Source organism: Cupressus sempervirens, chromosome 2 (assembly GCF_028749045.1).
Source record: "Cupressus sempervirens isolate cs-2001-9-10 chromosome 2, ASM2874904v1, whole genome shotgun sequence".
NCBI lineage: Eukaryota > Viridiplantae > Streptophyta > Pinopsida > Cupressales > Cupressaceae > Cupressus > Cupressus sempervirens.
Window position 1 is genome coordinate 371,654,411 of NC_143119.1, and position 70,133 is coordinate 371,724,543.

At 36.1% G+C, this 70,133-nt stretch overlaps 1 protein-coding gene across 2 annotated transcripts; it reads right to left on the reverse strand.

The window, feature by feature from the left end:
* Positions 1-17,142: 17,142 nt before the first annotated feature.
* On the reverse strand, positions 17,143-56,054 carry LOC149572687 (NagB/RpiA/CoA transferase-like superfamily protein). Of its 2 annotated transcripts, none has more exons than XM_089813769.1 (7): positions 54,993-56,054; positions 54,032-54,148; positions 43,617-43,984; positions 42,625-43,369; positions 42,222-42,318; positions 42,056-42,110; positions 17,143-17,632 (listed from the first exon to the last, which is right to left on the reverse strand). In XM_089813769.1, the coding sequence occupies exons 1-7, from the start codon at positions 55,555-55,557 to the stop codon at positions 17,570-17,572; spliced, it is 2,010 nt and encodes a 669-aa protein (XP_089669895.1). In that variant the 5' UTR covers positions 55,558-56,054; the 3' UTR covers positions 17,143-17,569. The 2 variants fall into 2 exon arrangements, with proteins under 2 accessions (XP_089669895.1, XP_089669896.1); XM_089813770.1 differs by having other exon boundaries at positions 54,032-54,142; positions 54,993-55,966.
* Positions 56,055-70,133: the final 14,079 nt, after the last annotated feature.

The window sequence follows — 70,133 nt, forward strand, 5'->3', positions numbered from 1 at the left end:
TGAGTCAAAGCTAGCTGCTGCTGGTGCTGCTACCAATTCTGGGTTTGCTGCCAACCCTGCTGAGGTTGTTGCCAACCCTGCTGAGGTTGGTGCCAACCTTGGTTAGGCTGCTGCCATCCTTAATTGGTCTGCAGCCAACCTTGGTTAGGCTGTTGCCACCCTTTTTAAGGTTGTTTCCAACCTTGGTAAGGTTGCTTCCAATAATTATAATTACCATGTTGTTGTTTCCATTGACTATTACCACCGTAATTATGGAGTGGGTCTTGAGGAATACCTGATCTTGGAGCCCACGGCCTTTGTTGAGCAACATAGAGGACTTCCCCGTCTTCATCAATTGCCTTAAACTCAGTAGGCACATGTTGTGATTCCAAGCTAGTGATAGGCTTACATCGGCAGTTGCATTTCTTTTCTCTGCAATGGGGGCAATATTCTGCCAACATACTATCGGCATCCTCCTTTTTCCTTCTTGCTTGCGTGGTATCCAATTGTGTAGCAACATCATTAATGATGTCTTGCTTGAAATCCAACAAGAGGTTTGACAGCTCTATCTTAGATACTCCCACCCCAGGAGTGTTTTTGAGTAAGTCCCTTAAAACTCGTCTTTTTTTTGTTGTTGCTCTGGAATAGTTCAAACAAATATTCCTGATTTCAGCCCACGTCTTCTATGTAATATCACCTCTAGCCACTAATTCTAAGGCTTCCATACTCCTATCATGTACTCCTTTCAGAAAGAGATGCTTTTGAGATTCCTCGTTTAGCTGATGTTGTGTGTTGCATTGTAGGTTAAACATGAATCGGGCAACATAGTCCTCCAAATTCTCATCCTCCTTTTGTGACATTTTAAAAATGTCATCTCCTTTCAAATCATGGCCTCTACAATATTCCTTATATTTATTAAGGAACAAGTTACTCATAGTTGGCCAATCTGTCATAGCATTGGCACCTAGACTCATGAAACATCGCAAAGCGGCTTCTTTGAGGGTTGATGGAAACAATTTCAGCTTATGGGCATTAGTTGTGTAGTCATAACTTCGACAAAGGATGTCGAACTCAAAGAGAAAAGTTTTTGGATCTTCAGTAATAAGGCCATAGAATTTAGGCAGGGTAGCTGAGGGTATATTTTTCAGATTTTGATTACCCTGTTGAGGAGGAATTGGAAAGGGAAAGGTAGGTGAGTTGCTACCGTTTGTAGATGTCCTAGTGGTGGCTGATAAATAACTAGAGCTAATGGATTATCTTGATATTCTAGCTCAGCAAAAAGATTATTTAAATGGAAGGATTCTTCAGATGTGGTTGGTGATTGTACTTGTTTCGGTACTTCTACAAATACATTCTCAAACAGTTCTTCTTCTATTTTTTCTCTCTCTTCTCTTTCTTCAGGGTCAGGATAAAAAGGATCTTCCTGATTGAAGTTGGGAAGAAATCTTCCAAGGTGATCTCTTCTTCTATGCATGCAAGAATGCTAAAAATGAAACTAAATGACTCAATAGTGAATACTAGACCGACACCATCCCCAGCAACGGCGCCAAAAATATGTCTAATCAATATAACACCTTTTTAGTTACAGGATTGGACATCCCTTACTACTAAAGTACTATGTTGATTTTCATTAAATGTCAATCCGGGAGCGTGAACTTGAGATGATGTCTGCAAAGTATATGCTCTAGTTTTCACTAAAAATGATTACTACCTTGAATGCAATAACCATTAAGGAAATCTAGTTTATCCAAAGGAAAGACAACTATCAAATACTTGGAAGGAAATTCTAATTATTTAGCCATACATCTATGCACCTACTACTACAGGAATAGTGACTAGTTCTATTTCCAGTGGCTACAGGAACAGCAATTCTATTTTAACTAAGAAAATTGATTCTAACTCCTACTTACTAAAGTAAACTCCACCTTTCGCGTGGGCCCCCACAGAAGAATGAAGGAAAGATAAGCTTAGATAAAAGTGTAGAAACTCAATGAAGGCATGTATTCATCAAATATGTAGTATTACAATAACTTAGGAAAAACAATAAGATGTCTATCAACTATGTCTGTCTATTTACTACCTAACCTCATAGATACAGATGAGGTCTTATTTAAAAGGAAGGAAGAACAACAAACTCCTAAAACTACGACTTTCTCATGAAGGAAAGTCAATTACAACTTTAAAACTGCAAACATGCAATTGGAAAGACATTAATTCTCCCTTAAATTCTCCACAAATATAGAGATCATAGCAAATGCTAGATCTACTAGTTTTTCTTATTTCAAACAGCTTCCAAGAATCTAGGTATCGTGCATTGCATGTTCAACTAATTACTTTGATGCTTACTTCCTTGCTCGGCCGCTTTATCAGGTCCCGCTTTGTTTTTCATTAAGAAAAGTCCCTTCTGACTTTGTTACCAAGTCTTCTAGCTACAACAGTGTCATAATGCTCTCTTTAATAGCATCAATGCCTTACCGCTATTCCTTTGCAGTTTGTTTAACTCCTGCTTAGCTTGTATCCCTGCGATCAATGTTTAACACACACAAGACTTCCCACAAACATTTATTTTCATTTATTAGTTTATAAAGAAAAGGCATTTAATTATTCAACTAACAGCTTTTGCAATCTCTTCTACTGTAGGAAGATCTACCCATACCAAACATTCATGAAGAAAGATTTTTACCACAAAATTATCCCTTTTTAGATATAATTCTGATTGTCATTTTTATGCCCTATGTCCATACTTTATACATCAAAAGTTCAAAACCATTTATACTAAAAGATGATAAAGTTGAGTATGTTATAGACAAATGTTCACAAAAAGGCCTAATAAGACTTCTATTTCTTCATGTCATCACCAAGTGGATAGCACCTAATTGTTCTCCTGATCTAAGCCCTCTCACCAATTATAAGTCCCGGTGGGCCTTTCTTAGGAGGGTAGTGCATTTTTTTTTAATCGACTTGACTTGATTGAGTAACTAAGCGGTTTGTTAGTCAAAGTGAACTCCTATTATCAGTGTAGAGAAAATCAGCATGGGTGGTCCGATAAACACGTGTGTGTTGAGGTGTCACCCATCAACTATCTTGGTGATTGGAGGCCAGATAGGGAGCCAATTAAACTTGCAAGCCAACAAAGACCTTGAAGCTAGGCACTCCACCTTCACAGCCCCATAATTTCCTTGGGGCCGGCCTTTGTTGGTGATACTGTGGGAACGGGAGAGGGGACCCACCGCAAGTTAGCAATTAGGAACCACGGCAACTTTGGGATCGGAGGATAAGTGTGGAACTGGTTACTGTCAGATATTTCTGCGCCATTCATGACAAGGGAATGCCAGGAGAGGTGAACCACTCACTGGAGATCTGTCATTTATAATTTCAATTGCAACTGCTCAATGAATAGGCCCAGCTATTCTCCACCTATTCCCCTTCACCATGAAGGTTACGAGGAATAGGCATGATCTAGGACATGGGGAAGTAATGCACTCCATGGAGACATTACCCTTCTAGAACGAGTATCTCGCCAACGTGATTTCAGGATCAAAAAGAGGAGGATACTAGTTTACCACCACCAAGAGAAGTGGACATTGATGCTTGCCAGTTTGGACAAATTTCCTTAATTAGCAATGTAATTCAGTTTCTCATGAATTCAAGTCCATTCGCTGGAACTAGATTATTGGGTGGTAGAAATTTCTACTCTATAATAGTGTGGGGCACTTAGCAATGGAGGCATCTTATTCAGATTGATGAGATCCATCCTTTCAACGACCAATCAGCCATTCCTTGTTTGAGTTCCCACTTCCACACCTTATAGCCAATCCAACCCCCCTTTCAAAATTCTATACCCATCCCCCAATGGTAGGGATAGAACTAAACTAAACTAAAGGGCCTTTATTCTTGAGAAATCATATCATAACTTACTTTGTTTTCGATATGAATATCCCATGCATTGCATTATTAAACCAAGTGTGTCCAATCCAATATTCCAATGGTGGGTCCACCATAATCCCGATGGTGTGCCTGCCTGTCGTTGGTTATAGGTGGGGATTGGTTGGACCTTGGCGATATTCCCCATCCCACTGCTCATCACTTGTCCACTGGCATGAATCCACTTTTAACTAGTCAATGCAGGGCAGATAATTAGATGTTAGTAGAACAGGGTAATGGAGAGGACAAATCCTCCCCATTACCTTATATAAAAAATGTGCAACTTCCCCACACCCCCAGCAGTTTGTTGTATGTCCACCTATTGCCTTATCCCTGAGTATAGGTGTCGGTACCCCCTGGCCCTAGAATGGCCTAAATATAGCACTTTACCAGCGCTTTTAGGGCTTCTCAATATGCTATCTTTAGGCCAATTTCCTATATCGATTATAGCCATGCCTACTAGCACTACCTATAACCACTACAGGATTACCTAAAGCCATGGATCCCATCAACCATATACCAACTATAGGTCTGAGTATAGCAGGAATTGCTCCACCGAAAACTGATATCTGAATGGAGAGACTGGCATAGAACTATCCCTAGACCAAGCTACGCCAGCCATCACCAGGAGTCGCATTCTCTCTATGCTTATTGCAACTAATCACATAGGATTCAAACCTGAACCAGGTAAACTAACCACCTAGGTGACCAGCTAAGAGCCTGTTTCTTTTTATTTCTTTTTGTATTTTTTTCTTTTTTTAATTGACAAAAGTCAATATAAAAAATTCTTCTTCTATTCTTATTTCTAATAATCTATTTATTAATAATTAGGCAAAGGAGGTAATGAGAAGTGGGTAGATTTATGGTCTTTTTAGTGGTTTACCTTGTCATCAGAAAAAAATTCCCTTAGATGAGTAATGAATTGAATTTCAGGTTCGGATGGGTTGAATTAGAATATAACAAGGGCTAATGTTTTAGCCAGGTCAGATAGGAAAATTTTCCCTTAGATGAGTAATGAATTGAACTTTAGGTTGGGATAGGTTGAATTAGAATATAACGAGGGCTAATGTTTTAGCCATGTCAGATAGAAAAATGTTCCCTTAGGTGAGTGATGAATTGAATTTCAGGTTGGGATGGGTTGAATTGAATATAAGGAAGGCTAATGTTTTAGCCTTCCTTCCTTTAGGTCCAGATCAAGTATATTTCTATAAAATAAAAATAAAAAAAATGTAAATCGAACAATATTTATTCATATTAATAATGACCTGGAGATCATTGAAATATAACATTTCCTCTCTAATAAAGGATATTAATAACTTAATAAGAATAGAGGTAGAATTATACTATCTTCGTAAGGACTATAAACTACCCCAATTAAAGTTATATCAAGATGATATAAGGTACCAAAATAACTCATTTAAATTCAAACCACTAAGCCTTGTTATACAAAAGCTAATAACAAACATTCTTTACTTACAGCTATTAAGGAATCAATTAGAGGAATTGGATTCTACAATGATGGATAATTTTATTTATAAGGAAGAAGAAGAAGAATAATTTGAGAGAAAAGAAAATGTTACCATTTTTAATAATGTTTATCGATTTTGTTTTTTTCTTTTCAATAGAAGTTGGTTGGGTTACAATATCTTAAAAACATAATTTTCTATGCAACTAGAGTAACATATATAACTATAGTTTAATTCTACTTATTGAACTATAATAAAGGTGGATATAGGCATTTGTATTTTATTTGTAAATGATAGCAAAGGAGAAATATTTATGTATGAAGTTCAATGTCTAGATTTTGTACTTATAGAGAAAAGTGTTAATCTATTTGAGAAAAATCAATATATTTTAAATGTCGATTTGGGATCAAATAAAACAAAGATCAAAAATTGGATTGAATTTTTCTTCAATGTTAAAGTAATAGGAGTCAATAGTTATCGACCTTTGCAAAAGAAAGAAAAAAGAGGAAATAGAAAACAAATAATGAAACATAGAATGCATTATAAATGTATTATTATTACACTAAAACCAAGTGATTCTATTCCACTTTTTCCTTCAAAATGAAACTTATTGGAATTGTCAAACATGAACACCCATTCGTATAGGACTTTGATTCTAGGCACACGTGATAAATCTCTATCAAATTTTGATGAAAAAGTCCAATCTCATCCACAAAAGAAATTGACTTATGGCCGACATCCTTGTGGGAAAGGTCGTAATAACAATGGAATTATTACCATACGTCATAGAGGAGGAGGTCACAAGCGTCTGTATCATCAAATTGATTTTCAACGGAGTGAAAAAAACATACTGGGAAAAATTGTAACAATAGAGAGTAACCCTAATAGAAGTGCATATATCTGTCTTGTGCACTATAGAAATGGTAAAATGAAATATTTTTTCCATCCGAAAGGGATTATGATTGGAGATACTATTATTTCTGATGCAAGAGCCCCCATATCAATGGGAAATGCCCTACCTTTGAGTGTGGTTTGAATTATTAATTGTACGTAATTGGAAATAACCGATTGGGTTTATAGCAAAACCTTAAAATCTATCACTAATCCAACTAAAATACTTTTATGGGATCAATCCCAAAGGGAAACTGAGGATAAAGAACAGTGGGGATTAATACAAGAAATTTCAAAAAATACATATGAAAAAATAGCAACATCTCTAACAAATATTCTATTGACTAAATAAATTATAGAAACTAAAAAATAATATTTAAAGAAAAAAACTAAACTAATATATAAAATAAATTAAAATAATTTAAAAACTAAAATCTAAATCAATTTTAAAAATTAAAAGTTAAATAAATAGAGATCACAACATGGGAGATCACAAATTATATAAATAGAGATCGCAACATTTGAGATCACAAGTAATTATTTTTTGAATAAATAGGTAAAGAAAAATAATAGTTAAAACTGATAACAAATGAATATACAAATATGAAATATAGTATATAATAATGGCTCTTGGGCATTTTTCTTGTGTCTCGAGCTAGGGCACCTATGTCCTAGCTCTGTCTAGTTCTTCTTGGCGCTGCGACGGTGGAAATCGATGGTTGTAGGGTTGTTGTTTGGGGGGGCTCTTCCTTCTAGGGTGTGGACTGGGCAATGCTTCCGGAGGAGGAGATTTGTGTCGCGCATGGATACCAATTTGTGCATACCTATTTCTACGTTTTGCATGGGAAGTGGCTATTGTTGATGGTGTTTTTGCTAGCCCGCAGCCTTGGTCTGCTCTTTGTTGTGGAGGTAGGGGGGATCGAAGGTGTTGGTTTGAAGTTGAGAAGGACTGGATTAAGAGTGGGAGGAGGTCTCCCTTTCCCATTCTTTGTTTCTTGCAAATGGTTGATGCTAAGGGTGAGGCAACAAGGAGGAGCCTTAGCTTGAATTTCTAGGTAGCATTAGCCCCTAAGTTTTTGAATCAAGGGATGAAGGCATTTGACAACAATATTTTTGCTTCAAACTCTGAGACTGTTGATTTGGGGTTATCGAATGGCTTCAAGGTTTCGAAGACCAATGGATGTCTCGAGAGGTGCAAGGAGAGGCCAAAACTGGTTATTCTGGTTGAGATGATTGCGGATGATGTTGAATATTATTTGCACCATTCCTTATATTGTAGGTTTTTGGGGATGAGGGTTTCCTCACAATTTTTGGAAGTTTGGGCTTGAAGGACTTGGGAGCCGGAGGGGGAAATGGAGATTATGTTGCTGGCAAATAGTTATTTCATGGTTACTTTTAACTGCATTGCGGATCGCAATCGAGTGTTTGAGGGAGGTCCTTATTTCCACAATAAGGTTGGGTTGTTTATCAAGCCACGGCATGCTGGCTTCAACCCCGCAGAGGAGCTACCAAATTGAGTCCCAGTGTGGGTTCATTTATCGAGGTTCCTGATGGAATGTTGTCTAGAGGATGTGTTGCATCTTTTGGCCTCAAAGCTTGGAAATCTAGTAGGGACTTCATCATAGACCTTGGGTAAAAAGGTAATGACTTTTGCACGCATTTGTGTTGAAATTGATTTAAGTAGACCTTTACTAGATGCAATAGAGATGTGTGCAGGTTCTTACTCTTGGGTGCAATAGTTGGACTATGAAACTCTTCCTTTTCGTTGTCATCTTTGTCGAGAATATGATCATTTGCAGCGAAGATGCCCAAGGAACAAGCCTCGAGAATCCCAGTCGTCAGAACCTGTGAGCAATCCTCCTGAGACAGATAAAGGGAAAAGCATTTCTCCTGATGAGGTAGGTGCTTCTGACGACTTTCTTCAGGTCAGGGCTCGAAATCAGAATAGGGGTCAAAAAAGGCCTTTCAAAGAAAGGCAGAATGATACCTTTACTAGATTTGAAGTTTTGGATGAGCTCAGTCAATAGGAGGTGAACCCGGGTTTGATCAACTTGGATCATGGGCTTGTAGGCTTAGCTCAAGAGGATCCTGTTATTGATTCTACTATGGATCCACTAGGGGATGAGTGTCAGCAATTGGATGCAGATCAGCAAAGGGAGACTCTTGTGGTGCAGGAACCCTTGGCTATTGTTGCAACAACAGGTGTGGATTCTTTGTCTATTGGGTAGCACATTGGTTCAAGCTCGGCAGCGAAGGTTAAGCCTCCTTCCAAAGTGGGCATTCTACAAAAAGATATCAAGAAGGGTGGGGCAGAAAAATTTGTTAAACCTAGCCGAAAAAAGGATGTGGAAAAGATTAAATTAGCTGGTGAAAATTTGGTGGATTCGAGGGCAGTTAAGCCTCTCGATTCTATTTTCATGCCCCTTGAAATGATTGTTCTATCATGGAATGTGTGGGGCTTGAACAATAGCCCTAGACAAAAAGTGGTTCATGAGTTAGTTAGAAGGCAAGGTCTAGATGTTGTCTTTCCGCAAGAAACTAAGTTATCTGTTGAGAGTATCCAAGGTCTGATGCCTAGGTTGTGGAGAAGTAGGGAGTGCCAATGCATTGGGGCTCATGGTGCTTTCGAGGGTTTGGCTTGTTTATGGAATCCTTGAAAAATCTAGCCTCTTTGGTGGATTTCCTCTAAATCCTCTATGTCTATGATTGCTACTTGCCTAGAGATAGGGGACGTCATATTATTTTCCAATATTTATGCTCCTACTGATTTCCAAGGTAAACAAGCTTTGTGGTCCCACATCAGGTTGATTTGTAGCATGTTGCCTCTTCATCCTTGGATCTTGGCTAGAGATTTCAATGCTATTTGTGAGTTGGCTGAGAAGTGGGGTGGTACTGGAAGATTGGAGCCTTCTGCACTACTACTTCGAGACAATATCAATACTTTGAATCTTGTGGATATTAAACTAGCAATGGTCAATTCACCTGGAACAATCATCAGAGTGGAGAGTTTTGTATTGCAGAAAGGTTGGATCAGTTTCTGGTTTCCTATTATTGGATTGGAGGGATGTGGTCATCTTCCTCTAAGATTTTGGAGTGGAGAGGATCAGACCATCGGCCTATTAAACTTTCTACAAAGTCAACTCGGGTGCTTCAAAAGCCTTCTTTTAGGTTCCAACTTATGTGGCTTCGGGACTCATCCTTGAATGATTTGGTCTCTGATTGGTAGAAGAAAGGTAGACCAACCTATGGCACCTCAATGTATATCTTTGCTAAACTTCTTCAATATGTTAAATTTGAGCTCAAACGATGGAATCGTTTGCACTATGTGAATGTCTTCCATGAAAAGGCAGGGGCCCAAGCTGATCTGGATGATATCACAAGAAGGATAAGGGAGGAAGGGGTTACAGATGATTTGCTTCAGGACGAGGCTCGGGCTATGAAATTGCTAGAAGAATAGGAATTGCGAGAGGAAATGTATTGGAAACAAAAGGTGCGAATTGAGTGACTTCAGGAAGGGGACAAAAATATTGCTTTTTTCTTCAACACTATGAAAGCTAGGAGACATGGTAACTTTATCTCTAAGTTGGTGAATGATAGGGAAAAGCATCTTTCTTCCTTTCCAAAAATGTTCATGGAGGTAGTGTAGTACTTTGAATCTCTCTTTAGAGAGGACTTGCAAGGGGGGTCTCCTGAGGAAGCCCAAGTTCTTTCATGTATCTTCTCTCTTGTGATTGAAGTTATGAATCGGCAGCTCATGAGGGATATCTCGCTTGAGGAGCTTGAAGGGGTTGTTTTTAATATGAAGAAAGGGAAGGCACTAGGTCCAAACGGTTTCCCAATTGGGTTTTTTCAAAATTTCTAGGATATCATCAAATTTGATCTCCTGGTTGTGGTTCATAAGTCTCAACATAATAAGCAGATGTTAAGGGCTTTAAATGCTACTTTTTTTTGCTCTTATCCCCAAGAATGAGGGGGCTGATAGGTTGAGCCAATTTCAGCCCATCTCTTTATGCAATGTTATCTACAAAAATATTTCTAAACATATTGCAGACAAGTTGAAGAAGGGTTTTGTTGATTTGATCTCCGAGGAACAAAGTGGTTTTGTAGTTGGTAGGCAAATTCTGGATGGGATTGTTATTGCAACTGAGGTCATTCATTCTATGGCCAGATCAAATGAGAAGGCGATGTTTATCAAACTGGACATGGGTGAGGCTTATGACAGAGTTAGGTGGCCCTTCTTGCGGTAGGTTCTTAGTGCTTTTGGCTTTGCGGAGGATTGGATTCAATGGGTTTGGAGTTGTGTTACTTCAGTTTCTTTCTCGGTGCTTATTAATGGGAGTCATTCAGAGCTTTTTGAGGCTTCAAGGGGGCTTCGTCAAGAAGACCCTCTCTCCCCTAATTTGTTTATTCTTTTGGTTGAACACTTGGGGAGATGGATTAAACGAAATGTGGAGTCTGGTTTTATTCAAGGCTAGAGGTGGCATGGAGCCTTACCCCCACAAACTCACTTGCAATTTGTAGATGATACTGCTTTGATGGGGATGGCTACAATGAGGGAGGCATCTAATCTTCGAAGAGTCTTAGATGTGTACCTGGTTGCTTCAAGACAGCAAATTAATGAGGAAAAATCTTCCATCTACTTCTTCAATACTTCGGACCCTATTCAGCATAGGATTGCTCACACTTTGAGATTTCAGATTGGGAATCTTCCATTGAAGTATCTTGGCATTCCCATCTCGGTGAGTAGGCTTTCCAGGGAGTCTTGGCAGATTATTTTGGACAAGTTTGGGGTGAAAGTTAATCACTGGTCTCATTGTTGGTTATCCTTTGTTCGTCATGTCCAATTGATTAAGTCAATTGTGTAGGCTTTGCCCATTTATAGATGCATGCTCCAGGTTGCTCCTATAGGCTTTCTTAAGGATCTAGATTATGTGGTGTGCCAATTTATATGTGTCGGCTGCTTGGAGACCTCCAAATGGAGTTTGGTTAGATGGGAAGTGGTGTGCAGTTTGAAACAATATGGGGGACTAGGCTTGAGGCAGTCAAATTTGACTAGGGAAGCGTTGGCTGCTAAACTTTATTGGTAGTGGTGTAATGAGCAGGATAAGAGTTGGGTGATGATTCTTTCTTAGTAGTATCTCCCGAGGATCCCTCATCTTGATATTTCCAGGTATCCACTTGGGGGGAAGGGATCTGTGATTTGGGATACTCCAAAGAAAGGGGCTAAGCTTATTAATGATGGACTATTTTGGATTTGCAAGAGAGGGGCGGAGGCTCAATTTTGGTCGGATTCTTGGGATGGATATCCCCCAATCACTTCTCAGTTTCCTAACCTGGTGATTCTTTGTCAACATTTTTTGGAGACTGGTTGGTCATGGGTGAGTGACTTTAAGTCTTTTTTCCCTTGCGATTAGATGGAATTAGCTAAGTGGAAGTCCCCAGATGAATGGTCAGTTGCTGATTTACAGGAGGAATGTGTTGTGCTGCAAAATATCCTCTCCAATAGAAGATGTTGTTCTCTCCGAGAGGATGATGTGCTTGCCTGGTCTCCCAATCCTAAGGGGACCTATACAATAGCCTCTAGGTACAACAAGTTGATGTCTCATAAGATGGTTCTGCCTAAAAAGTTGTGGTGGAAGACGATCTAGAACAAGTTATCTTGGCCAAAAATGTAACTGTTTTATTTGGATGTTGGCTTGGAATAAATGTTTGACTTGGGAAAATATTCGGAAGAGAGGATTCCACGGCCCTTCTATTTGTGTTGTGTGTGGGGCTAATGAGGAGGATTCTACCCCTTTGTTCTTTCGTTGCTCTTTCGCCCTACAGCTCTGGCGTTTTTGGTGGGGTGTTTGGACAACTCCTTGTGTCCATGCTTCCTTCTTGATCGAGTTTTGGCAAGGGATGGGTCAGCCCCCTTCTATGGCTCCCTTTCTACAGGAGTGGTGGTTTGTGGGGCCTATCTTCTTATTGTGGCAAATTTGGTTGGAGCGCAATCGAAGGATTTTCCCTGGAGAATAGAGACTAATGCAACAAATTTGGCAGAGGTTATTGGGCATGGTTCAAGAGATAGTGGAGGCTAAGTGTGAAGTGGAATTACCTCTAGGGAAACGAGATACTGAGTTGGTGGAGAGATTGGGGAGTTTGGGGTCTTCTTTGGCCTTATTCAGGGCTAAGAGATGACAACATGAGAAGCAAAAAATTGACAAGGTTGGAAAATGGCAGCTTCCCCCCTATGGGGTCTTGAAGATCAATACTAATGGATCTTCCAGGGGCAATCTGGGCCCGACTGGTATCGGCGAGATTGGTAGAGATTCTTTAGGCTCAATGATTTTTATATTTTCAATCTATGATGGGATTCAGACCATTAACCTGGTGAAAGGGTTGGCTACTCTTGTCGCTCTTGAGAAAGCTCATGCTTTAGGGTGGAGAAGAATAGTTTGTGAATCTTATTCCCAGGTGTTGATCAAGCTGCTTATTGAACAGAAAGTGGCGGATGTTAATTGGCAGCTAGCTAGGATTGTGCAACAAAATTTTGCAAATTAGTTCTTTGATGGAAATAGTGACTTCTGCCCATATTCCAAGGGAGTGGAATAAGGCAACTGATTGTTTGGCGCAATGGGCTTTCGAGCATGTTGAGGGATGGAGAATTGAGGATTGGGAGTTGGCTCCTCAAGAGCTTCGTTCTGACTTAAGGAGCATTCTTGATGAGGACAGGATTGAGAATGATGACAGATGATGGTGTTGGTTGTTTTATCTCTATTTGGGGCTAGGCTTTTGTTTCTCCTTAGAACCTTAGGTCCTTGATCTCTTTGTATTAGTGCTCTCTGATCTTTAATAAAGTTTTTACCCCTTTATTTTCAAAAAAGTGATAATAAATAATAAATATCAAAACAAATATTTAAAATTGGAGTGAAATAAAAACTAGTCGGTAAATAATTAACGGGAAGGATTTACAATTTTCCAATCAAATTAACAACTTTTTTGTCAAAAATTTAATTCCCAAGAACAAAATTCTCAAAAATAGCCTATCGACTAAAAAATAATTTAAAATAATTTAAAAACCAAAATCTAAATCAATTTTAGAAATCAAAAATTAAATAAATAAAAATCACAACATGATTAATGTCGAGATTACAAATAATTATTTTTTAAATAAATAAAAAAGAAAAAGAATAGTTAAAAGTGAAGATTTAAAATATAATCTTATGTGAACAAATTAGATTATTAATAATCTTTAATTTAAATAACATAATGTTTACTAAATGATTTTAAATAGATTAATAAATATTATTTATTTAAATTCAATTTATCAAACATGAAAAAGATAATCATTTAAAAAACCCCACTAAAAAATATAAAAGAAAAAATTAAACTAATATATAAAATAAATTAAACCAATTTTAAAAACTAAAATCAAAAGTTAAATAAATAAAAATCGCAACATGAAATCGCAAGTAATCATTTTTTTTAATAAATAGAAAAGGAAAAATAATAGTTAAAAATAAAGATAACAATTAATAAATATCAAATCAAGAGTTAAAAGTGAAGTGAGATAAAAACTTGCCAGTAGATAATTAACAGAAATGATTTGCAATTTTCTGGCCAAAATAACAACTTTTTTGACCAACTTTCATCTAAAATTCAATTTCCGGAACCTATGGACTACGGACTAGAAGAAGCAGTTGTCTTAAATTGCAAACTTGAGAACAGGGTTTAATCGCACTATCGAGGGTATGATCAAGTCATAGTTGACATGCGATCTTGCGTGATACTTTTTGCATGGTCGGGACTCGGGAGTCTTTCACATGGTGGTAAGTTAAATAAGAAGCATGTGAGGGCTTAGGTGAATGTTACTCATTTTCATGTTAGGTCACATGCTCACATTTGTTTTTCATGACACGTGTCTTAAGGTTGCGAAATTGCAAGGTGTTCAATTTTCGCATGATCGTGAGTTAAAAAGTAAAGCAACATTAAGACTTGTGAAGTTGCGAACAAACAAGAAATCTTTCTCGCAAGGTTGCAAAGTTTGAAGGTTAGTAACTAAAGTTGATGTGGTTGGTTAAGCGCATGTTCGCAAGGATGCTGAAGAATAGTCTGCGATGCCACATATTCATCCTAAATAGATGGTAGCAAAGGTCCTTGGGAGTTGGTTATCACAATCTTCATTTACAATCGACCAAATAAAGAGGCACAACCGCTCTATACTTCAATCTGAGGTGGAGATAGGTGAGATATAAGGAGAGGATCAGGTTTTGACCCAAAGACTAAGACCTTAGCAATCTGGTCCTTAGCTACTGCAACCCCAAAGCCTCAAATGATGGATGTGCAAGACATAACAGACAACAGCCAATTGATGTGGAGGTTTCAAGATACCAGTAACACAGAGATTGTTGACTTGTTACATCATGTGTCACACATGAACATTGCCACGGAAGAGGAGATGGAAAAGAAGCTTGTTGAAGTTTACCAGAGTTTTGTCAGGATATCTAAGGAATACGAGGGTCAATTGAAGACCAACTATCAGTTGGAGGAGATTATTGTACAATTGAAAGAGAGGAGCCAGCAAAGAAGAATGAGAGCTCCAATTCCACAGAGATTGCAATGCAAACAGAAGGGGATTATGCCCTCACTCCTGGTGAGGGTGTGGGTGTGGGTGTGAGGCCTAATAGGATAAATGAAAGTGAGCAAAAGTTGCAACAGAGTGAAATAGAGAAGAAAGGTGTTGAGAACGCCATATTACTCAAGATTATGCAACGCGAGATTGACACGGGATTGATGTTTTAAGAGAGAAGTTATCAGATATTTGTGGGGCTCATGTGGCATTGCAGGTTGCAGAAAAGGATTATCAGGATGCGATCACATTTTAAAATCATTTGTACACGCTGTGATCAGGTCAGAGCTTATTCTATGAAAGATTAAGAATTGCAAGGTTATACAAGCCAAAATTACCAGATAAAATTACTAACACCAAAAAGATGTTGAAGACCACTAATAATTTGATTGAATTTTTCAGAGGAAGTTATAGTTGATCAAGAGTAAGTTGCAAGTTTTTGTGAGCAGTTCTAACCCATTAATTCACAGTACTTTTTTATACAGAGGGAGTGTTGAGGGAATGGCAAGAGTGGTCAGATCAATTTGACCAAATTTTGAGCAGTGAAAAGGTGAGGGAATGCATTGAAGGAAATATTGACATGGGAGGCTTTAACCGCATTATTGATGGATTGTACAAGGCTGAAGTGGATACTGTAAAATATATTTCAAATATTAAGGCTATTACAGATGCAAAGTGAATGACTAGACTAAGTGAATTGGAGGCTGTTAAATTTTGCGTTTGGCCCACAAACATGGAGTTGCAACTGAGGGATTTGATCTGTTATCAGAGACAGATGACAAGATGAGGTGGACCTGAAGATAGACAATTGGTTAGATTTGATGGAGTAGATAGAGGAAGAGAAATTACCATTCACGGAGTTTCTTGACTTCGCATGTACTTGTTGTGGAGACATCTGCATAACAACTTTGAAGCCACAACTGAAGAAGAGGTTGACAGCTGACTGTCCAAAACGGTGTGTCCATGTGTCTAAATTTTGTTAAGCATTTTTGTTTGTACCCTTAAGTGATTCATGGCTTTGTTGCAATCCAATTTCTATAAAGGATTTCCAAGATCACTTGAGGAAGCGTTGCGAAAATTTTGTAAAACAATAATAGTGTACTTTGTTCTCGGTCAATAGAATACAAGTTTTAATTTAGAGTTATGATAAATTTTGCACAAATACAATACAAAGAATGCTTTAGAGTTTAATTTGTTGGAGTAATCTTTCAAGTCAATTTCAATTTATTGGAACCCAGGAAGGGCAATTTAATGAAAGCATTTATTTTTTGATCCCTCCTATGAACTATTTCAGTTGTGAATTTGTGAATTGCAATTTTTTATTTTATTCACTGCATACTTTCATATGCATATGTTTTATTCATAGCGTTAATATATGGATTAACTAAAAAGGCCAAAATTTTAATTTCAAATGATTGTGATTGTAAGGCATTTGCAAATTAGGTCAGTGATAATCTCGGTATTGTTCAAAAATTGAATCTATAGGTCATAGAAGATAAACTCAATGGATTTTAAGGCACTAGTCATTTCAGTAGTAAATGATGCAATATTTTGTCATTTCCAGCATTTCTTTATAAATCAAATCAAATGTCAAAGTTCAATTTCTTAAATAAATTACTGTAATTTATTACATCTCAAGTTCTATTCAAATGTTTTGAAGAGATAATTAGCCAATGTTGATCAATATTGAATGTTGAACTTTGAGATGATATATTATTTTTTTTGGATTCATTGTGATTGATTTGGTAAAAATATGTTTAGGTGAATCCAGGTCTACCAGCCTTGGTCTTGGAGAGTCAAAAGTGTATGGGGATTTCTTAATTCCGGTTAGTTGGTCCAGTCTTCAGTTGACAGTTGGCATCTCTTTGTTTAGAGTTTCCGAAGTGTAAGTAGTTTTGTAAGGCATAAAACCCTCATGTGGAGCCAACAGGGCAACCGATAGAGGATCGCATCATCCAAATGGGAAGACGATGGATTCGAGTACTAGCTGATCTATAAAAAATTTAGTATCGACCTCACAAACTAAAAGCCCCAAGCACCAATTGAAGCTCAAGGAACCATTTGAAGGTAATGAACCACGACGATTTGATTGCAGTAAATGGCATAAATAATGTTTTGAACAAAATAAAGTTACAAAGATAATCCCCATAACAGTATAAAGTTTTAAACATAAACTTCATATACTGTGATATATTTCTACAAGACTATACATAAGACATTGTCCACCTTTGAAAATTTAAATGGCGTCCAAATACAGAGAGAAGCACAGAATTGTCAAAAAAGGAACAATTATTGCTTTGCATTATGGTATTTAAGGGAATCCCTTTTCAAAGTGAACTTTACAAACAACATCAAGATTACTTACTATTTAAAGGCATGTCCGCCTGGAATGCAATTTATGCAAAAAGTGGCCTCTAAAAAATCAAATAAAAAATGAAAATAGATCACTAAATGAAATGCAAGAACCCGGCAGCCAGCTGGCTCCTTAGGGCGTGGTAAACTCATCAATATTGCGTTCCTTAATGAATCAAGTACATATAACTACCCAACCTGGACATTTTCTGAATCTCTCTAAAATTATATTCACGATAATTGTTTTAAAAAAGAGCCACCAACCAACATTGTACCCTTTGGGATGCACCGGCATATTCAAAGTAGCAGGAAGAATTATGGAAGACGGTATACAAAATTTCCTAAATTATATTAACAAGTATTCCCTTCGATACTCTCTCACAATGACAGGCACACTAGTTGGAGGTACCTGCAAAACACAGATAACAGTTCAAAAAAATTTGCAAACCCCTTTTGATATTATCTCTTTTCCGTATCATTTGTCTCCTTTTAAAAATAAAGTGCAAATTTAAATGAAGACATTAAATGGAAGACTGTGACTGGTGTTAGTTATCAAAAAATTAAAACGACAGATAAAAATCTTGCATGTAAAATGTTAAAAGGAATTATGTAACTATTACATTTACTGAGATTGAATACTGTAATTTGCAGAAAGGAACTTGAATGGGGAAAGAAGAAAATGAAATTAAATATTGCTGCTGACCAACAAAATGTAGACATTTTTTTACAAACGGTTTCTGTGCCTTCCATCAAATTGCAACATGTGTGTATTCTACTCATCAACTTTTGGGAAAATAAGGCTGAGAAAAGGTAATGAAAGGGAAATACAACCACTGTAGATGTCAATAGTTTCATCCTTATTGCATTCAAAAACTAGGTATATGCTGGGCACATCACGTGTACAGGACACTGTAAATATTACTTTTACTACATCTTGAGTTTACCCAAAGGGTGTGCTCAGCCATCCCTGGGAATACCCACAGGTAACCCATGGAGTTTTTAAAAGTCATTCATTCCAAACCTGTTGGAATTCTGAAACAATCTGCTTTCCAAATAATGGCCGCTCAATCACAACTTCAGGAATGGCAATTCATTATCAAACCAGATGATCTATGTTTCAAAATTGCAGCAGGAACCTATTGATAATTTGATACAGATGCCACAGGAATAAAAGGATACAGCGATACCTGAGTCCAGGGTTGGCTGAGGTTTTGGGGAGATAAAAGAGATAGAGCATTGCAACTAGTTTTTTTCTTTTTCTTTTTTTAAAGAAATCTTATATAGATAAAGCTTGACATTTTTTATACTCACAGTTTCTAGAGTTTGCAGTATTGCAGTTCAAGCTATTTTGGCTAATAAAGAGGAATCCTAAACTTTTTTAAAACAAGAGCTCTTTGCCAGCTGGAGTCCCTGCCTTTTGGGGTCATAGTAGGGGTTGTAGCTGTATGTGTTAAAAAAGGAGATCTTGCAATACATATTTCCGATATTTGTATTTAAAACATGCTTCACAAAATAGAGAGTCAGGAACAGAATAAGAGTTGAAAACAAACAAAATAAGAGTTGAAAATGAGGGAGCATGAACTCAAACACTAATACTTAATATGAAATCTATCATATTCTTAAGATTAATTGATTTATATATTTTAAATTTTAAGTTCATTTGTATTTATTAAAAATTATAGTTTATGTTTAGTTTGTAGTTTTAAATATTTTATGACTAATAAAATATCTCATTTATTAATAATTTATACATAAATTCATAGAAACAAACTAATTGTAAGAATAATATTTAATATAGTTGATATGATTGAAATTGAATTTGTTTGTATAAAAAGGATATTGGAATTCTTGTATATTTGAATATAAATATATTTTAAGTATCTAGTTGATAGATTAAATTACAATATAAAATTCTACTTATTTATCAAATTAAATATTTCCAAATTGATCTTATGCCTACATATGTTTATCCAATCTGTGTTTGATCAAATGACCAAAGTTTACCCAACTTTAGCAATCTATCTATATGCTTGATTGTGCTAATATGATTTTCAATTAATACATTAAATGCATTAATTAAATGTTATTTATATATTTAATAAGTATATTATACATGTCTTGTGTATTAAAATAAAATAATATTTATTTTATTTAATAAATACAATTTTAATAAAAGATTTAGAATACTATTTTTTAAACATAGAATTTTATAATATTATATTACACTTATATATGATATTAATTTATATTATAGAACATTATAGATATATTTTTCTACTAATTACAAGAATTTGATTAATAAATATATAATATTTTAAGTCTTCATATCTAATTTTATAATTTAATTTTATATTAAATAAACTTTTAATATTATTATTCTATACTTCCTACACATATATTTATAGTTTCTTCTAATTTCATATTTTTAAATTCTTTATATATATATATATATATAAAACATGTATCTTAGTATAATAATTATTTAATACAATTTAAAGTAGACGTTTATTTTCTAAATTCTTTGATAATTATTAATATCAAAATTTAGTGTCAACGGTGTTAATATTTTTCAGAACTTCTAAATTTTGAAATTTTTATTGCATTATTGTATCATTATATTTATTATAGCCGATACAAATCACCCAGCAAGCAATCACAAAAACTAGTTTTTTATTTACATTAGAATTAGTGAATACAATATCTCCATTTTTCTACATTCAAAAAATAGTTTTCTTGCTTAAACTATACGTAATTGACAAGCCCAGGCAAGCTATTAGTAAACATCATCAACGTAAGAAATTACCAATAATTTAATATTTATTTCGGTCCACCTGTGAGTCTCATTAAAGAATCCTAGGGCATACGTCAGACACAATGTGTATCAAGTTTGAAAAAGAGATCTCTTGAAAAAGAAATACAAATAGTTTTTTTTTTTTTCCGTTGGGCTCCACCAGGGAGATCGGATTAAACTATTGCTCCCATGACACGTGTTGGATTTGCGAGTGTAAAACAGAAAAGCAGTCCTTTTTTACCTGCATTAAGAAGCAATCGCAAGAGTCCTCTGCCAATCTTTTCTCAGGCCATCACAAAACGGACATGAAATCCTCATAATGTGAAGAGTACCATGCGTTTGCAGGGGCATTGGTGGGGAGTCTGTCAATGTATGAGGATGAGATGACATGGCTCTGTTTTGACCAGGTGACATGGCTCTTCCTAGGTGTCTGCCATGGTGGAGAGATTGGACGGTGAATGGGGATGGGAGGCAGCTGGGGCGATCAGAGCTGTGGGATAAGGAGGAGGATGTCAGCTCTAGGCTTGTTTGGAGTTCACCTTCGAGAATTTTTTTCATACCCTCAAGAAAACAAAGCTAGTTCTTTTTGGTTCTATAATTTACTTTGCTGCAAATTTAGAGGCCAATTCATTCGACTTCACACATTTGTGTACGTTTTCGTAATCTGCGCAAGTGTTTGGATCGGAACAGCCTTATACGGTGGGAAAGGTTCAGCAGAGCTCCGTTTTCAGGTTGAAATTCGACACAGATAGTTTTTCCTGGTTATTGTTGGATTTCAGTTCAATTTCCTACATTTATGCTTCTGATTTGCCCAAGGCGGACTTGTCTGGGAGAATAAATTTGTTCAGGACTTTTTTAGTTGAAGGTAGGCAGGAAATGCTTGCATTTCAGCAGGTGTTTGAGTTTTAATCACAGTTTTTCCCGGCGGGAGGTTCGAAGGTGTATTAATGACCGAGAACATTAAATGTTTTTGGAATTTTCGCTTGATTTGAGCCCGTCGCTGAGGAATCCAAGAGTTTGAGAAATTTACGACATTTTCGGAAGTGGATTCGGTACAGGTCTTGAACGGCCTGAGGATTCTTGAGGACTGTCGGACAGGAAAACTGAAACAATCGTACACACCCTAAAGTAAAGATAAAAGACTTCAATAAGTTAATGGTCCATGACTGGAAAGGAGATGATTTCAGTTAAAGAAACACGTATTAGAATAGGGGACCTACACGTGTTTGCCTTTTTGGATGGTGAAGATTTGATGAGACAACTGGCAATACATTCCTTGCATTCCTTACATACTATTGTTAAGTGCAATTAATGTTGTCTATTCAAAGAGATATATTTCTGAATTTTTGAAGTGGGAAAATAACATAAAACTCCAGGAAAATTCTAATGGACCAATTGAAAAAAAACATAAACTAACATAAATTAATTTAAAAATAGAAATCTTGTCAAACTTTAGAACATGAATATTTTTAGAGTTGCATAAATTAAATAAGGGGGTCTAGTGAAAACATTAGTACCCTGGGGGGTCTAGTGAAAACATTAGTACCCTGCCTATATATAGGCAGGGACTAAAAATCTTTGTTGGATTACTTTACAGTTTATATTGTGGATCTTTATTTTATTACCATTTATATATTAATATAGTGTGTTTATTATACATATAGGTATGCATATGCATGTATATATATTAGTTTTTTTGTTTATTATGTGTTTATGTGATAGATCGATAATACTAGATATATATTACCTATGGCCAGGCAAGTCCATGGCTGCTTGTAATTATGATCCTTTATTTGTTTGCACAGCAGTAAGGTAAATGATGCCTAATATATGGAATCCTGGCTAGTGTCCATTTCACAGAAAATGGATTGCACAGTGGATTGTGTGGCTGGCCACTGCAATTTTCTGTATGGCTGGGAGTGTAGTTAGCTTGTTTCAAGCTTTCAAGTCCTCGCTGTGAAGAGGGTGTGACCTTAGTTGCCGATTCGTGAAACGCATCCAATTCGGGCACATGAATCAGATCCATGGATTCGGGATTTTCTTTTTTCCCAATTATGATTCATGGAGGATTCGTGGGTGTGTGTGTGTGTATTAAAAAACTTCAATCTAGCAACTGTCAGAGAACAAATGAACTTGCATCATGAATAAATGAGGCGTTTTTAGGGTTTGAAGCCAATAAAAAACATTAAATTTTAACTTGAGCCCACCATTTTATATTTTTGTGCCTTGTTGCCACAGATCCACACTGGATCCTCAGGCTGTGGCTTGGATCATTGAGGATCCGGGCAGGACCTTGATTCTGCCTGTGAATCCGTCAAGATCCGTGGGAGCCTTGTTGCCGCGGATCCACGCTGCATCCTTGGGCTGTGGCTTGGATCCTTGAGGATCTGAGCAGGATCCTTGATTCTGCCTGTCAATCCGTCAGTATCTGCATCAGGCAGTGGGTACTGACGGATCCACAGGCAGAATCAAGGATCCTGCTCAGATCCAAGCCTGAATCTGGCAACTAAGGGTATGACCGGCCATTAGTGAAACGGATTTTCCACTGCCCCAATTCATTTTTCTGAAAGCAGCAAAAACAATTATGTGTAAGGTTGGTATCGAGGACAATGATATGCTTCACTCCAAAGCAACTATTTTGGCAAACTTAAAGGTTCAAAATTCAGGGTCAAGGTTCAAAATTTGGAGAGATAGTTTACGATTTCTACTTCACTCAGTGGAAAATGATCTAGAAAACCCAGTTCCACGTATGCAGCACATGAAACTGCCCCAAGGGTGTGCCAGAGGGTCAAGCATCTGATGTCTCCAAATATGTGGGCAACCAGATGGATTTTCATCTGATGATCGAGAACCTTGTCATATCCAACAATAAAAAAATTACTGGACATTGTCGAGTGTCATCTGACTCACATGCTCCCTTGACTAAAGAATGGAAATTTGGTTCTCTCTCCCTTTGAGAGGCAAAAGGGATTAAAGGTGTTTCGATGGAAGGCTTTAAGAAACAGCAACGGTGCCCATGAAGGTTACGTGTAATGTCCCCTTTTTCTAGCCATTTACATCTGGACATTGTCACATCGTCATCCGACTCACATGCTTCCTTGACTGAAGAATGGAAATTTGGTTCTCTCTCTCTCTCTCTCTCTCTCTCTGAAAGGCAAAAGGGATTAAAGGTATTTTGATGGAGGGCTTTAAGAAACTTATTCATGCCCATAAAGGTTAAGTGTAATGTCCCCTTTTCTAGCCATACACATCTGACATGTCGTTAGCCTTTTCCATCATGGTCTTGTGGGCTAACTAGGTCTTTGCCAGGAATAAGTTTGAGTTTAAAACATGCTTCTTCACTTTCAGGCCAATTGGAGCCGAGATAGCAAGGGGTCCTGATTCTTACTATTTATAGTAATTTAGTTGGGGTCCGCATTTCCAGGTTCATACATGGCTTTCTGAGCTCGGCAGATATTTATTTTAATGTCTGACGATTAACTTGTTTTGATAAAATGACTTTAAAATTAAAAAGGCGAATTAATAAATCACTTTAGCTTGTAAAGTTAAATTACTCTTTCAAGTGGGAAAAGACAATTAAAAAGGGAAAAGAGAATTAAAATGAGACGAGAGAGAAATTTAGGAAGCTTCAGCCTCTATTCAGGATCCGAGGACACAAACCCTCAAGTTCTTCTTGGGTGGATTGGATGTAGCCCTGATTCATCAACTGTGGTGAATTCGCTACAGATTTCACAGTTGCATTTCAGGTTCATTTCTGGTTATCCAATCCGACTGTTATCACTGTTTTTACGATTGGATTGTTATTGTATTGTCAAATATTATAATGCAATAATATTTTGAGTAATCTCTATGGACATTTACTAGTTAATATTGCTGGTCTTCATTGCATAATTCATCTGTTTATTCTGAAAATTATTGTGATAAAAATTGCAGAGAATATCCGATTGGGATATTACAGTGGTATTAAAGCTAAAATCCTGCCATCCTGTAGAGTTATATAAGACAAAATTACAGAGTTTTTAATCAGAATAGTATTGGCTGAAAAGATTGCACTCAGAATATTGGACAAATTAATAAGCAGAGAAAAAGAAAAGGGCTCTTGGTATTGAAACAGGATACTATAATTTGAAAGTTTCTTGTTGGGCTTTGTACTTCTGCAAGAACATGTTGATTAGGCGTTTGAAACGGGCTTAGCACATATCCTAAGTAATATAAAGCTTTATTTGCTGTTAAAAGCAATTGTGGGCCTTGGACATTTTTAATTGGCAGATGTATGGAATAAAAATTTGTGCAAAATATTTGACAAATATTCCATATCGTTTGAGTTGAGTATTTTTACGGTGGTGCAAATAATGGGTCAAAAATTGAATATGATTATTGTGTGAAGTTAGCAGGACCCAGTCTTTACTTGAGCACCTTCCTTAAGAATTGAAGAACAGGAACATTTAAGTTTGTATTTTATATTATGCGAGCATGACAGGCAGCGGAAGATTAAAGTCTTAGGAAAGAAATTTGTGAGTTCCATGCATTCTTATTGGTCAATGTTGAAAGAGTGAAGGAATTGAATAGTTTCCGAACAAGTATTTGAGCCACAAAATTTAGCTAGCACTAAAGATTTCTCTCATATTGCTATGCACATTAAATGAATTCTTCTCAATTCTTGACAGATCTGGTGTCATTTTGCAGCTGCATAGTGTTACAAAGCAAAGGATTATGGTGCCAATCAAAGTAAGGCTTGGGTATTAATTCAATCGAGCAGAACATTCTTGCCACTGAGAACCGTTCAATTCTGGAAAGTGATTTGTGGAAGGAGTGTTCGAATGATATTGTTGCCAAAATTTGAGTGATATTGTTGCCAATAATAATTTAACCAGTTTTATAGACTGAAGATTTTCCCTTCTTTTAATGCCAAAATAATTGAGGAGCGAGACTAGTTATTTTTAATGAATGTCGAGAAAGTGATAACAGATGCATATCTTAAAGAAAAGAAACCATTGAATGCAGAAACATACCTGACACCAATACAAAATGAGCTTGTAAAGGAGGGACACTGTCAGAGGTATTGACAGGAATCCTAATTATTGAACGAAAAGCTGTTAGGGTCTCTGTTATGTTGGGCAGTATTGAATCATGCCGACATGTGTCCATTTGAGTTAAACAAGAGGAAATGACATTAGTGTTGTGCACTTGTTACATTGTGTGCATTGGTGGTGACAGTTAGATGCCAGACATTATGTCTACAACTAAACAACTGTCTTACTGAAATTTCTGGGAGTTAGAAATGGATCTGCAAAACTTCTGGCACCTATTGTTGATGGGGCAGTTTAGTAATTAGAGACAAAATTGCCATCGATTAGTCTGGGTGGCCTAAGGTTGGTCATAGCTGTTCCGACTAAACAGCTGAACAGAGTTAAACCCCAATTTTAGAAAAGCAGGGGAATGTAATTTACTAGCAGAGAACAATATTATCTGATAGACCTTCTTTGAGAAGTAGTTGTTTTCAGTAACAAGAAAAATTTGCTGCCACAAATTTGGAGTGTGTCCAGAGAAAATAGAATATAGGTGTAGCTCATAACTCCATCCATCTGAGCTATATTCCTGAGACAAGCTTCACACCCTAATATTACAGGTGTGTTGAGTAGTAACAAGTGAACATACAGGGTTGGACTTTGGGAATCTATTCATTTCTCTTGATTTGGTGAAAGAAATTATGATTGGATACAAGATACTGTAGACTTAAGATTGGTTTTCCTTGTAACCATGTACATTTGTTGTTTCTTGGCAGTGAAATAATCTGGAAGTTAAAGCTGTTCTGAAGAAAGTTCAAATTGGAACCGTTCAGCATGAGCGTACAAACTGTTGACTAAATACCATCCCTGTTGCATTATCATGTTCTATTACATTGTTGGTTGCTTCAGTAAATATACATATTTATTGAAACAACACACATCTCCCATAAGTCATTGAACAAATAAGACACTGCACTATGGCAAACAAATGAAAATGCTGTAGACCTTGACAAGCAAATTGTCAGTAGTAAGAGGGCAATAAACAGTGAGAATTCGGGGCATAATCACTTCGTGGAATAGTTTTAACAGTGATTGCCTGTTTAAATTGTTTAAATCCGCTGTAATAAATTAAACAGTCCTTCCTGCTATGTAATTTAATCTGACTGTCATGTAGAAAAGATTTGGAAGTCGTATTGAATATCACTCAGTATTCAGTTTGGCAAAAATTGGTAAACAGTATTTCAAGATAGCAAACAAACATGTTCAAGGAGTTACCAAAATTTATTGCCAAGGACAAGGAACAAGTTCTTGAAGAAAAACTTTTCAATATAGAAAAGAAACTTGCATGTTTGCCTCAATCAGAGTATGAATTACTATGCAATTTGTCAGAAATAGAGAATTGTTTGTCCACGACAGGACAATTGGGTTCTAAAAGTAAGCAAGTGAACATCCTTCTTGCTGTGATTCCTTTGGTTAGACCAGTTTTGCTGAGACATCCTGATAGAGAGGTGAGACTCATAGTTAGTGTATTGTTCATGTTATGAGAATAACAGTGCCACATGATCCATACAAGGGGGAAGTGATGAAAAAGGTATTCCAATCGACTACAGAAAGTTTTCAAGGATTGAATAATATCCATAATCCAGCATTTGGCAAAATAGCCCAAATTTTAGAATCAGTTGCAAGACTTAGAGTTGGTGTGATTCTGTTAGATCTTGGTTGTGAAGACATAATTTTTGAGATGTTCCATCAGTCTTTGATTGCCCATTAAGAAGGATCACAAGCAAAATGTTCCAACTTTTATGCAGTCCATTTTGTCTTCGATCATTGAAGAGGGTAATGTTGGTTTGCAAAATCTCCTATCTATCATATTGGCTGATTTAAAACAAATACATGTCACTTTTTTTAATGCTTGTAATTTGGTTAACAATATCATTAAACAATGTGAGCAGAAATTGAAATCATTCTTAGTATGGGGCAAGATTGTAGAAGGAAGGAATATTTGTCTCAGCCTATAAAGGGTCATGAGAAGGAAGACAAAATTCAATAAATTGGGGAGCTTAGTAGGACAAAGCTGATGATATTCTTAGGGACACAAGGCTGAAAAAAACAACCATGAAACAGCTATCTGAAAGCTCAAAGGAGTCTCCATGCATTATGACATTGTGTACGCTGATTGATGAAACATCCTTTGAATCAGCTATCTGTGTAGCAGCAACGGAGAGTAGGCATGTGGATATTTGTTCTTATGGTGATAGTACTTTCAGCCAGTATAATGTTGATTGGATGAAGCATGGTAATGAACTTTTTGAGATGGATGTTAATTGGATATTTGATAATACACTATTTCATTTAATGATGGAAAACCTTTTGATACTGATCAAGAATCACAGATTGATACTTATTGCAGCCAGGAGGTGACTAAATTATTACATTTCACAGAGGGGCATAATGCTGATTACAAATCAGCCTTGGATGGTATCTTGGCTAACAATATGGCCAAGGAGCATATAGGGAGAGAGAGGACAATGTTGATGGGCATGCATTGATTAATTCTTCTCCTCATTTATCTAGTGCCTATGGTTGCTCTATCATCACAGATATTGTGCAGGATGATAGCACTTAGGTTGTTAAACTTCCCTTCACAAAGAAGGAAGCCATATCCTGCTTGCTTCTTCAGTACAGTTACAATATGGAGCAACAAGATATTCAAGACAGCTGTGAAGGTGGATGGCCTTTTTGTTTGTGGGACCCAGGAGGATCAGTCACATGGTCAGTATTATTTCAAGAAGCTGGTTGGCATGATGTTGAGTTCCCATCTCTATTTGACTCTAGCAGTGCTTTTGATCTCAGTCAGAGTGAGGTTCACAGTTGGATTGGGGATTTTCTCACAGATGATAGTAGCACACGGTTGATTGATTTGATAGATTGTGCACACATAGCAATGCAGGATCTTGGTACTAGCATGTTTGGTGCATTGCAGATGTAGGGAATTCATGAGCGGCTTCACAGTTCTAAGCATATTGTTTGAATCAGAGTAGCACAGTGGCTTGGAGGAGCAGCCGCATGAGCATATTTATAAAACATCATCTACACCTAAAAGGTACCCAGCTATACTTAGAAGACTTAATTAAGATTTTAGTTTGCAACCCTTTAGAAACATCCAATTTGACTAGAATACAGGCAAAGGTGGAATGAAGAATATCGGACCTTTGAACATCGACAATCAAAAAATCCCCAAGTGCATATCTCCCACTTCCTCTAAAAGAGAATCAATCCATAGATGAAGGGGAAGATAAGGAAACTAGTCCCAAATTGGAATCGAAATGAGTGCCATGGTTTTACCTTTAGCAAAAATCTATCATCCCAGCTAAAAAAATGATCACACGAGATTATAATTTTGTCCTGTGCATCCTCAAAGTTATCAATAAGAAAACCCTTTTCCATAGGATAGGCTCAAGCTGTTATGAGATCCAATCATGCAACTTAGGAATTGACAAATCAAAACATGAGGAGAAAACAAAAATATTATGATCTATTTTCAATATACAATCTTAATGGAAATGGCACTTGATACTAGAATAAACCCTTTGTTAATGTACCATGGCTTCAACCTTTGGTGTTCCCCTTCTCGCATAACTTCAACAAAATGCACAAGGAGGCCCCTAAAGCTTCACCATAAAGACTACCTGAATCTCCCTTGCCATGCTACAACAAAACAATTGTTGCACCACCATCAACAAAAACCCTAAAGGAAGCAAAAGATGAAAGGGCAAACAACAAGACATTTGCAGACTGAGGGAGCCTAGCAGTGGAACCATACTACAAAGAAGCAACCCTACCCCCCCCCCCTAGCTGAAGATACTAGAAGCCCAAAAATGGGCTCATTTGAAAATGAGAAGAGGAAGTGGTTCGTTGCAGCAACAAATGGGACAACATCGTTAATTTTGATTTAAGTTGTTTATGAATGAAAATGCTAATTTTGTTTGCAAGTGGGCTATAGTAGGGTTTAGGCTTAAAACTGTTACTTTGCCTAAGTTATTTCATGCTACTATATCAATTCAAATAAAACCTTTTTCGGCCACAATTCAATCTACCATCAAATTCTAAATTAAATTGCCCATCAATTTGATTAAGGTTTGATTTTTTGAAATCAAAATCATTTGAAGTTGGCATAGAACAAACTAAGGTAATTCCACAATTTGAAGGTTATTTTGCAAGGTTGCATGGGTACTCGTACCGACACCCCTGGTACTCGTACACAAGTACCAGGTACACGTATCCCAAGTTCCAAGTACTCGGTGGAGAACATCATAGCTAGGGACCTAGATTAAGATTTCTGAATTTTTTTCTCGGTTTTTTATTTGCATATCAGCTTCTTGTTTAAAATACCTAGTCAGTTTAAAATATTGATACAATATTGATTAACAATACACTTTATCACCGTTCAAGTCAAAAGTTTATCATTTACAACATATCTTTGTCATATGATTTATGATCTTCTTGTTCATATTTAAAGCCTGCATTCTCTGTTATGCATCTAAACATTTATCATATATTATTATTACAAACACATAGCAAATCTGAAACTGTAAACAATACATTACATTTGCAAACTTTATCACTGTTCTTGTTTTGAAAAACCATTGTCATGACTTGTAATGTCAGATTTTCTATAAATATAAAAGTATAATTAAAAATAGTGTTTGACATGCCCAAGTACCCCCATCCCCTATTATGAAAAAAGTCATACCTGTACCCGTACCGGTACCCTAAGTACCCCAAGTACCCACATCCCTGTGCAACCTTGTTATTTTGCCATATCTCAAGATGCATGCAAAACTGCAATGCATTTATTACTTATTGACCATTGAAAAACTGTTAATGTGTTAGTTCAATCAGGATTAAATTTTATTGAAAATATAAATATATGTGTAATATATTTCAATATATTATATTGTTATTATTAGTGTATAATATATTAATAAAAATATGTACTAAATTGACATCTCCAAATATTATACAATAATAATAACAAATTGATAAAATCCAATTGATTAAACCATGTCTGACTGACTCATTAGCTTATGCGATTAGGTTGGTTGGTAACTATTGCATTTTGACTGTTTGATTAAATTACACCAGGAACGACGTACACGATGGGGCGCGACTCCACAACGGAGTCACTCCCATTGAGGACACGGCTCCCCAATGGAGTATATGTAATTGAAGGTGCCCATGCAGTTTTAACAATTCAAACACATACATTAAATCAAGTCTTCCCCATTTGAAGTTGCAGTTTCAGTCTTAATCGGAAGTCAAACTAAATTACATCTCCATTTTCAGATATAAGTTGTGGAAATATTTCCTCCAAGCTGCATATCGTCAGTTCACTGTTTCAATAAGATTTCTTGTAAGTCTGATATTTAACAAAAACCCTATGCATCATTTCTCATTTTGTGAATTTATTGAGCTGTTGGAACAAGGGAAGAGACAAAACCAAAGCAATAGCAAGTATGATATATATAGGCTCATTTTACACTCCTTTATAAACACAACTCTATTGGACATACTAATGATAACTCATAGCAATGTGGCATCTCCATCCCCCTCTCTTGCATATCAACATGACTTATCAATGTAGAAGCATCTTGGGCAAATTGGCAACCAAAAAACATTTGTTTGTGTTTTATTTATTTGTGTCTTTCAAGTGAATTTGGAGAACAACTCAAATTCAATTTGAAAGATATTTGAGTTTAAATATCATCCTCCTCCAAGTTTGGGTGCCCTATACATGTGAAAGATTCATTACTTGCAAGTCCAAGTTTAACAAAAGGGTGCCTATGTGCCTCTACCTAACCTGTTTTCTGATTGGTAAATAAAAGCTATTTAGTTTTCTTGTTGCGCCACAAGAGGGTGCCTTTTTGTAATTGGCCAGCATTAAATGTTTGTATCTGAAAACCCTAATTAGGGTGATGCAAATTGGTTTTGGCACTTGATCTTGGATTGATTTTGGCCTTTCATTGTAATTCAACAACTATAAAAGGCCAAGGCCTTTTCATATATAACTAGTGTAACCCGGATCACCACCTGAGTACCCCCATCGGGAGTTTTTCCACCGCCACACCGGTCAAGCACCCAAGGGGGACGCGGTGCTTGGGTGCTTCCAGGGTGCTTCTTGGGTGCTTCTCAAGTGCTCGTAGGGTGCTCATGGGGTGCTTCCTAGGTGCTTCCCGGGTGCTTGCGAGGTGCTTCCTGGGTACTCACTTTGATATGGCTATGATACATTATTATTATTTCACTATTTCATGCTATTTGGCTCATTGTCATCATGAGCATCTTTATGATATATGATATTCATAGAATCATATTTCAAGAATGAATTTTGAATCTTGCAACTTGAACTAAGTTAATTTGTTAAATGGTCATTAGTAATAGTTATGAGGTTTCAAGTTTCAAGTTTGAACTTATGGTTTGTGAATCACATTTCAATTTTCTCTATTCATTGTATTCAACTATATTTGGTATGTTAATGTTATATAATATATTCAAGTATCATTTCATAATTAGCATTTTCACTCATATATATTATATATATACTATGCAACCCCCTCCCTCCACTCCACCTCCTCCCCTACCCCCCCACCCCCCCTCCGCTCCCCCACCGCCGCACCCCCGCCATCCCCAAATTGAGGCTATTTTTTTCCCACACTTGAAACTCGTCACGACGTCCCCCCACACTGCCACACCCCCACGCTGGGGTAACACTATATATAACTCATGAGATTAGATTAGAGGTAGAATAGGAGAGACTTGGTGAAATTGTTGTCATAATGCTATCAAAGTAATTGCTAATTGTTTGCTGGTCTTAATAGCGGATTGCTTGTGTTGCTTTGGAGTATTGCATGGTTTCTACATTTCCTCGCGTAGAGTAAATTTTATTTCATGTTGGTTAGAAGTAGATTTTAGTTGAATTGAAGATATTTTTTAAGCATCTTTGGTGAACTCCCTTAGAACAAACTACTAGCTACTTGTTCATTATAAGTTTGCCTTGTGTGGTCAAATGGCATATTATGAGCTTTACTTTGATTATTGTTTGCACATTGATATGAGTCGATGGATGGTGTTAAAGGAATGGTGATAATTTGAACATCTTACATCTACCTTAGGAGATCACACTAGCTTGGTTGATGTAGGTGACTAAACTAAGTCTAGCAAAGTCACAAAGACATTCAACATCTCTTGCATTCTAGGATTAGATTATATTTTCTTATCCTTTCCCTTTGCAATTTGTTTGTTTGGAAGTGTTTGAAGTAGTCGATATCCATTAACTCGACAGCATAAGACCCTTTATGACAACCAGCATATCACATCATTATAAATAAGTGAGAGTCCACCATAAGAAGGAAAGTTGAGGTTGTCTCATTTGATCACACAATCCACACATATTGTTTAGAAAATGAGCATCCTTCTTGTTTAGATTTGGCGTTTCATTCGAAGAACAATGTAATTGATTCTGCATGTTGTAGTGGCATAAAACTCACACCAAAAGGATGGTATATCCCCTCTCTAGACTATGGTAGAGGATCTCTAGGGCACCCTATCTTATCTCTTCTATGGTTGAGTCATCTTTTTTTCTTAAGCAATATTGTGATTTAATCTGCATAAGAAATCTATTTATGAATTGTGATTATAAATCATTCCCAACTTGCTTCTAGGATCTCAATAAAAGTGATAAGTATACCTGAACTCTACTTGTTTTACTACAAAAAATTGTAACCTCGGGAAAAATTTGGGTACTCATAATTTGAGGAAATTACATTGGTATCAGAGCCAAGTTCCTACCAAACTAAGGAGCAACATGATGAATTGATAACTCCAAGAGGTGGATTTGGTCGTAGATGGGCATTCCTCCCTCTTGTGGGCTAAGTGACGAACTAGTTACTCCAAAAAATGGATCCTGTCCTGATTGGGTATTCCTAACTCTTGTGGGCTAAGATAATTATGTCTACGTATGTACACTTCATGTTTTCATATTTTCATGTGTCTATTTCGTGTATGCTTTATATCTTCATGCATTCATGTGTATACTTCATGTTTTCAAGTGTCTGATTTGTGCTTTGGCCTAAATTTTGGTTAATCTAGAGGAATAGAATAACTAAGAATGAACCAAAAGATATGAATTTGAGCCATGCCATCATGCAAACGTTGATTTTTGCGAATTCAATTAGCGCCAATGTGAAAAGGTCTTGATCCTTTTCTATCGAAGATGAGAGAAAACTTAAACCTTGCCAAGGTAAATATTTTTTCAAGCTGGAAAACGCCCATACTCCAAAATAACATGCTTGGGCTGGAAATGAACATCAATGGAAACCGCCCAGATTCTATAATGTGTGTATACTTGCTTTATCCATCCATGTTTTCATATAAATATAATGTATGAATGCATCTTTATCCATGCTTTCATATATAAATTTAGAACTTCCCTATATATTTTAAATTTTCCCTAAACTTTATATATACATCTCCTTTGCTCTCCCCTAGCCCCCTCAAAATTAGCAAAGAAAATTGCTGCCCCCGAAACACAACCCCGCATCCCCTACCATCATTATTACATAAACTCGGTGTAGCATAGAGCCAAACCCCATGTCCTCACAATGTATGAAAATTCTAAGCAATAGTTGTTGTTTTGAGCTAAGGTAGCATCCACATTATATTTTCAAAGTGAATGACGAGGGAAGTAACCATCCAAACCAAGCTATTAGACAGCACAATCCCTACACAAATATAAGTCCCATATACTTCTGGCTGTATAGAGAACTCCATTAGTAAAACTTTGTGTTGCTTGTAATTTGTGATACACTAGTAAGCAGTTATGCCAAGGAAGTTACACCATACTTTTGGAAACAAATCCTGATCCTTTATAGTCAATGCACTGAGCCATTGGGATGATACTATTTATGGCCAATAAAGTGTACTTTGTCAACTCTAAAGCCAAACAATCCCACCTAACTAGCCTCAGTGGTTTTTTTGTCTTCTCCTTGCAAGAAACTTGTGCCAAAATCAAGCCTAAAGAAGGGCCGTGCCTATAAGAGGACTTCAAACTAGAAAAATCAACACTCATAAATGTAATGCCCTTTTCCAAATGGATTTATTTTAAAATTTGTATTTCAACCAAGTTCAACCTTAATATCTCATGTCACCCATATTCACAAGAGCTCAAGCTAAAATAGTTAAATACGTTTGAATTTTATTATTTTAACGAAGAGTTCTTTTCTCCAAGACACCCCATCCATCCAAATCCTTATGTTGGAATTCCCTACTATCATAATCAACTTGAAAAGACAAATATATATAAAGATGATAATGATAGCTTTGTCAACTATGATGAGTACGAAAATGACCATAATAAAGTGTTTAAAACTAAACAAGAAAAAGCCCATATAGGTCAATTCTTATTCGAAATAAGGACAACGCTTACTGACAATTACAACCTAGAGAGATTAAACATTGTAACCCATGAACAAGTCATACAGGTCAATTCTTATTTGAAATAAGAGCAACGCTCACTGACAATTACAACCTAGAGGGATTAAACATTGTAACCCATGAACCTTCAATCAAACAAGGAGCATGCCAATACTAGCAACCCTATTGGAAAAGGGAAAAAAAACATTATTATTCCACATGTTAATCATAATTACAATGAGCTCTTGTCAAAACTAGATCCTCAACATCAAAATCAAGTCATGTAAATGCAACATTCAAGTGAACATTTACCAAACTTGACCTCACAAGTAGGTTCTTCATCACTAACCCCTTGACAACATTAACTCAACAATGACCCAATCAACAAAACAATCAACCAACAAATGTTACTCTCAGATCTTCATAATATTGTTGTATATCATTCACTCAAGAGTAGCAAGGACACTTCCCCAATTCCTACAAGCAAAGTGCCATGCTCAAGGCAGCTATCTTTGCATTGTCTATATATCTACTACATGTTACTCACTTTTCTTTGAAACCCCAAATTTATAACTTTCAATATAAAGCATTCATAATCAAACCATAATTCCAAGGAATAGGTTGATTGTATGAAGTATGTGCAATTGCACTTGTTCAAAAGGCTCAGAGATTTCAACAAAACACAATTCATCAATAAAAAGTGGTTTTGAAGTTAGAGAGTTCATATTGTCACTCGAGCTTGCAAGGAAAGTTTAATGTTACAATGAAAATAAAGGTTAGATATAATGCTAAGCAACAAAGAGCTCAGTTAGCTATCATTTGGACGATGTGGAGTCTTGGCTTCTCGTATTAGTATAATAAGGGTGGGACCCGAACACCAAGTTGAGAAGTCGACACTTTCCCCAAATTCATAAACCGGTTCACAAGTTTTGATTTCACCCACCTTATTGATATCAAGAAGGCCAAGCAAAAGTCAAGTGCACAGATCTCTTGATGGTCCAGTTACCATTGGGCCCACCAAAGAAGAGGTAAATATTTATAAAAAACCAATATTCTTGTTTGGCTTATATGGGTTTGAAATCCAATGCACTATCAAGGATCAGGTCTTTTACTTGGACCCACCAAAGAAGAGGTAAATCTTTATAAAAGAGTCTATATTCTTGTTTGGCTTATATGGGTTTGAAATACAATGCACTACCAAGGATCAAGTCTTATCCTAAACTAAGAAGCAAATCATTTCTCAATTTCTATTCTCTCTAACTTGTCAATGATACTCATTATTGGGCAATATGTTAGTTTCATTACCACTTCCAACCCCCAACACAGTTCAGAACTTTGTAAAAGCCCCAACTTGAAATCATCGGGTTACTTTGGAACTCCAATTGATGTTCCAAAGTTCTTATATTTCGTGATACACCAATCTGGTACATTATTAGGATATGTTTATTTTTATCAAACTTTTGAAAACCCCAACTGCACTAATATAGTTTAGGAATCATCAAAATGGCTGATGACAAATGTGATGAATGTTGATTTGTGGTGATTGATTAGGAAAGCACTATACACTTTCCATAAGACATGGGGTTTGGGGCAACTCCTCAAGCTTTTTGGAGTTGACTTGTCAACCATTTTCCAAGGTTGACTTCTTAAGAATGTTTAGGGTCAACTTGTCAAGCCAACATAAGTCATGTAATATTGGCTTAGGGATAGGTTTTCTAAAGAGAATATATAGCTTCTTGCAGCGATATTGAGTTGTACAGGAGATTGAATACTATAAGAAGTCAAAGTTGCTAGATTATAGTATTAGACTCTATGTTTGGTGGGCATTATCCCAAAATTGGGTGAACCACATTAAATATGTGTGTCTTTTGTTCTATTTGTCTGCTTTATTCCTTTGTGTTATTGGCTACATTTGCATGTAATAGTTATTTTCTGCCTAAACAATCTTAACAAGCGGTAGTAGAGCCAAGTTGTTTCAATTATCCTCTGCAAGAATGTTTCATGGTTAAGTGGCAATCTTGCAATAAAGTGGGAGTAATGGCAGACAAGGGTAAGTTATGAAAAACGCAAATGGAGGATTATCTTTATCAGAAGGATTTATGACAGCCATTGGGAGGAAAATCCAAGAAAGACACAAATATGTAAAATGGCGACTGGGATATTTTGGACAAAAGGGCACTTGAAAGTATTTGTTTATGCCAAGCACAATCAGTGGCATTTAATATTACAAAAGCGAAGACAGATGAAGAGTTGATGGAAACCCAAGTAAAGTTGTATGAAAAGCCTTTTATTTCAAATACAATATTTCTAATAAAGCATTTATTTATTATGAAGATGGTAGAAGGTGGGTCTGTTATTGATCATTCAAATAAGTTCAATGCAGTTACCAATCAATTGTCTTTTATAAATGTCAATTTTGATGAAGAAATTAGGGCTCTCTCAATTTTGTGCTCTTTGCCTGAAAGTTGAATGGCTTGGTAATGATTGAAACTCTGTCTTTGGTTCAAATACCCTAAAATTTGATGGCATTGTTGGTGCTATTCTAAGTGAGGAAATTCATAGGAAAAGTTCTTGTGGTTCTACATCAAGTAGTGTTTGAATGCAAAAAGTAGGGGAAAAATGACAGAGAGAATAATTCTGAAAATTGTAGGAAACTAAGAGGAAAATCAAAGAGAAACCAAGTCATAAGAAGAAAGATCATTGGTCTCAAAAGAATAATGAAGGAGATAACAAAAAGGAATTAAGAAGTAAAATGCAGTAAGTAATAAACCTAAAGAGGATGCTTTGTTTCTTTGACTAAAAAATGCAGATGATTCATGGGTTTTCAGATTTAGGGGCTTCATTTCATGCTACACCGCATAGAAGTTATTTTACTGATTATGTCCAAGGGGATTTTGAGCTAGCTATTTGGGAGATAATGAACACTATTGCAGAATGGGAGTCATTGTCTACTACAAGAGGTAAGGCATGTTCCAAGGTTGAGTAGGAATTAATCTTAGCATAGCAACTAGGTGATGAAAGTTGTACAATTAATTTTAATGATAAGAATTGTTCCTTAGTGGTAAGCAAAAGGTGTAAAAGAAGGCACTTTATATCTTTGTAGAGATAATTTTATTCCTTCTACTTTAGTTGTTTCAGAGAAAAATCAATTTTCAGTAATAGTTGTTGTAGTTGGACAGGCAGAACATCAAACAGTAGTTGTAGATTCTGAAACATTACTATGGCACAAGAGGCTTGGACACATGAGTGAAAAAGGTATTAAATTACTTCATTCAAAGAAAGTTTTACCAGGTCTAAAATATGTCAATATGAATTTATGTGACAGCTGTGTCTATGGAAAGCAATAGAGATTTAGTTTTCTAAAGAGTGTGAAGGAAGAGAAATTTGAGCTTGTGCATACAGATGTATGAGTGCCAGCTTAAGTATCTATCCTTGGTGGCTCTCTATATTATGTCACATCCATTAATGATGCAACTAGAAAAGTATAGATTTATTTCCTTAGGCAATAATCTGATGTATTTGAAACTTTTAAAAAATGCAAAAGCTTGATTGAGAATGAGACTGGCAAAAGACTAAAATGTCTCAGATTTGATAATGGTAATGAGAATTGCAGAAGATTTTGAAGATTATAGTTTCATTATGGTATTTATAGGCAGAAAACTGATCCAAGGACTCGACAACAAAATGGAGTGGTTGAATGCATGAACTAAACAATAATGGAGCATGCAAGGAGTATAGGTTACATGTTGGGATGCCCTTTAACATGTCGGTAAAGACTGTAATAGAGCCCCCTATACTCCTTCAGATTGTGGTATTCCAAAGGAAAAATAGATAAGCGAGAGAGTGAGTGAATTATTCTTTTCTTGGAACCTTCAATTGTGAAGATTTCGCACATGTAGGTTCTAAAAATAGGACTCAGCTAGAATCTAAGTCAAAGAAACGTATATTTGTTGGATATGGCATTGATGAATTTGGAAACAGACTTTGAAAAAAATCATAAAATTATTAGAAGCGGGGATGACATTCAATGAGAAAGTGTTGTACAAAGACATGTTGCAATAGCATAAGAAGAAAAAAAATGATGTAATATTGGATGATACTCCCAAAAAAGATGTTTCAGTGATCCCTCATGCTCTACAACAATAGCAACAACAAATACCACAAACTCTAATGAATATTAGACGAACAACAAAGCTAAGTAGAACTCCTGAAAGATTCTCTCCTTTTTTGTATTCTATTTTATTAACAGATGGTGAACCAAAAGAATATCATGAAGCTATGCAAGTGGATAAAAAGATTCACTGAGAGTTTGCAATGACAAAAGAAATGGACTCCTTGCTGAAAAATCAGACTTGGGCATTATGTAAATTACCTGTGTGTAAAAGAGCTTTACAAAATAAATGGTCTTATAGGCTGAAAGAGGAGGATGGAGGTAAGAAAAGGTTTGAAGTTAGGCTAGTTGTAAAAGGATTTGCACAAAAAAAAGGCATTGATTTTGATGAACTCTTTTCTCTAGTTGTTAAAATGACTTCTATTTGTACTGTTTTAATTAGTATCGCTACTAAAAATTTGCATCTAGAACAACTTGATGTTAAAACAGCTTTTCTCCATGGTGATTTGGAAGAAGAAATATATATGAAACAATGACGAGGATTTGGGGTCACATGTAAGGAGAATTTAGTGTGTTGAGAAAAGTTTATATGTCTTGAAGCAAGCACCTTGGCAATGGTATATTAAATTTGATAGTTTTATGATAGAGCATGTATACAATTAGTGTCATTCAAATCATTGAGCTTATTTTAAGAGGTTGGATGATATAGGCTACATTATTTTAAGTTCATATGTTGATGATGTGCTTGTCGCAAGGTCTAACATGGATCGCCTCAAAAGGGTTGAAACAATGGTTAGGGCAACAAAACAAATCCTTGGCATGAAAATTTGTAGACATAGGAAGAACACAAAATTGACTCTATCTCATTATGTTGAAGAGGTGTTGCAAAGATTTTATATGGCGAATGCAAACGCTGTCAATACACCTTTGCCTGGTCATTTGAAATTGACTAAGAAGATGTGTTTAAAGACACAAGAAGAGGAAGACAAAATGTCCAAGGTACCCTATGCTTCAGCAATAGGTAGTTTAATAAATGTCACGGTATGCACTAGACTAGAAATTGCACATGTTGTGGGAGTCCTTAGTAGGCATATAAGTCATCCTGGACTTGAACATTGGTATGCAGTCAAATGGATTCTCAGATACTTGAGAGGCACATCCAGCAAATGTTTATATTTTGAGGGCTCTACTACTAATTTACAAGGCTATGTTGACTCATATTTGGTAGGGGATTTAAATACCGAGTGGAGTGCTATAGGATATGCATTTACTATTAGTGAGATAAGATTGAGTTGGATTTCTCGATTACAAAAGCTGGAAAAGATGCATACAAATGACAATTCAACAGATATGTTTACAAAGACAGTACCAAGGGAGAAGTTGAACTCCTATTCAGCTTCGGTTGGTCTTCTAGACTAAAAAAAATTTTAATAGCAAAGTCCAAGAGTGTCTACCCAGTGGGAGCTCAAGGGTAGTAGTATGGCTACTGGATCACTCTCAAAGCAGGAGGCATTTTATTGTGGAGCCTAATCAGTCCCTAAGTGACAGTTTGTTGATTTATGGTGACTAATAAGGCAAGTACTGTACACTTTCCACAAGGCGTAGGGTTTGGGGCAACTCCTCAAGCTTTTTCATGTTGACTTGTCAAACATTTCCCAAGGTTGATTCGTCAAGTATGTTAAGGGTTAACTTGTTAAGCTGACATAAGCCATGTAATAATGGCTTACGGTTAGGATTTTCTAAAGAGAATATACAACTTCTTGCTGCTCGATTTAGTTGTAAGGGAGATTGAAGATTGTAATAGGTTGAAGTTAGTGGAATAATATTGGACTCGATATTTGGTGGAGGTAGCCCAAGATTGGGTGAACCACATACAAATCTTTGTGTCTTGTGTTCAATTCATGTGTGCTTTAATCCTTTGTGTTATTGGTTATATTTGCATATATCTATTATTTTCTGTCTAAATAATCCTAACAATGAATAGGCGACCTCACCACAACTAAAAACGAATGCAATTTCAAGTATTTACAGCAGCATTATTACTTGATGTACAAGAGAAAGGGCATCGATGAACCTTTGTTGAGGAACAAAGAATGTGTCTAGTATTCGAGACATCACATTAAGCAATATTGACAGTTACAATACAAACACAGTTCAACCATGAACCAAGTTCTCGAATTGTTCAGTAGTGTACCTCAAAGGCAACATGGATAGGTTAGTCCTTTCCCCCATTGTTCTATGCTCTGCAGATGTGTATAGTGATTTCTTAACAGTGTTTAGGTAATATTTGGGAGCAGAGTACCAGAAATATGATGCACAAAAGCAAATGTCATCTAAAGATGATGAATTAAATACACTCTCTTATTGGGCCATTGAATAATAGATTAAGATCATGCACGAACATGGAACCTTTCTTCAGGTCGGGAGCTTCCAATGGATTCAACTTATGGTTTAGAATGTAAATTGCTAGTAATGAATGTATGTGCATGGTTCAACAGGATAGTAGTGTGAGCTGCCAGTGTAAGGAATTTTGCGTGGAATTCAAGGAGCTGCTCGGGTATGCCATGTATGAGTAATATTGTAAATCTGGAAATTGTGATCAGACCTGATTATCTACAAATAAGGCATAAGTGGATGTAGTGTATTTGTTATGTGTTTATGCAGTCGTTTGTTTATCATTTCCCATGCAATTGTTTGTGTATCACATTGAGAAAACTATCAAACAAACATCAGAAAACATATATACAACCCAAACTCAGAACTGAAATACTTTCCTGCCAAGTGTTTGTCAAAATATCAATAATTGAAACTGAAATTCTAGACCAGTACTAGCACAGTATATTACACGACACCTGGTTCATCATTCATATGCTTGGGCCAATCCTATAATTAATTAATAAGATGAACTTTTTATGCTTAGGCAGAAATTATTAATTATTCTTCATACACTGTACATATACACATATCATGTTGTTAGAAGTTGACAAGTTGTCTATGATTATTGAACGAATATGTATTGTTGTAGTTTGAAATGTATATATAAAGTGCTCCTGTCTGTAGTTTAATGATTTATCCTAACAAAGAAACTGTGTCCCTGCGCATCCAACTTGACTTTTATGCAATTTTTTTCTCAAACAAACTTTTCTCTAGCATTATGGACATCAGAAGCTTTAGTCTCTAGGAGAATCTTTTTTTAGTTGAGAAAAAATTTTAAAATGTAATAACCTCATTAACAAAGATTAGAAAATTTGATATCCACGAACTTAATCATCTCTTTCCTTCTATGATCCTATGACAACTTTTGTACATATTCATACCAAAAAATATAAGAAACAAATTTGGCTTTTCGTTTTTGAAAGGAGATTATTTATATAATTTATTTTTCTGGTCTTAAATAATAACCTAATTTTCAAAGATAAAGTGTGAAAGAGGCACTGATTAAGAGGACCCTACCATGCCATAATCAGTAACAATCATTGAGACGTAGTCAGCAGGTGTTGCATCATAACTGTGACAATCAACATTAAAACCCAACAATTAGCCTCTGAAAACCACCTGAGTTTGAAACGGGTTTAAATGTAAAGCTAAATTTACTTTTACAAGAGAATAAAGAACACACGTTAGATTTAGTAGCCGTAGGGATTCATCATTAGTCCAACCCTCCAGCTGATTTAACTCTTCCCTTCCTTGAACCTTTGAAAGAACATCTGGGTCGCCTGCAAACAGATACAACACATATATCATAAACTATAATATAATGCAATGCTTTTCTGACTTAAGGAATAATTTGTCACACCAAAAAAATAGCATCGGTTAAAAACGACTTGAGATTATGCATATTCCCTGGAAATACAGTGAGAAAAGTAACTAAAGCAAAAATCCTATTTTCAATAATCTAAAGAGCAAATTTTGACAATATAAAGGAAAGGGAATCATAAATGAATACTGAATCACAGAACCTGTGCAAATTAAGACATATAAATTACTATGTTTTTGGCAGAGATCATGTCAAGGCAAATCACCTAATTCATTTGAGCAAATAGAATCAAGTTGAACTCTTTCATGGAACTTGTAAGCTTCACAGCAAATTAACACAGGAACATGTGATGCATTAGCCACCATTGCTACACAAGCTGTACCCACTCTTGAATAAACCGTTCCATTTGATAGAACTGAAGCAGCTCCAAGGAAAACTTTTGTTACTTCTTGCATTATATAGGAAATTGCGTTTATGTGAGTGTATGTGCAGTTGAGACCACCAGCCAACAACTTACGAAGCATTATTTTTCCTTCAAGTTTTGGCCTCGAGTCCACTACAACAACACGGAACTTCCTCCCTAATTCATGGGCATGTAATAATATCATCTCCACAACACAAGATGACCCATAAACAAGCAAAACATCCCCATCTCTTATCTTTGTTACTGCATGCTTTACTATGACTCTGTCTGCAAATACAATCTTCTCATATATAAACCGATTTATATCTGAGAGAAGTGAGGCCTTTGCTTCTGATTCTGAGAGATTAACTGCTAACTTAGCAATCCGTGCCTTCAAGAATTTAATGGCATTGCCCATGCTAATTGATAGAGGCCTGCATGTGATAAGAAATGAAATGTAACTATTGACCTTTGCAGTTAAATCACGTACCAGGGTTTTCTCAGGTGGCACAACATAATCTTTAATAGCCTCTCGAAAAGCAGAAAGCATTTCTACACATCTAGCATTTCCACCAACTATATCTCCTGTCAAATATTGCAACCCAACCTAACACAAAATTGAGAAGCACTCAGAAAACAGTAATGAAATATATTCTATGGATGTGGCATCGAGATAAAATTTGGTATGGTCTTTTTTAATTAAATACAGCAATAGAAAACTTTCAAATAACAACATACAAGAAGAAAACCCAATAAATGTGTAAGCGAAAAATAATTAAAACTCATCCATCATTAGTCCTAGTTTGTGTGCAATCATCTACCACAATATATTATGTGTATATTAAGAGCAATACCTTGTAAACAGCAGGATGCGGATGTAGAGGGTCTTCTTGAAAGAACTTAGATTCAAGTGCGGGAAGTTGTCTACCATGCAAAAATTGTGGCAAATGCCTAAAGAGTTCAACTCTATTTTTAGTTTCAGTCTGTTCAACTAATGATCGTCTCTTTGCCTTTGCTACACGATATTCATCATCAAATTGCATGCGTGGAGCTGGTATATCTTTCTTTTTATCTTTATCCAAAATCCTTTCTGACGACTTTTTCTCTGAAACTGTGACTGACCTCTTATCTGCATTACTGTCTTTCCTCTGTTGGGGAGGCTTTGGAATCTTTGCCTCTTTTGCAGTAGCTACAGGACCTCCATCTCCACCCTTGTTTCCTCCTACATAAAATACACATAAAATACCATTATAAGTAACTTATCAGGCATATCAGTCAAAGCAACTTTAAATGTTCAAATTGAAAATTCCATTGGCATAACTTATCTACAATAAATATAACTATAAGTGATTTGATATTCAAATGAACAAGACACCACACAACTTGATCTTACGCTATCTGTTAAATACACTTTTACCAGATTCTAAGTCGGAAGATGTATCATGGAGATAACAAGCACATGAAAACTTCCAACCAATATTCATTTTTTTTGCTACAGAAGAGATACATCATAATTAGGTAAATGGCTATAGCTATGACGTCTAAAGGCTGAAGAAAAAACATGTTTTAAAAACAACACATTATGTTTGATCCAACTTTGCATTCAAAGTGCATATTACATGTATGATATAGGATCTCCCTCTCTTTGCCAAAAGAGTTAATAACAATGAAATGCCATCCTTCACTGAAATTCAAAAGAAAAATTGAGGGTTGCAAAAAATATATTAAACAATGCATAGCAGACAAAGAGAAGGTCACACGAGTGTGTAATGGAGTGAAAGAGCAATATAAATAGTACATGGAAAGCTAACTGTGATCAGAAGACTTTTCCATTTCCTAAAGTTGATAAAAAGTACAAACAATAAATCACATATATAAACTTAAACATACTTCACACACAAGATAGATGTTAAAAACTTAACAATCTTAATAAAGGCTAATCATGTTAAGGGAAGCTGGCATTATAATACGCTTTAGCAACAGTTTTCTCATTATTTGATTTTTCATTAGATAACATTCTGTGGCTTTCTAGGATTTGATTGATTAAAAATTTGAACACTGTATTTATTTTGAACTAAGTTGCAGGGTTTAGTCCCTACCGCACCCAGTACCATCCTGGTCTGGTATGCCTGCGGGCACAGCCAGGGTGCATAACCAGAATTCATAATATGTTTTAACCAAAGTTGTGGTACTAGTCGATACAAAGTTGATGCCTGTGATGACCAAAATTGTTTGTATGATACTACGTGACATTCTAATCTTACTTCATGCTACTACACTGTATATGCCAACAACCAATTCTCAAATAGCTTTTGACTTATGAATTACCAAATGATTTATGATACTTTGAACATAATATCCTATTAATTAGCAAGTATATAGTTGTACTGATGCTGTACACTATTTTGCAAATTTTTGAATGATTAATATAAATCCAGTCTTGTTAATGGTTATTAATAATCAGTATCATGCATATTTCATGTCCCTGTGCATGTGCTCGAGATATGATGACACCTGCAAGAATGAACCCTATGGCAATGGCAAGAGATGCAACAATCCAATGCCATCAACAAAGACCTCAAACACGCTCCGTGAACTGGTTCCAACTTGCAAGCTTTATGTCTAAACTATATACCTGTATACTGGATTTTCTTTAACTATGTCACTGTGCAATATTGACTCAACTTATTCTTGCTCGTAGAGTCCCTTGTTTATTTTGAAACGATAATTGACTGATTGAATGAAGCAAAATAGAAGGCTCACCAAATAAGGAAATACAAAGACAGTGTTTCTAAAAGAAACAATCGCCAACACAAAATTGATATATAGAAACGTACTAAAATATCTAACTGACTACAAACACTAACTAATATGATACATCTGAAGATACATTAAGTCACTTGATATATTAATAGTGAAACCCAAGGACTCACATCCCCCAGCAAACCTTGAAGTACCGTCCCTAAGACACCCCTGCACCAAGTACGTGGAGTACCTAAGTACCCCCACCTCCACCATTTGACAACCACACAGTCATTGGGATGGGTACTTGCATTTCAATTTAAATTTTGATTTTTGAATGTTATTATTGGGTATGTTCTATGTTACTATGTTGAATGAACCCTCCCAAAATTGAGGCCCTTTGTCCCCCGTCCTGAAACCATGTCCTAGCATCCCGAAGTTTCAACATACCCAAGCATCCGTGTTGCATTGTATATTAAGTTACTTAAATGACCATTATAAGGTAAAGTATCAATATTATTCTAATGCCTTCCCTTAATGATTAATTTATTAACTAACTACCTATTGATGTGAGTTTTGTTCCACTACAATATGCAAAATCAAATACTTAATGTTACATGGAGAAATACCAAACACTCAATCCTCTCTTGATATAAGGTCATGTCTCATGCTAAGCTTGCAAAGTAAGATCATGAAATGACTTCGAGATTCCTTCTTAATTGTAGACTTCACTCAATTTTATGATGTGATATGATAGTTATCACAAAGGGACTTGCGCCATTCATTCATTGGATATCAACTTTTGCACTCCATAAAATTTGGCTCTACAATGTGTGATGAAAATATAGTTTACCTTTTCCACTTTAACTTTAACTTAGACTTCTAACCATTATGAGGTAAAGTATACAATATTATTCTAATGTCCTCCCTTAATGATTAATTTATTAACTAACTACCTATTGATGTGAGTTTTGTTCCACTACAACATGCAAAATCAAATACTAAATGTTTCACGGGGATATACCAAACACTCAATCCTCTCTTGATCTAAGGTCATCTCTCATGCTAAGCTAGCAAAGTAAGATCATGAAATGACTTCAAGGTTCCTTCTTAATTGTGGACTTGGTGAGGTAATCTAGATCACCATGTCATAATGCAAACTTGATCATAACAATTCGCCATACAAGGCACAACAATGAAAAGTAGAGCAAATTTGGCATTTTATCAAAGCAACAATTCTCCAACGTCTCTCTCTTTACAAATGAGGGGAGCTCTCCTTATATAGGGAGCTCAAATACAGCGAATGGCCAAGATTGATTTGGAATGATTTGAAATCAAGGGCCAAGATTAATCAAAATAATCCCTATTTTGGGTTTCCATAACTACCTGCTACAAGCATTAAATGCTCACCCAATTACAACTAAGCACCGCCTTGTGGACCAATGAAAAAATTCAAATCCATAACAACTTGATAAGGATGAATGACACGTGAACTAATGAGAAGAGTGTCCATTGTAGACAACGCCACCTCATCACCTTGGGAATTGTGTTCCTTATCCTCATCCTCCTTCACGTTCAATGAACCTAGAGACCATCTCAGCAAATCGTCTCCATATGACACTTGGCATGTTTTTATCGATTGGGAATAGGGTCGCCACCTCAGCTAACTTATCCTTTTGAACATGATAAATACCCTTACTTGCTGAGGAGAGATAATTTGTTACTCCTCTAATTGTGATGGCTGTCACTCTCAATTGCTTCATCTTCTTAAAATTTCTTCGATCCTTTTGCCTTCAGCCTCTTCTTGTCCTAGTCTCCTAAGTCGTTCCAAGGAATGAGTTTTAGCCCAGCCTTCCTTCAATACAAAATCTTTGTTGGTGAAGATGACAAGTTCACAGGGCACCAATGCCCTGATTTTCTAAATTGGCCCCTTGGATGTTCTGATCTCCTCTTTCATGTCTCGATCACCTTGGAGGTCATCTTCATCTTTGGTTACAAACCAAATCTTGTCCTTGGCTTGCCTATCAAATTCATGATGGGATCATCCTTTTGTATTTGGTTCATCCAACTCCTAGCTACCTCCTGCCTCAGCTTGAGGTGGTATCCTTTTAATGCCCTCAGCTCCTCCTGTTACGCTTAGCCCTGCAACAAAAGATATAACCATTAGTGCATTCCACTATTCAGTAAATCTGATGTCAAAATCAGAGGTTAGTATAAGTCAAGTCATTGAAATCAGGATCTCTGGTGTTCATATCAGACTTGAAAAATTGAACTAATTGAGACTTCTTGCATCCCCCAAAGAATGATGAACTTAATCATAACAAGCAGAATCAGCCTTTCTCTTAGTATTTGAAACCCATAACATGATTGGAATGGTCTGATATCAACCTATAGGCTTGAACTGGGTTACCATTGTGTGAAATTATAATAGTTATCAGACCTGTAACAAAACCAAGTTCACTGTTTGACGCCTCTTAGAGATCAAAATCAGAATTCTGGAGCCTTAAAATGGAGTCCTCTCAATAGAAATTTCCTACAGCTGAGCGTTGAGAGACTGAAATAAGATGGTATGTCGCTCCTTAGGCATCAATTTGTCATCCCACACATAATTTGCAGCCCGTCCTGACTGTTAAAAGTTGCTGCCTGCTGGAAACAGATTCTGCTGCCTAAGTTGCTACTACTCAAATTTCAATGGGGTTAAAATCGCTGCTACTATGGCTGAATTTGTAGCCTTACTAGGATCTTTATTCGCTGTCTTTTATGGGTAAGATTGCAGTTATTTTGGGCAGAATTCGCTGCTGCAGATGAGAGGGTGATTTCGATTTGATTGGGAGTTGAAATGATTGATTTTCCTCCTCTTCATAGGCACCACTGCTAATTTGAAAGGGCCGACCAGGGGCATTTAAATACATTTTAACAATTAAATTACTGCCCAATCAGCGAGTCAACCTGGGATATTCCAGGTCCCCTCATTACATGATGTGCTTTGATTAGTTAAAATTGCCTCTGAATTTAATTCAGGTATCTGAATTTAATGCTCAATTTAAAGGCAGATTTAAGGCCAGGTTCTATATATTTAGGGCCTGGCTCGGTCAGTTCAAGCCTGTCATAAAAATCTCAAGGCCACACGCCAGATTAAGAGACTTATTTCCTTGAGTTTTGAGCCCAGACCTGAGCTTAATTTGACTTCGTTTTAACCAAGTCTTACATCTGCCAGGGCTAATTCATGTTTGGCACCCAGATTTAGGGCCTAGCTGGGCCTAATATGCTTGGATATTGGAGCAATATGGATGGCACGCTACCTAGATTTAGCACCTAGCTGGGCCTAATATGCTTGGATATTGGAGCAATATGGATGGCATGCTACCTACAATAGCCCAGATTTTACATTTCAATACTTGACACCACCCTATAGGATTTGATTCATTCAAATTTAGGTCTGATTTACGCCGTTTATATCAGATTTGTGTTGCAATTGCAAAGTTCAACGTTACATGTTACAAAGTAGGGCCACTCCTTAAATTGGCACTTAAAAGGGCCAATAAGACCACACACCACATTATTTAGGCCCTCAAGTTTGAGAGTGCAGCCTTTAATCCCAGATACAGGGCCTAGAACCAATGGATTTCAGCCCAGCTCTAACATTATTGTCTAATATTTAATCTCAACACGAATCACCATGTATAAAGTCAGACTTGAGAGCCCAACGCAACCATTTACTCACATATAGGACAGATTTCGAGTCTTCATCTTTCCCTTTAAAAAATGCCAGGCTCATCTTGCCTAAAATTGAATTGCAAATCCTAGATCTTGAGATAAGAAAAAGCCATCTATACTTGGTTTGACATAACTTACTTGGGTAGCGAAACACATCTCGGCCAAGCTGAGACAACATTTACTTGGTAGCGGAACACATCTTGGCCAAGCTGAGACAAAATTTACTTGGGTAACAGAACACGTCTCGGCCAAGCTGAGAGAACATTTACTTGGATAGCGAAACACGTCATGGCAAAGCTAAGACAAACTTTTACTCGGGTAGTGAAACACATCTCAGCCAAGATGAATTTTATACTTAATCGAATTTAGCTTTTCTTCTAGCATCACTCCCAATTTTGTTCCATCTCCCTGACTTAGCCAAATCCACATTTCCACCCAATGCCAAAACTTTATAACCCCACTACTACCACAACAGCCAAAGCAAAAAAAGAGAGGGTGTTCCTATTTGCAATGGGATGATGGTGTGAAAACCTCACAACACTACCCTACAAAAGATTGAATTTGCATGTCATTTGGCCATGAATGCATAGAAGTCTGCCCCCTTTACTTCAAAACACTTTGCGACATGAACCTACTGCTAAAACCCTCCCTAGTGATGCAACACTTTATAGATACAAGCTAGTTTACCAGAATCCTTCGAAAATGATGTTGAGTACCTAAGGTATCCCTCCCTTTACCAAGTGACACCAAGGTCGGCTCCAAAAAAATTTCTTTCTGACAAAACTCAATTTTACCCAAAAAAATATCAAAAGTAGCAACACCCACGAACACAAACACCAATAAACTCTAGTACATTTTTCCTCGAAACTCAAAGCATAACCCAAAACACTCTACCAGAAATAGAAAATTTTTTTAAAGTCAAAATATTTCATTTAAGATAGAAAGCCACAATTTTGTGAAAAAAATCATCAAATACCTTTATTTATAGGGAAAATGGGAAAATCCACAATTATTTTAAAAATAAAAATAAAATACCAGCAGCCCAAAGACAAAGAAACTCACATTTTAGGGGTTGGAGGAGGGGGGAATCCAGGCAAAAACCCTTTCAGAAAACAATGCGACTTTTATGGAGAAATTCAAGCAAACCCCAAAAAAGGAAATAGAAAAAGCGAGTAGATTTTAACAGTCCATTATTTATATTGCTTTGTTTATGGATTTTGTTGTGTAAAATTTTTTATTCCATCAACATCTCAAAACATGCTTTGTGACCTATCATCAAGAAATAGAAAGTGTATATATGTTTTTTGGGGAAAATTTTGTTAAAACACATCATGATTTTTTGTGGAAGAAAATCAGATAATCCATCATAATTTATTGTAAAACAATCGAAAAACACATCATGTTTTTTTGTGGAAAGAGCCTGAAAACGCATCAGAACTTTTTGTGGAAAAAAAATAGGAAAGGCATCATAACTTTTGGAAAAAATTATTTAAAAAAAACGTCATACAAAAAATCAGAAAACCCTCAGTCGACTAAAAACAAAAATTAATTTAAGACAACACCACGATTTTGTGAAAAGTTACCGGGCTCTTGATGTGATGTTCAAATCACACACAATTCAGGGAAAAATAACCAAATAACTTTGTTTCATGGAAAAATGGTAAAAACCCCACAAACTCGAAATCTAGAGAAAATCCACAATGATTACTTTTGAAAAAAAAAAAATACAAATACCTTCCATGTTTTTTGTTTTAAAAAACACGAGGAAAAAATTTCTCAAAATTTATAGGTAATTAAACCACGAATTTTATTAGAAAAAATTTGTCCAAAATCAACCTCTACACTAATTCCATAAAATGAAAATTTATTGATTGAATGAAGTAACACCAAAGGAGACGAAGGCTCATTATATAAGGAAATACAAGATGTTTCTAAGAGAAACAATCATTACCAAAGAAGTGAATTATAGAATCTAACCAACTAGATACATCTAACGATACATTACGCGAACAGATACATATGAAGTAACTTAAATGTCTCTTATCAATTTCGGGGTATATAATACAATATTATTTTAGTAACCTCTCTTAGTCATCAATTTACTAACTAACTACCTTGAAAAAGACTGAACTGTGGGTTGTTTGACCATGAAAGCTTAGAAGGTGTTGAATAGACGGAATATTAAGAGGGGGGGCAGAATCAGTATTCCCAAATTTATCAGAATTAATTCACTTGCTGAACTTTAATATCAATAAACAGAAATGTAAACATATGCACAAAAGAACACCAGAATCTTTATCATGGAATACCCAAATGAGAAAAACCACAGAGAGGGTTAGATCTCAATATCGTATAACTAGTTATATAATATTACAATGCTCACTGCACAACACATTGTCGGTGGACTCACTACCAAGGGCTCACTGCAAAAAGAGGTTACAAAATGAACTGTTACAATTGAAATCGACATATGCTTGAATCAATTCCTTTTAAGTTCAAAATACAAACTTGGCGCACTTCATTTATCCTCCACAGATTTGCATAGCCTTGATGTCCTTTCACAAATTTACATACCCTTCACATCTATATCTCCTTTGGTCTGTATCTCTATACGTCTCTTTGTCAAAGAGGATAGACCAAATATATACACATATATTAACCTCACCGATATATTGTCAACCAATTGCAAGCATCACTCAATCCACCAAAACATTTATCAATATTGATATCCACTTGAGTTCACATGCCTCGTGCAATCCTTAATCCTATCCCAAATTCGTAGTACCAAAAACATTCATGTGATGAAATGCAGACCAACTGATCAATTGTCATGTTTCAAAGAACCAAAGTAATTGGTGGAATGAGTTAGCAAACCAATAAAGTAACCCAATTGGAACACCGATCCTCGTGAAAACTTGATCACAGGTATATCGAGAATACCGCAACATTCTGTTCAAAACAGATTTCTCCATATGTCCATGTGAAGAAACGTAGACCAAAATACTGTTAAATACATCTCAAAAAGCCTGATGGCTTAGAAAAAAATAAGTCCACAAAGGTGTGTTGACATCAATGACAACCAAAACAACATTCTCCTTTATCAATGACAACAATCTCCCCCCTTCTCATTGATGGCAACATACAAAAACCAAAAACTTGTTTTGAATAAAAACATTTTGCATGAACAATAAAAACTCCCCCTTAATACAATGTCTTTCCTTGTGTTTTAACCTTTTTTTGGTGTTCTTCCTCCTCCATTACTCTCCCCCTTTGCCATCAACGACAAATGGCATCAAAAAGATACCAAAAAGGTGTTATCAAAAGCTCTTTATTTACCTTTAGGAAAAATCTCCTTGTAGTTTGCTATGAGTTCTGGATGATAAGCTTTCCAACGGATGATGACATTAAGCAGCATTGAACACAGAGAATTACTTTGTACCAATAGTTAGATCACACTGTCAAGATCATACAAATCAATCAAGTTTGACTCCTGCTTTTCCGCTTCATCAAGCATAGTAATGTAATGATCCAATTAAGTTTCTACAATCTTTTTGACTCTCCAAAAGGTACTAGTATAGTCATCTCTTCTCCTTTGTATTTTTATCACTTCATCTTAGAGTACATTTACTCTTTTCCTCTGTGTACCATCCTTATCAGCAAATATACCAAATGAAAATACCAACTGATTTAATTCTGTCTAAATAAAGCGATTATTTTTGTTGTATTTTTTGGTGGTCTCGAGCAATCTGAGACAATATCCATTAGTGCTAGCCATTGCACTAATGCAAACTTTCATTTCTTCAATATAAATCATGTCTTTCTCAAAATTTTCAACAAATTCTCCACTGTAGATTTCTTGGATGAAAATTTGCTTACAAGTTCAAATAATATATTTAGAACCAAACTTACAATGTCCAAAGGAGCAATGTTGTTCCAAAGCATATGAGTAACTAGAGCTTCTTGAATTTTGGCTTTGTCATACAATGGTCTCGAAAAATATTCATCTCCCATTCTTTTGATGCCATTTTCTTCTCTAAGTATTTTCGGCCTCTTTTCCACTCCATAAGGATCCTCATCTGAATCTTTTTTTTAAAAGTGCGCAGATTTTTTCCTATTTTTCAATATCTTCTTCAAAAGGTTCAAATTCATCAAAGTCAATAACAACCGCAATTTCCTTTTTATTTTTCTTTGGCAGATTTATTTCTATTTTCAATATGCTCCTCAAAAGGTTCAGATTCATCTAAGTTGATAACAGAATGGACAGAAGACTCGACTCAGCTGCAAATGAGAAGGCAGGAGACAAGACATCAATAGGGGTTTCATTGAATATACATGATATGCATGAGGCTGAGGATGAGGATGATTTCGTTTTTAACAAATTATTGTCATCCAGTTCCAACACACCCCTGTATCCACTCAGAAGCATTTGACAGAGAAGAATTTTGTTGAAAGTGAACAAGGATTTTTAATTCATATTGATATATTATATCACAAATGACACTATGGTGTTTATTGAGCTAATGCTTTTATATACAAAGTAAGGAAAAATTGTTTATGAGTTCTCTAAATTTGGTTTATGTATATTTTTTTAAGATAAGCTTCACCATATGATTTATTCTGGGAAAATTCCCCAAGTCTTTGCCCAGCCCCCAATCCAACTCACTCTTTGGGCCTGCTGATTTTTTGTTGAGGGGTCTTGGTACTATGAATACGAACCTTGGATGACTTCCATTCTACACACCAGAATTTCCACGACTTTGAATGAAAATATTTAAAACCCTGCAAAAATTTTATATAATAGCATGAATACCTGTCACCTTCGCAGAAGCTTTTGCTGCCCTCTGAGCTTCTTGAAGTGCTCGTCTCTCAGCTTTCGAAGTCCTCTCCTTCAGAGGCTTTTGCTTTAAATCATCTTCTCCTCCTGAAACTAAACATTCAGGATTTTCTCAGCCCTAAATCTACTCGGTGTTTAAACATTGCTACAACTAAATAAACAATGTGAGTACTGTAAGTACGTACTAACTCCACCTCTTTTAGCCCTAATTTTAGCCATTATGTGATGGTAAAATCAAATAAATAATGTAAGTGCTTTGAGTATATCCTAGCTCCAGCCCTTTTGGTCATTACAAAAAACAGATAATTGAGTACTATAATTCAAAATCCCCTTTCTCTTCAACTACGACTATCCATTTCTTAACACTGTATGGAAATACATCAATTCAGAGGTGTATTTATTATTATATTAACCGTGCGATGCGTGTTTACAACACTTCGGAATGGAGCCGAAGAATAACCAAATTTATATTAAAAACGTACGAAACCTTACCCATAATTGACAAAGCAAAATTCCTTCTCAAACACAATTCTAGGCATACTTTAACGTTGATATGAGGCGAAAAACATTATCAGCTTGATTCTAGACATTATTAACATCAATTGAAACAAGAAACAAACAATCCGAGACAGCAACATGCAGTACCATTTTTTTCAATCCTTATTCTACTCATTCCACCAATATTGCTAGCTTATAGTCACAAGGAAACTCCAGAACAGGTAGAAGAACGTCTGACGGCGTAGACATATTTTGTATTGCATAAATTAGAGTGACCTGTTGTTGAGTGAAAGATATAGATGAGGCGGGATCAATTATCTCTTGAGGAACATGTGCACTAGAATTTGTAATGAAAGTGCTTAGGCATCCAGCGCACTAGCTCAAAGGGGTTTCTCATTTGAAAAACAAATAAAATCATAAACATGGTTGAAAGGGGTACCTGCTAATTTTTCTGGGGGCATTGTGGCAATCGGAGGAAGGCTGGAAGCGGCAGCAAAAGACCCTGCAGGAACAGATGGACGCATGTTTGCAAACTCCATGGAGCTGCTGGGTACAGAAGCCACTCCATGGGGCATCCTGGGACTAGGGTTCGAATCCGCGACAATCCAGCGAGGGGAAACGCGATCTTCATTCATCTCCTCCGAGGAAAGAGTGATGTAGCCACGCTCCGTGCCGTTCCTGCTGGAGGGTGACGTGCCAAGAACAGAATCTGCAGGGTTATAACTCCCCGGGAGCATTGTTTTGTCCGCGTGACCAACAATCATCGGAACTGGTCCAGGCACGGGCATGGGCACAGCCCGGACGACAAGGTTGTCAGGTGCGTGGCGGGGGGGCGGAATCATTACAGGCGATGGTGAATTGGCGGCCGCTGCATCCTCGGTCACTGCTGCGTAGACTGCCGGGGGAGGCTTCGGCTGTGCTTCGCTGCCTCCTGGGGTTACAAACCCCACCTGACGGACTTTCGGATCAATCACCATTCTCGACCCCCGCCTTGCTGCATCCATTCCCCGAACAATAATAACAATGCCCCCGCCCTGCCCGAACAGTTTATATATAAAGTGTTTTTAACTTTTAACCCGTCTCTACAACTTTTCCTCCTGTACTTCATTCACTGACAATTGCGGTGATGATAATATGTCAGACAGCAATGGCCCGATTGTTTTCATCTGTCGAGAAATTTAAATGGTATCATCTTCTAGGTCTGTTAGGAAACATTTGTGACTAAGAGGGTGGAGATTACAGAAACTGAGAAAATGGGCAGAATTTTTCATGTTTCGTTCGAGAAATCGTTCAAGAAGTTGCCATTTTTTTGCACAAAGATTTGGGTTTTGTGGTCGAGATAAGAACGGAAAATGAGACACAGAGTATCAAGCCAGGTGGAAAACTTAGAGGACTTTTTTAATTAAAAAAGACGACGCTAAAATCCAATGGGTTAAAATTTGTAGCCGTCCAATTGAGAGGGTGTTCTCTCTTTACCGGTAAAGTATGGCCTCTTCTTTATGCTAAAAACTGAAAGCTTCTTGAGAAGTTGTAAGGCGGAAAGGCAAACATTGCTTTTCTTAAAGGGACTCCTATTCTAATCACTTTGGTGGGCACTCTTCTGCAACAGACAGGTGGGAGCCCCCATGAAAGGTGAGTATTTGGGTCCACAACCTTGTTGAGCATTTGATTAAAACAAAGAATTAAGTGTCACTGATCTTCATATCCTCCAAATATTTTATAACATTATAAATGATAAAAGCATATGCCATCTATTTTCCCCATTTGTTTTACACTTTTGGGCATATTGTTTATATTTTAAGTTGGTCCTTTTTAAATGAATTCACTGATTTGGTTTTATGTGTATATTTAATGGCTATTTAAGAATTAATTATTATTTAACAATATACATTTTGTTTTTTTTTTTTCTTTAAGTGAGGATTTAAAAGGTTTAGAGTCTTGTTAATAAAGTGTGTATTTAAAATAGTTTATCTAAAATATTTTATATATTATAATAATAAAATTATCTTGATATATAATTGGTATGTCAAATTAAAAAAGGTATATTTTTCTATATTTTTGTGGAGGACATGAGGTTAGAAGGTAAGTTGTCTACTAAATAATGTCCAATGGAGAAGTCATGGTTTCAAATTAATGATGGATTCGTTTAAAATTGATCGAAAACTAATTGGAGTAAAACCTTTGAATCAAAATGATAGTCCATGGTCATTATCAACATGGTCATATTATGTCAATCCAACTTGATAGATTTTTTTTTCACATTGAATTTGCCACTACACCCAATGGAGTGTGGACCTCCTTAAAAAGTCTCTTTGGTCAGCACGATGATTTAAGAGGTCTCCAATCAAATAATGATCTCGTAGGGTAAAGTCCTACTTTTTTCAATACTATACAAGACTACTTCACAAAATTCAAATTGCAATCAGAATTGTGTAGAAGCAACTAATCTCGAGCATTCTTTCTATGTTTGGTCCAAAACATTCTAATTTTGTTTCTACATTTTATGCTAAAAAATTTGCCTTAGGCTCCAAATACAAAATGTCTTCTCTAGATGAATCTATTGTGCAACTCAGTGGGGAGGGAAATAAATTGGTTCTAATGGGTAAAATCAAGCCCTTTATGTCACATGTTTGGGTTGTTAATCAAGGAGAACTAGGAGGGTAAAATAGGATTTTATAAAAGACCAATAAGAGAATAAGAAATATCTAAAAACTTCCACTTGAAAAGTATCAAACCAAATCTCTTAACCAAAAGGTGAGAAACCTTGGAAGGAGAAGGTCAAGTGTTCTTAGTATAAGAGGCTTGGTCATGATGAATATATTTTTTAAAGAGATAAAAAAATCACCTTCCATGCATCTTCTAGAAAAGAGCAATATCAAGGTGATTGATTTAGTCAAATAGAGCTCATTGAGAGGATCTTATAAAGATACAAACAAAATTAAGGGGAAAGGAAAGTCTAAGGCCCCAGTTGTTGTTGCTTCACAATCAATTTCTTAGATAATTAACTTGGGTGCTTTGCACTGCATGGATTCTTCAAAAGATGATTCCACCTCTTTGGCATCATGTTTTTTGCTTTCAATATGAATGGACTATGAAACTTACATTGAAGTGCAAAGGAGAGGATTTGTTGATATGATTGAAGGGATATTCAGGTATGTCCTTTGCAATTTGTGTTTATTAATTGGTATGTTGTTTGTTTAGTAAAACTCAAACTGGCTCTAGAAAGTGAGTTGATTTGACACTAGATACAATGGTAATCATGAAATGTGTAATAGGTCTACCATTATTGTAGAAGAAGTCATCAATCCAAATTGTATCAATTTTACCACTTTGTTCTTGAGTCTCCTTCAATAATTTTACTAACTTGTGCAAATGAGCTGAGTTGTTTGTGGCATCAACGATTTGGACACTTGAACTATTGTTAGAAAAACACAATTTGTTATATTAATACCTATTTAGAATTGGATAGAGTGCAAAGATCTCCCAAATGGAGCTGCTATAGTTGATAGCATTGTAAGTATATCTAAAATGAAGTATGTCTTCTAATTGAAATTGGTACTCAAAAATTTTAACCTCTAATGGTAGAACCTCACTCTTCTTTTATACAATGCATAACCCTAAACCTAGAGGAATTTTCATAATAAAAAAGGTTCCTCGTCTTTTCTTTCTTGCAAAGTGTTATCATGATGATCATTGTAACCACTTGTTAGCAAATAATTCATGTCATAATTTTCATTCTCTATCTGTGTTAGAGTAAAGGATTAATTTCATTTCATTTTATTAAATTACCTTTACTCCCTTCTTAAGATTTCCCTTTATGCACATGCATTCTCATTTAATACTTAAATATTAATTATTAAATGTCATTTACCTCTTAGGGTTTCCCTTTTAGGTTTTATGATCCCCTTCTATAAGGATTGATCAATTATAAATTTCAATTTATTCTTTGAGTCTAATAATATATTCTTCCATATTCTCAGAGCCAAACCCTTGCCTTCTCTTTGTCTTTTCTTCTCTCTAACAATTCCTTGCATGTAAGTGATCTTCAGGTTTTGTGGATTTGTATTGCTCAAATCCTTCAACATTCATGGGATTGTTGCTACCTATTGACCACTCTCTCCACAAAAACTACTTAAACACGAGTTTGTAACCATCTTTAGCCTTGATGCCTTAGTCATAGATATGGGTTGAGAGTGAGAACTAATGTCCCTTGATAAGAGTCAATAATACACTTACTAAGGTTTATAAGCTTTAAAAATGCTTTTGTGTACAAGGGGGAGCTACCCAACATTATATGCTACCTTCCCCACCTTTTAAAGCATAAAGAAATATTTGTTTTACTTTTAAGAGATAATTTGATATGTAGAGTACTTGAGCAACATGAGGAGTCTTCAATTTTGGTTGGTTCTTTGAGACTTGTTGTGGTTTCACAATACACATCTCGTTTCACATCATTGCAGAAATGGGGACCCCCCTTTTTCTTTTGGTTTTGTGTTTTGGTCTTCTTGCTTGGGTTACCTTCAATCTTGAGGACCAAATTGTATGCACTCCCAAGTGTTCCTAATAGTCATCTCTAGTGTAAGGTAGCCTTAGTTAACCCTTTGTCTTTTCAAAATTATTGTTATCTCTAAGTCCTTTTCTTTTACAAACTTGTAGAGATGTTTGAGTTGTGAAGCTTTGATGCTCTGACGAATCCAACAATCCCTTTTATTTCTTTTCTTTGCTTAAGTCCCTTGTAAAGTGATCGGATATAGGGATCTCTAGAGCTCCAATGACTATGGTGGGTCTCTTTTTCCCCGCATTTTTCTAAGGCATGGAGATGCAAAGTGAGTGGAGTTGTGCATGTTGGTGTCTCTGACCACTTCCATATTTTAAGTTGGTCTTTGGCCTCATTTCCACTAAAATGCAGACGTCTACATATCCACAATCTTTGCACCTCTAATAGTTGGTCATGGGTGATGTCATCACAATTCTTGCCTATAAATCTGCATTGGGATTTTTTTTTGTCATTTATTCATTGTTTCTCTCTACGTTTTCACTCTTGTTTCTACCTTATTAAGTTGTGAGCTTCTATTTTACCCTTAGTGCTTTCTTTTGTGTGGTGTTTACGACTAATTATTTTCCCATTCGTCATCTTCCTTGATCAATTGGTGATTCTTGGGGTTTTATTTTCTTGTTTATTTTTTCCTTTTTATTGGAGAAGGGTTATGACTGTTGGGTTAGGGTTCAAGGTGTTAGGTAGGTTTTAGGGATTTCTCTAATAGTTTTGCAGTCTATTAGGTTTTTAATTTGTTCCTTTACTATTTAGTTGGGATTCCAAAGTAGTAGGTATAGTGTTTGGAAGCCCTAGGTTTTGTCATGTTGTGACTTAGTGTCAATATCTTGAGGCCTCAAAGGCTTCAGACCTCCAAAGCTCCAAATCTTTGAGATTTCAATAAAGTTTGTGTGTCTTCTTGAGTCAATCTTGGTTTTAACTTTAGAGTTACATAGTTGGAGGATATATGTCATCTGTGAGCCCATCTATACCTCCTCTCTTCCACCTTTTGTGACCTTTGCAATCTACACCACCTCCACTTCCCTTCACGCTCAAGATATTCTAACTCACTAACATTGGTCAGAGTTGTCAAACCTATGAAGGTCCATTATTGGCATAACTAATATAGTGATGATAGAAGATGAGTCGAGTTTCCATGCTATAGATTTGGTTGCATGATGATCACTTATTGTGTTGTCATTAACATCAGGTATTGACCCAGTGTTCTTAGCACGTTTCAAAGTATGTGTTGGGACTCAAAATTGCTTTCCCAATTTTGAGTACCATTGAGAAAACAAGCCCTATAAATGCTTTTAGTGCATATGTAACCGACTGTCAGTCTGAGGCCTAAAAGATGTTTAATGCTTCTAGCACCTTTCATTTAGTGTGTCTACTTGTTCCATAGTGAAAAATTGTCATTCCGAGCTATTCTATAAGATCCCGTTTTGAGTAATTGTTAAATCTGCATTTTTACCAAGTTTCAAACAACAATAGGAGGCTATGTTTGCATCTGAATATCTTGCACCCAGAATTGTTTCATGACTCGTCGCTTTGGGATTATTTAGTATTCATACCCAAGAGCCTATGTTTTAGATTTTGAGTCGTTTTGAGTTCGTTTGACTAGGTTTTGAATCCCTCAAAGTTGGTCATTTAATGTTTTCATGCTGGTGCACATTGCACAAAATTCTGGGAAGCCTTGTTTGACCTGTAATAACTTTTGACCAGTTGACCAAAATGCTAAAATTTCTTTTGTGTTGCATTATAGACATCAGGGACTTGTTATGTTTGAAGTTTCAACTTATGACAAATCCGTTTGATCAATTTTCAAAGGCAATTCCAACGCAATTTCTATCTTTTTACTAGTGTCAACAAATGCAAATTATTTGGTACCCCTATTTGGGATGTCATAACTCCTAATCTATGATAAGTGAGATTAAATGGATTGTACCACTATGTCGTCCTCCGAAAATACTCCAAGTGTGTCAATTTTTAAGTCATGACAAATCCATTTGCACACTTTTCTAGGTCAATGTTGTTTGCAAAAATCACCTTTCTGCCATTGTTTCCAGTCAGCAAAATCCAAGTAGCCTACTTTGACCACTTTCCATTCGCACCCAATTATTCATCATGAGCCCAAATCGTAGATTCATATTCTCCTTGTGACAGAGAATCAATGCCCCAGTTTTTGTCTTCCCAAGTGTCCATTTGCCCTATTTTCAAGGCCAAATCCAAACCCAGTTTGTCACTTTCTGACATGTTTTCTTGCAAGAAGTTCTGAGAAGTCAACTTTGAGAGCGAATATCTTTTGGCCTCAAATTCATCATAAGACAAGATTCGACGAAGTGCAAGCGTGCAGTATAGAGATTCAGTGTGCCAACTTTTAGAGCTCGGTCAGGTGTTTGGGTCAATTTTTAAGGCCAGTCAACGGACCTCCTGGTGCAAAGTCGACAAGTTGCAAGAAAGTGATAAGATGAGTTATTAATGATAGAAAAGTTCTTGATTTTGAATCTCGTCAGTATCAGATGATGAATAGGTTAGTTTGAGAATTCATTTGTTTGGAAATGAAAAAAAAAAAAATTAGTCAGACCCACTTTGGAGTCCGACTATTTTCATCTGATTGCATAGAGTTGGACATGGGTTTAGAGGAGTTTTGTAGAAGGTAGTGTTACAATGTTTTAAACCAACATATAGTGTGCATTATACATGTAGCATTGTAAGTCCATTCAAAGTAAGGGACTGCTCACACAAATGGCATGGCTAAAGGAATATTAGGGTGTCTACATTTGAGTATGATATGCCTGAGACGTTGTGCTCTGAAGTAGTTTATGATGATTATGGATCACGACTTCTCTCATGTGGAACACACAAAGAAGAAAACAACTATGTTGCCCTGCATTCAAATGATTCAAAATTGAACTTATTATCATTCTATGATAATAAGAAGATAAAATGGCAAAGATAACAAGATAAAGTTGAATAGATCCAAATTTGAGAAATAAAAGCTTACATTGGTCAATGGCAACTTTCTAAATATTAAGAAGCTCCTTGTTGATAAAAGGGTGTAGCTAAATCCAAAGGACAGAGGTCATGTTCAAATTCTGGATTTAGTATTTTCATTTGCAAAACCAAACATCTGTTATGTGAGCACTTGACTGCAGTGATTTAAGCAACCACTATATCACAACAAGATAAGTGCCTCCTCCGTTCTATTTGAATATGCATCAAGTGTAGGAGATTACAAAGCGGCATAATATTCAGCACATTTTGACAAGGCCACCCACGCTGAGAGCAGCAGAACATAAAACTCCAACCCATGACATGTAAAAACAAAGAATCTACGCCGTTAAAGAATAAAAGTTGCAGCTTCCAAGTAGGCAGATGCCAAAGGAATAGAGAGATGCAATTGCAAGCAGACTACGCCTTGTTAAAAGGAGGACACGCATTATGGGAGCTCAGAGCCACATGCAATGTAGAATGAGCATCAATAAAAGCTCACGCAGGTCAAAATGGAAGACAAGCCGCTATTAAGAAGACAATCAAAACACGCTAAGGAAAGCAGCCCCAACTCACGTCACACACAGCGAAAGACAGAGATACGAAGTCAAATAAGAGGAAGAAGGCAAGATTTTAAACTGCAGGAGAGCCATTTGGAAGCTTAGTGGAGTTGAAAGCAGCCAAATCTAGGCTGGAAGATGTTGTTGATGCCTTTGAACCTTTTAAATGGAGCATAAAACTCCACAACAAACTGGAGCAATCCAGGGAAGCTACACAGTTTGAGGAAACAAATAGAATCTGCATGTACAGGAAGCGCAGGACAAAGAAACAAAGACATGGGGATCTCAATCTTCTAAGATTCTCTCTTGAGACGAGATACCCATATATTCTGGAGTGGAGAACCTAGGCATAACTTTTGAAGATGATTGTAAAATCTTTACTGAGCTTGTCAATGATGTAATAAGTGTAATGTCTATATTATGTAAGTCCACTGTTGATTCATCTCCTAAAAATGGAGGCATAGCATTAGACACTGTGGATAACCAGGTTTCTGGTGACGGTGGAGTTTTAATAGAGGCTCTTCACAGTGATTAAAAAAAATAAAAAATCGACTATTGGCACATTTAGATATTACTAAACAAGAATCTGATAAAGACATTGGAAATGGAATTCCTTTTGTAGCAGAAGATTCAAAATGCGGTCCTAGTCAAATGAGATATATTGAGCAGGCAGAGCATCAAGTTACAAGCCGATAGAAAACATGTTTGGGATGAACATTGATGCTCGGTGTACAAAGTTTGGAAATTCAAGAAGTCAATGACATTTTGGAGCAAGAGGAAAGCCTTCCAATGATTCTCACGCCTTATAAATCCATGAAAGTAATCACTAAGGGCCCGTTTGGTTGCTAGAATATAAATTAAGCATTGGCATTCAGAATGTTGGCTTTGGGATTTTGGAACTTGGAATCCAGATTATGATTAGGGAATCCAATTTGGGACTATTTGGTTGACCAAGAATTCATTGTGAGAATACAGATTTCCTCTATTTGGTTGCACATTGTGGAATTGGAATACTAGCCAAAATAACATGCAAAATATTATCATCCAACTGTAGCATTATCATCATGCAAAAAAAATCAATACTTATTTGGTTTGTTGAAGTCCAAACATTTTTAACAAGTATAAAAAGATTAAGTCATGTTGAAAGTAAACATTATCATAACGGATGAGGACAAGATTGTACTAATGGATACTAAAACTTTTATGACTCTTGCTCTATAAAAAAAATACCATTGATTATAATTCAAATAATTACTAATATGAAATATGTATATTGTTGAAGTCTCGTTGAATGAATCTGAATCACAAGAATTGATAAAATAAGAGTCAGAAACATCCCATTAAAAATATATATATTTGTAGAGATCCAATAAAAAATTTGATCATCACAACATTCAAACTCACAGGTGCAAAGTCTAAATGTTTATATTAAAATTTTACAAAATCTTATTTGGAAACACTTTTACGCCAGAAAAAAATCAACAAAGTAGATTTTTTTTTGTCTTGCATACGATTCATTTAACTGAGAAACAATGTATGTGAAAAAGTTATTTCACCAAACCTTTTTGCAATAACTATTGAGGCGGATAAGGTGGAAAAAGCCTGATAAATTACTCAACAGTGGCAAATATATGAGCAAGTAATAGTGGAAAATTTTCCCCCCATTTAAAAAAATTAAATTTCAAAAATCAGTACAAAAAAAAGTGCCCCCAAATGAGCATCCGGAAGTCAAACCCAATTAAATTTTACTTTAGTTGAAATCCTTAGTTTCAAAAAATGGGATTTAAAATGGGAATTAAAACGAGAATTCCGAATAATAAGTATTTTGAAGGAATTTAGAATCCTTGTTTTGGGGGTCAAATGGGGATACCAGATTCCACTTTTTCCCAATTCCAATTTCGATTGTGCGGACCCAAACAATGGATTAGAATTTTTTTAGAATTCTGAATGCCAATTCCATTCTAATTCTAGCTACCAAACGGGCCCTAAGGGTGTTGATGTGAAGGTGGAATTTTTGGCAGCTACCATTTGTGTGCAATCTATGCATGTTAAGAAGAAGAAACCCCACATCCAGCAGCATGAAGAGCAGCTCACACAACGTACAGGGGATTTGATCAATGATTTAAAGGAGGCAAAGCAACATCAAACCCATGTTCGAAAGAGAATCTGTAGGGGACAGAGATGCCCACGCATAAATAGAGAAATCTACCACTTTTTATCCCACATTCATCATGGGTGGGCATTTCAGAGTCTTTAAATACAAAACAACTCAATATGTGTTATGTCTAAAAGACAAGAGCATTTTGAAAGGCTGCTTGCGCAAGTGGGCCCCCTGTGCGCCAAATGAGGAAGACAGTTGGCAGGGTGACGTTAGCAAAATTTTAATCAAAGTTGCATACAAGATGATGTGGCACACAAAATGGAGATTGCACAAGATTCAAACACGTGTCCAGATTGAACGATTGGCACATACCTACAAGATGAAGATGCTCACAGGTTAAATAATGTGAGAATGCCCCTGATTGACACGTGGCATTGGGTCCCGATTGGCACTGATGTGGCAGGGACATGCAAGTTCAAACACGAAGAACAGGATCGTGACACGTGTCACGATCTGATGGCTTGCGCATTTTCGCAAAATCAAAATGTGCACTAGTTAAGGAATGCGGGTAAGCAGGATGCTGACATGTGTTAGCAGGGCCCACTCAGATGTTGACGTAGCAGTTCAATGGAACATATGCAGAGGTGGACCAGTCAGGAAGTGCCACGTGGTGCTTGGTCAATAGAGCTTTGACCCAAATTCAAGGGGTTAGGAAAAAGTAAAATGATTTTGTCATTTTAAATTAATTTTTCAAAAATGAGTAACATGCAAGATTTTTAAATCAGACAGAGTATTTAGTCTAAAGTTCAAACTTTAGATTAATTTGAATTTTTGAAAAAATTTAAAATTCAAGATGTTGCAGAGCAGGTAGCTATAACAAAGGGGGATTGTTTTTCAAACTGGTATTCTAGGGGTTTCCGGTACTCAAAACATAGACTCTAATATACCGTTGGAATCGAAAAAAGATGAACTATCTATTTTTGGAGCTTGTTTTTGCACAAAACACCACTGATTCATGCTACATGAGGTTTTATCTCTCTGATTGATTTGTATGTTTCATCAGGTATTTTGAGTTGCCAGCCGAAGAATTCAGTACAGAAATACCTTTAAACATATTCAGTGGTCCTTGTATCTGATTTTGTAACTTGGCACATATCCGGTTTCAATTATCAGATCTTTGTCTTTCATTGAGATATTTCTTACTTTTGGAAACCAAATGATGGAGATTCGATTTTTAGTTACAGAGAGAAGATAGAGAGGCTTTTTCTACTTCTTGGGAAGGAATTCTGAAGGGACACTTGTCATCTCCTGATCAGATCCGAGATTTTCTTCTTCCTATATCTATCTTTTTCTTTCTCTTGGTAAGGGTTCCAGTTTTTGGAGAAAAAACCACTCACTGCTATGATACCAGGTTTTGGATCCAGTTTTGATGTGTTCCCATACTGTGATACCATATTTTTTAGCATATTCTCTCTCGTATGAACAACATTAAGAAGGTTAATACAGGTAGTTTAGACCTGTTAGGTTACATCATGTTTTTCATTTCATGCATATGACTATATAAGTTTCAAGGAAATTAATATAAAGAGCAACAGATGATTGAGTTTCAGTTGAATCTTGTCTCCATTCTCAGTGAGTTGTAATGTTTTATGATCTTTGAACAAAGAGCTTAGGTCATAGTTGCAGCCCCTTAAGGCTGTATGTTGTTTTATTGTTGCTTATGACTCAAGCAATTATGTAAATGCTTCAGTGAATCAATAGGGTTGCAGGTTTGTTGAGAAGGATATCATGTAAGAATGAGGTTTGGATTGAGCACAGATGTTTATTTACAAGGTAAATAGATAGATCGTATATCTGAATATATACATAAGTATCAGATATCCATATGCATGCATTTGATTCATGGATTTGCCCAATAGATAAGGCACTGATCGATTACAGGATCATTAAGTCTTACTGCTGCATATCTAAGGGTTTGTTGAAATCAACATTATTAATCAAAAGTATTTTCACCTTTCATGTTGAAGGACTTAAATATAATGCCCTCACTCAGGTTCTGAGATTCATAGATTTGCATTTAGCTATTGTAGATATGTGTCTTTTCATGAGTCATTAGGAGAAATACGGGTAAAATCTGCTCAATAGATTCAGGGATATGTTTTTGCACTGGTATGGTATCATTTTAATATGAGGTCTACCTACCTAGGTTTAGCAGAGCCTGAAGTAGAAGAAGGGTCAAGCCTTATAGTTGGCCTGGTGTTTGAAGTGATATGTTGAGAATGGGAGTTAGCTGCCCCTAGATATGTCATATTCTCATTGGGATAATTGAAAACCCTCCAACGTTTTCAAACACCAACAGTATGAATGTGATGAATAAGGTGTTCCAATGAGTGTTAGTGGTTTCTATCCTTATGGGATACTTAGGGGTGTCTCATCCACTCAAATGTATGACCACTACATTTAATGTGAAAGATTGAGTAAGTTATGATCAATTAAAGGTAGAAAATGAAACTACTAGAATAGTTAGTAAAAGACAATAAGTAATTTGATTATTTCATCAAATTTATTTAGAGTTAAGTGGATTGATCATAGGAATAATAAAATCATGTCATGTAGATGTTGTGGTTACTGTTTTAACTCATTTAGATGATCAATGAGAAGGTATTGTGAAGAGTAACATAGTTTCTAGATAAATTATTGTGTTATTAAGTTGTCGATGTTATATCGAATATCAATGACCAATATGGATGAGTTAGGGAATTTGGTCATGTTGGACATGATGCAGTGACATATCTAAATTATTACTTGTGATGATCTGGCATTCTAGAGGATCAATGCAACTGTGTCATGAAGATTCTAGAAGAAGGATTTGTTTGGTCAAAAGATGTTTAATTGTTCTTCGTGAAATCAAATGAAAGATTAATTATAGATGATGTGGTATGGGAAATTTTTAGTTTACATTAAGTGTGTGTTTAGAAGAATGGTGTGAGATCAATGCATTTAAAGATTAAAGGAAAATGTGTTAGGGTGAATTTAAGGCAGTTGAACATTTAGGGTCTCACAAAATGGTATATAATTGATGAAGGCAAAGAATTGATCTATTGATAATGGTGTGGTTGAAGTGTGAAGGTGAAACCAAGTCAAATGTTAGTGTGGAATGAAGTGAGGTGTGTACAGGTGCTACATTGGATCTGATCATGTAGAGGTGGTGCTAATTAATAGATCATTCTACCTGTTGTTCCCTAACAATTGTAGCATAAAATCCCTTACTAAGTGGATCCTAACAGGTCTTTTATTGTAATCCTTTAACAAGGTGGCACTTTAATCAGTGATATGAGTCCTTTAGAAGGAAATTGTTAACATGGTAAAGCTCTTAATAGGAATAGAGGTAAATCTCTTGATTGGGTGGCCCTTAATAGTGTCTTTGTAACTCCTACTATGGTTAAGCTCCTAATAGGACACACTCTAGAAGAGTTCACAATTTGTGGGCACTAACTTCCACCATGGTTTCACTCAATTAGGGTTTCTATGAGACCAAAATATTTGTGTTAATTGCTATATTATTTTGTGGATGTGTTTTCCTTCATTTGTCATTATCGAGCTTATGTCATGATAAGGGTTTGAGTGGTTGAAAAGATGTATAAGTAGTTGATTATTAATTCATCCCCCCTCTTAGTAATCTGATCCCTTAGGACTAACATCCATAACTTTGAATGCCCACGCACTTTATAGTTCCTCCCTCACCATGAAAAAGTTGGTTAAGGCATTCAAGTTGTTAGAAAGTAAAGTCCATCAAGATAACTAGGGGGAGGTGGGGGGGCGGTGAATCAATTATCAAATCTATATAACTTTTATCGACCTTTTAAAGCCTTAAACATGTGATCAATATAATCAGAAACCAAAAGAAGATACACATACACAATAACACAAAATATGTTAATTAGAGAAACCTTTGATCTCAGGGAAAGCCCCGGTGGGGATGGTGCCCACAAAATGATGTACTAATATATAAGTTCTTTGTAAGAGCATGGACTCTGTTAGGAGCCAATGAAATACATTTAGTACCCATCAATCCATGTTATGAGACTTTGAATTTATGTCAGGAGATTCCAACCCTATTCAAAGTTGTAGAAGGTAGATGGACCCACTGTCCAGACAACTTTAGGGCAAGACCATTGAACTCACTGTCCAACTGGCCTTTGTATTATTATTTTAAGAATAATAAAAATGAAACTGATATTCGCAACTTGCGCTCTTGTTGTATCCTCTTATTGTGCTAATACCACACCAAATACCTTTCAGATATCAATACCAGATCTTCAACTTCACATCACATTGATCCCTTTAACCGCTTACTCACATTTACCAATTTTGCATATCCAATACAAGTTCGCTCACAACTTATACACTTGCATTCATTACAGATTTCATCACAAGGAATATAACTTTCCTTTATACCATATCCTCAAAATAATTTACCAAGTCAACCTTGAGGCTTTCCTTATTAATTATAATAGGACCTCATTAAGATAATACAATTCATTACATCTTTTCACAATTACAAAACATTGTTGGCTCATAGTAATTACAACTTTTCACACGTACAATCTTAGACCCTGCATACTCATTAACGTCATCATCTGGTTGTATACTATCACTATCTAACTTCGCTCATCATGATTCTAGCCCTATTAGGAGATACAATTTGAACACTAGAAACCACTTCTCAGGTACTATGTCAGCACACTATCTTATGTAAATCAAAAATAACTTTCACATGTCTTTGACTTTCTGCATGTGCACTTGTCCATGTCATCATAACACACTGTAGAATGTATCCTCCACTATGCTCGACCTTATCATCAATACTCAATCTGTATGACCTCATTCTTTGTATTATACTCTAGTAGTCTTTACAGAAACAATACTATGTTGACATCAATGACAAACACACTCATGAATGCAACACGTCAATCTCCCAAATGTTCTAGCAATGCTTAGAATACTCCTCAAAGGAATACCATCAACATTCATGCTAAAAATCTCCCCATTTGACATTGATGACAACATAGATGAAAAACATCTAAGTTCCAAGAATACCAAATCCAACTCTATTGTTATTGTTGCTCTCATCTTTTCAAATCTTCTTCATCAATCAAATCTGAAACTTATAGGAACAATCTTCATCAGTTCTTCATCTTTCTTACATGGATGGCATTGATGTTCACACTTCTCCCCTATTGATATAACTTGATGGGATTATACATCTCCCCCATAATATTAGAAGATGTTTTCATAAGCACCCACTCTTCCCCATTCATAGGAGATGTTTTCCATGCATTCCCTCCCCCATTGACATCAATGACAAAGGCATCATTATGTCAATCAACT

Coding starts and splice junctions, on each gene's coding strand:
- LOC149572687 (XM_089813769.1), bottom strand. CDS start 55,557: ATGGATGCAGCAAGGCGGGGGTCGAGAATGGTGATTGATCCGAAAGTC. Junction 43,985..54,031: donor AGCTTCTGCGAAGGTGACAG/GTATTCATGCTA, acceptor TATTTTATGTAG/GAGGAAACAAGGGTGGAGAT. Junction 42,111..42,221: donor CTACGGCTACTAAATCTAAC/GTGTGTTCTTTA, acceptor TGATTGTCACAG/TTATGATGCAACACCTGCTG.